We start from the raw sequence: 72,089 nt of genomic DNA, 5'->3' as shown, positions 1-72,089 counted from the left end.
GTGGGCAGAGCTGCTCAGGGCGGAATCTCCATTAGAAGTATAATCACACAGATAGCCCACCATTTTGGATACGACCCTGCTACCCTGAATGAGACACCAGTGTCAGGTAAGAATAAGTTGGACATGAATGCTCTAGTTCAGTAAGCTATGATCTCTCAAATCTCATATTATTATGCTTTGATGAGTTCTAGCCAATTTATCGTGGCACTTCCTGACCCTGCAAGGATAAGCATTTCCGACACTGCTAATTGGTTATATAAGAGTGTCGTCCACGATGATATGGACGGACACAATGTTGACGCTTTTGTTGCAGGTGACCAGCACGAGGAAGACGTGAAGGAGCAAGAGCAGTTTGTCCCTCCACAGGAGGACACCATGTATGCAGGTGCTGGATCGTCATCTATGACACCGGACCACTGGTCATGGATATCGACTGAGATCGGTGATCTCCGAGCAGAGCAGGCATGCCAAGGAGTAGAGCAGGCTCGTCAAGGAACAGTAATGGATGAGATGCATGCGCTGATGCAACAGTTAATGTTGCAATTTCCTCCGCCGCAGTGAGATTTTGTGAGTTCCCCCTCTATCATGGATTAAACATTGCGGTCAATGTTTGGTTCAAGTGTGTGTGTGTGGGGGGGGGGGGTTATTACTTTATTGGTTTTTATTACTTTATTACTTTCAACATTATTTTTATGTCATTTTTCTTATTGTTTATTGTCTATTTAATTAGTGTGTGTGGTATTTCGGATGTTACAGATCGAGGGTATTTATGTCGGATGAATGATGAGGATTGTAGCTAGTGGATGAAAGACACACCCTATACTTGCTCTCCGGGAAACCCCCGAAAGTTGGTACTACTGAAGTGAAGAATCAGATATAACTTTTTGTCACTGGACTAACACGGGAATACTTTGCACCTGAAACGAAGACTAAGCTACATCACAATAGAGGTATCTTGGAATCTGTAAGCTATACCAAACATGGAGAGGATCATAAAAAGCCAAACACTTATCATCATGAGAGCTTTTCAGGTATGTCTCTGTCACTCAGAGTTTGCGTAAGTAGATATTGGAATTTGAAGACACACATATATACACTGAGGCACTTCTTTGTTTTAACCCCGAGCCTTTCCAGCCAACCATTCAATATTACCCTTCGTTTATCCAATTTGAGCCATATTCCCCTTTTGTTTGTTATGAACTGCTGTAAATAACCGTAAGCCCAAACATTCCTTTACCTTACTCGGATAAGTGTTGTTGATTGTTGATATGTGGACAGTTCTAAGTTTGGGGTTGGGACACCGGTAAGAACTAGATAAGTGCAGATGAGATGAAAAGAAAAGAAAAAAATTGTTGTGAAACTTCAAGAAAAAGAGAAGAAAAAAATTGAGAAGTAGAATAAAGCACTTATCTAGAAGAGATTTAGCTTGGCAAAGAGCTTGCAAAGAGCTTGCAGGGACCAAAGAAGCCTTGGCAAAGCACTTATCTAGAAGAAACACGTGAAGAAAAAAAACTAATGAATCCTAACAAGAACGGTGTCCAAAAATCTCTAAGTTGAACGATTGAACACAGTGATGAGGATAACAACACGGACTCTGAGCCTAAACCACTAGTTTCCCCCTTTTTGTTTGTTTTTCCTACCTTGTGCCTAAGCCCCATTACAATCTTAAAAGCCCTCGAATAATGTGTGTGGTGTGTATTTAAAATGAAGATATATGTTATTCAAACTTATGAGTTAACTCTGCATGCTTTGACTTTTGAGTGTAAACACTTTAACCCAGAGAGATTTTGTGAGAATATGAAAAGCTACAGGTGAAGAGGTGCTTCAATGTGAAAGTGTGGCGGAACATCGAAAGTCGGGGAAGAATAAAACAGTGAACGAAAAGTGAAAAGGGAGTCGCGAAAGATCACGACAGTATTGCGGCAAGTGAATTGGAAGAATTTGGGGGTGACCGTCCTACTGTCTCGAACATCACTTGAGGACAAGCAATGAGATAAGTTTGGGGTTGTGATCGGTCACCAATTTTACTAGTTTTCGGACACTCATTCGGCATTAATTCACGAAGTCGATAACACTCTGTTTTACTTTTTATTAATTTGTCAAGTAAATTGGATGTTTGCATTTCTATTCGTGTTTGGTTATTATCTTTGTTTTTTGTTAATGTACTACTTTTTATGCCCTCTTTTGGTAGTTCTGTTGGTTTTCAGGTACAAGCAAGAATGCCCAAAGACTCGCCAAGGGAATCGGGCATTCCGGGCTCACGGGGAAGAAGTTTTGAAGATATAGTGGCCCTGACACGGTCGCCCGTGTCACCTGACACGACCCGTGTCAGGGGAAGGATGAAAGAGGAGATTGTGGAAGAAAACAGGGGGTTGATAGATGTAGAAATCCCTACCCCTACTGACTTTTTCATAATGGATATTAAAGAGGATGAAGGAATCCCTATCCTTCTAGGCAGACCATTCTTATCAACTGTTGGAGACATGATAGATGTAAAAAGAGGAAAGGTGACTTTTGAAGTAGGTCATGAGAAGGTAGAGTTTATCCTATCCAAATTTCTAAAAGCATCCGCCATGGACAAACTCTTGTTGTGCAATTGATATCATTGATGAATGCATAAGAGAATTGCATAAGGAAGAGCATATCAAAATAATAAAACTACCTTCGACGCCCATAATGGAAGACGATGGATATAAGTCAGTTACACCTTACATAGACGATAGCTTTAACAAATGCTTAACACTTACCCCTGATCATATGTCAAGCATTAAGAAACCCACAATAGAGCTTAAGGAACTGCATAAGAACTTGAGATACGAGTATCTTGATGAAGAACTCAATTGCCCAGTTATAGTAAATGCCAACCTTAACAGAGGCGAAACCGATCAACTTTTAGAGGTCTTAAGAAGATACCCGACAACTCTAGGTTACACCATCTCCGACTTAAAAGGAATAAATCCCTTTGTGTGCATGCATAAAATTATGCTAGAGGAAGATTCTAAACCTTTTAGAGAACGTCAAAGAAGGATAAATCCTATAATGAGTGATGTAATCAAGAGGGGAGTATTAAAACTTCTAGATGCAGGAATTATCTACCAAATCTATGATAGTACATGGGTTAGTCTTGTGCATGTAGTACCAAAGAAAGGAGGTGTCACGGTCGTACAAAATGAAAAAGGATAATCGGTAGCAAAACGCATAGAAAGCGGATGATACATGTGCATAGATTATAGAAGGCTAAACAAAGTAACCCAAAAGGATCATTTCCCCCTTATGTTTATTGACCAAATGCTAGAAAGTTTAGCTAGACACTCTTACTTTTGTTACTTAGACGGATACTCCAGATTTTTCCAAATCCCCATCCACCCAGATGACCAAGAAAAAACAACATTCACATGTCCATATGGCACTTTCGCTTATCGACGAATGCCATTCGAACTGTGTAACACTCCTGCAACCTTCCAACGATGCATGATGTCCATATTCACAGACTTCCTGGATGAAATCATGGAAGTTTTTATAGATGACTTCTCGGTATGCGGATCCAGTTTTAAAAACTGTCTGGATAACTTAGAGAGAATCCTAGAAAGATTCGTACAAGTAAATCTGGTGCTAACTGGGAGAAATGCCATTTCATGGTGACAAAAGGAATAGTCATAGGACACATAGTATCTAAAAGGGGAATCAAGGTCGATAGAGCTAAGATAGAGATAATAGAGAACCTCCAACCACCCAAAATAATTAGAGAAATCCGAAGTTTCCTTGGACACGCCGATTTTTAGCGACGCTTCATTAAAGATTTCTCCAAGATAACTAAATCTTCAACCAACCTCCTAATGAAAAACGTCGAATTCACTTTTGATGAAAAATGTCTATAGACATTTAATCTTCTTAAGAAAGCACTAATCTTTGCACCTATTATGCAACCCCCTAATTGGAATCAACCTTCCGAGATTATGTGCGATGCTAGTGATTTTTTTATAGACAAAGTCTTAGGACAACGAAAGGATAAGAGATTACATGTGATCTACTATGCTAGCAGAACCTTATATGCAACCCAACTAAATTACGCAACAACAGAGAAGGAACTCCTAGATGTGGTATTTGCAATAGACAAATTTTGATCCTACTTAGTTGGAGCTAAAATCATCATATCTGCAGACCATGCTGCCATACGATACTTATTGAGCAAAAAAGATGCAAAACCTAGACTGCTTCGCTGGATCCTTTTATTAGAAGAATTTAATTTAGAGATCCATGATAAGAAATAGATTGAGAACATGGTAACTGACCATCTCTCCAGGTTAGAGTGCCTAAAACCTGACCATATCCCTATCAATGATGACTTTGCATATGACGGGCTGATAGCATCAGTCGATAATTGGATAAGTCACAAAGAAGCCTTAGGTGAGGTAGCACTAAAAATTGAATCTGCACGTGTAGTGACCAGTGTACCTTGGTACGCTGACTTCGTAAATTTCCTCGTGGCTAATATACTACCTCAGAGATTGACGTACTAACAAAGGAAAAAGTTTTTCCATGACGTGAAACATTTCTACTGGGACGAACCCCTTCTCTTCAAGAGAGGAACATACAACATTTTTCGTCGTTTTCCTGAAGAGGAGGCACCAAATATCATAACTCATTGTCACTCTGCTCCTTTTGGAGGACATGCCAGCAGATCCAAAACCTACGCTAAAATCCTCCAAGAAGGCCTTTATTTGCCAACTTTATGGCGTGATATGCATACCTTCATAATTAAATGCGATCGATGCTAACACACTGGAAACATATCAAGGCGCAATGAGATGCCCCTAAAGAATATTCAGGAAGTAGAAATCTTTGACATCCGGGGTATCGACTTTATGGGTCCATTCCATTCATCTATGGGAAACAAGTACATACTCGTTACTGTCGACTACATGTCAAAATGGATCCAGGCTATCGCCTCACATACTAATGACACACAAGTGGTAATTAGGATGTTTAAGAACTACATATTCCCTAGGTTTAGAACACCTCACCTAGTTATAAGTGACAGTGGATCTCATTTTATTTCAATAATTTTTGAAAAACTCTCGAACAAATATGGCGTGAGACATAGAGTAGATACACCATATTATCCACGTACCAATGGACTTCAAGACGCATTGTGGGCTTATAGGACTGCGTCTCACTTTCTATAAAACCGTCTCACTTTCTAGAAAAACCGAGAAATAAAACCGAGAAATAAAACAAATTCTAGAAAAAACTGTCTCACTTTCTAGGAAAGATTGGTCCTCTAGACTTCAAGACGCATTGTGGGCTTATAGGACTGCCTATAAAACCCCTATATGAACAACACCCTTCAATTTAGTATATGAGGAATCGTGTCACTTACCCTTCGAACTAGAACATAAAGCTTATTGGGCTATTAAGGCCCTAATCATGGACTATTTAGAAGCTGGAAACAAACAAATGTTAGATATCCAAGAATTAGAGGAACTCTGGCGTGATGCCTATGAAAATGTTATAATCTGCAAAGAGCGAACCAAAGCATGGCATGACAAGCGTATCACAAGGAAGGAATTTCATATAGGCGACATAGTACTTTTATTCAACTCTAGATTACACCTATTTCCTGGTAAACTACATTCCAGATGGACCGGACCATTCGAGGTCACAAAAGTCATGCCATATGGTGGAGTTGAGATTAAAAGCCAATCAGCTGACTCGTTCATGGTTAATGGAAAAAGACTGAAACACTACACCAACGGTGATATACCTACCTATTATTCTCACCATGACTTTATCAAACCACCATTTGCTACACAAAAAACTTGATTTACACCATTGTCAAGCTACCGACATTAAACAAAGCGTTGCGTGAGAGGTAACCCACGATTTCATTGTCATTTATTTCTATATTTTTTCACTTTTCTTTTCTTTGAATAACAATGATTTATTTTACTCCCACTAACAAGACTAAATTTTGATTGATTATGTTACATGCCTAACTCAGACTAATTTTTCCTACTAATCATTTAGAGATGGAAGTTACTGATAACATGTGAGTTATTTTCATAAATGAAGCTCAAAGAAGACGCTATGAAGTATTGGCTACAAGAACCATTTCACCAACCAGATACCCTGACTTCCCTAGCTTAATAGCTTAAGGCCTCTATGACAATGTGAAGTACATGTTTAACTAACTCAGTTGGGACCGTTTATCTGTGCAAAAACACCCAACCTATAAGAACCTGACATTGGAATTCCTAATCTCCTACCGACATAACCCTAATGTAAGAATAGACTGTGTCCAGGGCTTTGCTACCTTCCAACTCTTTGGGAAGGAATACCGACTCACACATAAATAGTTAGCCATACTTTTAGCCTTCCAGTGTGAACCCCAAGCCTACACCGAAGTAACAGTAGGTGATGATATGCAATGGGAACTAGATTTTTTCTAGGGTAGCATTACTGAAGATTATCCACCTAATCATGAAAGAATGAACCCCCCTCCAATCCATAACCCTGCCATCAGGTCTTTCCAGGTGGTTACAACCTAGACATTCTTTGGAAACGTTGAAAATATTGGACCTGTCAGTAAAGAAGAGGTCATTCTCATATTCAGTATTTTTCAATCTTGCTCCGTACACTCTATTGCTTTCTTGATGGCAGGTTTAGCCAAAATAGCCGCCCAGGTTGTTGAGAACATTTATGTCGGCGATATGGTCACCCATATCACCATAGCTTTAGGCCTTCGCAACCAAGTCACGCATCTCGAACCTTTATGTGGTTATAACCTGATCAACATTGAACATTGCCTAAATAGAGGATTAGTGGGGCAATAAGGACCCAATTTCTATAAGTTTCTAGTCCCTCGAGAACCAGTACACCAATTCACTATTGTAACACCTCAAAATTTGCCCTCCTCTCTTGGGACTAGCTTAACATATGGCATATCATTTTTAGGTCATTAGGCATTGCATATTGCATATCATGTGGTTACGTTGTGCAAGTCATCCTCCTAAGTTTTGGTCAGAAGATGAAGAGGTCATGATGCAAGCTAGGGTTTCATTGAATGGATCACTAATCATCTGAGGGTGGTGGTTCAAATTAGGGTTTCATGATCCTCAAGGAGATTGGGCTTCATCTTGGTTGAAATGATACATCATCATCATCATGGTTTTGTTATCATCCAGGAGATTCAGAAGATTGATCAGATACCTGAGATTAGGGTTTTGACCACTGGTCAACCCTAATCAGTTGTATTAGGCCAATCAGGGCATGGCAAGGAGATGGGGTCTACAATGGATATGGGGATCATCATGTGATTGTATTGAGCTTATGGAGGCTAGGGTTTCATCCTTGAGCCATTTCATCAGGAGTTTGAGGCTCAACTTGATCAGTGCACAGCCAAATTCATCTATCAATCAGAAAAGTCAACTGTGGTCAACTGTGCTTGATTTGATGGATTTGGAGGTGGGAGAGGGTTGGATATACTTCATTCATGTTGAAACAAGTTTCATTTGACATATCAAAGATCAAGAATGAAGAAAATAAAATCAGGAGAAAACTTTCCAAAAATGGAAAGCGACTTGTAATGGAAGTTTCCAAAAATGGAAAGTTTTTCACCACAAAATTACGTGTCCAAAAATGCTTCAAATGAAATTTTGTTCAACATGAAAGTTGAAGATCTTGCTCTCACCTTTCCAAAAAGTCCAAGAACTTGAAGTTATCATGTGTGGTTGGCAAGATATGGTCAAATCATTTTCCAAAAATGCCTAAATTCAAAGTGGCATAACTTTCACATGGAATGGCCAAAATGGATGATCTTTCTTTGAGCAAACCCCATTTCACATGTATTTTCATGATGCATGGTCAAAATTCATCAAAAATGGTCAAGGCAAAAAGTCATTTTTCAAGTGGATTATTTAGCATTTTTGGCATGGAATGGTGATTTTGAGAATTACAAGGCCTATGCACATGGGAACAATTCTAACACACTCCAAATGCCAAATAGAAGTTGTGTGAACTGTCATTTGCTGTCACATTGCCCAATTTGGAAAGGACCATTTTGCCATTTCACTTAAAAATGCAATTATGCTAATCACTCTCATTTTTGCTAATTTGGATTAAGAAGTTGATTAAGCATTGGTATAAAGGCTTAACTGTAACAGAAAATGCTAATCACAATCACATTCTCCAAGATTGCAACAAACTTTTTCATCAAAACCTCTCAAATTCTTCAAAACTTCATCACACATTTTTCACAATTCTGATCCAAATCTTCATCAATCTTGTTCATTCTTCGTGGATCCATGCTCCATATACCTTGAGGAAGAACTGTTTCATTGAATCCATGCCAAAAGCTTCAAGAATTCCAACTGTCCAAAGCTTGCACAACAATGGCAATTCCATGATTCTTGCACCTGAAGCATCTTTGAGCTAAAGCACGTGTTGCAATCACCTTCCATAGCAAGGATCTCCATCTGTTTCACCTTCTTGGAGCCAAAAACATACGAATTCTCATCTGCTTCATTCACAAGGTGATTTTTCGAATTCCTCCATTGCATGAATTGTTATATGGTTTAGGAAGATCTTCCAACGTAGAATGCAATGCTGCTTGTAGTTTGTGATTTGGTTAAGGGTAGAGAAAGAAATCGTGATTTGAAGTTTGATGTGCATTTCTATTTTTGATCGATCTCGTTGATATGTTGAGAGTTAGGAGAAACCAATTGCATATCCTTAATCCTTGTTGAAAGACGGTCACGATGATGTACGGTTTGTAGCATTTGGTTAGAATTCGTTCATGGCCAATTTCCGGATTTTCTGAAGATGTTCTTGCTCAAGAACATGATGAACATGCGTTTGATCCAATTTTCCATGGCCTGGCTTTCAAATTGTGTTTACCGCACGCCCATAGCCAATAGGAGCGTGACAACGCATTAATGGGAAGCGGTGTCGTTTTGGCCGCGTTCATCAAAATTACGCTTGTGCCATTATCAGAATTAATTTGTTTTATTTCTATTTCTTTTTCTCATTTTATTTCATTTTTTTTCACATGATCTTTAAAAATTCATAGAGGATTCATTTTTTGTCCAAATTGAGTGAGATTTTTTTCACCATGCTCCTTATGATGTGTAGATTTTAATGATGATTTTTAATATTTTTGTGCACATGTGGAAATTAAAAATGCTTAGGGATTGATTGAGTGTGTTCATTTTGTACATGCCATGCCATTTCATTCATAAAATGATGATGCCTACAAATAAATTGATGAAATTTTTTGTGCTTATTCTGGACTCTTTGATGGCGATTTTTATGTATAGTTTGCAATTTTTGGATCCCTGGTTGAGGAGATATGAATTTTTGATTAGGAGTGTGACAATGAGTGTCACACTATGCATTGTGAACTTCATGATTTTATTTGCCATGCCTAGGGACATTGGATTGAGCCAAACGTTTGCATGATTGAGCATTGGTATGTTGAGAATACATGTGAATTTTTCTGGAATTATTGCTTGCATTTCCTAATTGATTGGAATTTTCTCCTCTGTTGGCTCATTTTGTGATTTTTTGTGACACATGTTTGTATTTAGCTTGTGAAATTCTCATGCTTAATAGGATGGTTGTGAAATTTGGTGGATTGATTGTAGACACATTATAGGTCATTATGGTTTTGATCCCATTCATTTCTCATGCTTTGTCACTGTTTTATGATTGATGGAAGTTGGTACTTGTTTTGATGCCTTGTGTTGGCTTGCTTGAACTTGTCTGGACTTTTTGATTTTCATTGACCTACTTCCTCTTGTCCAAATGAGCTGAAATTTGATATGCTATTCATTCGATATGTTCTGTTTAGAGTTGAATTTTTGTGGAATTTATTGGGCTGTTTTGATATGAATTTGATTGAGATCATTCTGTTAGGTCCTTTGGGGTTGCAAATTGCATGTTTTGTGTTATTTTGTGCATAAAATGATAATGATGAATGATATGAGCATGGAACCAATTGGATTGGATTCTAAATTGTTTGATTGTGATTTTGGATGATTTTCACTTGCTGTTTTGGATTTTTCATCTCTTTTGGACCCTAGGCTTGGCCTAGTGGTCTAGTTTCTCATGTTTGAGTTTGAGTTTCAGGTTAGGAAGCAAAAGGAGGAAAATGCAAGTTGATTGAATTGGGTTTGGTTGCTTGTTGTAAACTAACTTGTGTGTTTTGTAGGATGCTTGACTCAATTGAGTTGATTGTGCTTTGCACATGGCATTGCTTGTACATTGTATTGACTGTTGACTTTTGCTGTTTAATGTTGGTTTGTCTGAGTACTAATTGTGCTAGATTGATTTCAGGTACCATAGTCGCTTCAGTTCTTTTTGAACTTGCTTGCTGTTGCTTGGTTGTTTAACCAATAGAGGTAGACTCTCTTGACTCCATGTAGTCTGGAAGACCTGGCCTGTTACTTGGCCAGGCACCTGTCTGAAGTCCCCCTTAAGGGGCAATGTTTGTGTTTGTTTATTATTGTGCTAAGCAGGAAAGTCCTTCATAAAGGCAAATTGGCAGAACCCAAGAGATAAGCAACCTATCTCCTGCTATTCTTGTTGAGTCGTCCCTCTGCTCACACTACTTGTGTTTGATGCATTGGGACATTAACCCAAGATCTTGTACATTGTACAGTTGTGTCTGTGTCTTGAGCGTAGAAGGGTTCCCCCATTCTGAACCCACGCTCCTTTGTCTGATGCTCTCCCTGGCCAGGGATAAGAGCTGTGAGGCACACCCCTCACTCACCTTTCATCCGCTTTACCCTGACTCTCAATGTCAGGGTTAAGAGCGAACACTACCTTGTACAGATGACTTGCCTCGGCAGTCGAACCCTTTGTTTGAGTCCACTTGACTGGATATAGTGTGTGCTAAATGTGAATGTTTGATTTGCTTTGTTTATGCTTGCATGCTTTGTTTTTCCTGGTTAGGATTAGCTTGCTGTAGTGCAAGTAGATAGAAACCACAACTTAGGGTTGATATGCATGATAACACTAGGCTCGAGTACAGCTTCCTAGTAGTGTGTCTCCCTTTGTATCTGGCTAGAATCTTTTTCCCGTTCAGGGGAACTACGTCGCCCTGATTCTCGTTCCAGACGAGATACGTAGGCAGGTGGTCGTGCGAGACCTCTCCGGGCAACCTTTTTGCTTTTTGTGTGTGTTGTTTGACGATTGCTAGGCTCGAGTTCCCGACTCCTTAGCAATTTGTTGTTTGTTTGTTCTTGTTGTGTGCTTGGAAGCCGGTATAAGTCCATCGAGTGGCATCTGGGTTCCAGTGTGCGTGTGCTTTGGTTCGGATGCTGATGTAAGTCCAGTGATTGGCATTCAGGCTCCATGTTTGCCTGTGTGTGTCTTGTGTTGTTTGGCGTGCGTGAGCCGAACTACGGCAGCTCTGATTCTCGTTCCAGACGAGATACGTAGGCATAGGACGCGATGTCCTAGCGAGCCCTCTCTTCTTTTCCCCCACCTGTGTTGTTTTAGCGTGTGTGTATGATGTTTGTCTGTTTATTTTAGCAACCTTTTCTTTCTTTTAGAGCGTGGATCCCGTCGAGTACGACGAACGTGAGGGGTGCTAACACCTTCCCCTCGCGTAACCGACTCCCAATCCCATTCTCTTTGGTCGCGAGACCATGTTCTTTCCAGGTTTACTCTGAGCGTTTCCTTTCCCTCTTTGGGATAAATAACGCACGGTGGCGGCTCTGTGTTATGTTTGTTTCGGCCCGCCGGTTATTTTTCGCAGATGCGACAGCTGGCGACTCTGCTGGGGAATTGTTTAGATGTTGACCTGTGCTGGTCCATCTTCCCTAAGCGAGTCTCTCCTAGCGTTCTAGGATAGTTTAGGTTGCTTGTGCTGCTATTTATTGCATTTATTATTCTGACCTTGTATATATTTGCATATATGTTTGCATGCATCATACTATCATGTTGCCGTCCTCTGTGCAGGTGGTTCCTCTGTTTTGGGGTGGGTGTTCTGAGTGGGGCTAAAACCCAGGCCCGAGTATACACCTAGGATTAGTGTGGTCTCATGTTGCCTCTTTCATGTTAGGTTAACATGTGCTGGGCAATGCGATGTACCACAAGCCGGACGAGGTTCATTTGATAGTGTTCTTCCTTTGTGGGGTACTCCACTCTGGTTGAGTCACTTCATCTGAACTATTGACTCTGGTGACCGATCTTTCCTGGATCTTTGGTTTAGACGATCTTAAGGGAGCTACAATGGCACACCCGAAAGGGCAAACCCATTGAGTATCTCTGCCCAATTGTCGACGCCATTATCCGCCTTAGGATGACCCGATTAGAATTTACCTGTGAGGGGAGGGTGATTCTTTCAGATGCGTGTTCAGATGGTGACTTTGATGGTGACTTTTGGTTCCGTGGATCAGAGTCCTATTTATAAGTCGGATTTATGGGCCTTTATTGCTGAGACGCCGGAGTGTTGTCCGAGTTATTTATCAGTGGGGATCCATTTATTTCAGGATTCCCCGGGCCGCTTCAGAGATTATCAGGGTTATCTGCTGAGAGATTGTCTGGTGATGATGATGATGTATCTTTCAGTTCCGTTTATTTCGGAACCCTTGAGTTGGACTTATGATTGCTCAGTACCTCAGATGGTTATGATCAGTTAAGAGATCAGGCTTCAGTGCAACAAATGTTCAGATGACTTGGAGGATGGCACAGTGCATTGCATTCACGCATCAGCATCATCCATATTTTGCATTCATCGGCATCTAACTCATGTCTATCCATACTCAGGGTACATTCTCGATTAAGATTCCGGTTGAGAGACATCTTGATGTCAGAATGTTATTGTCAAAATATTATCTGTCTCGATGAAACCAGGATCAAAAGACAGAAGCTTCCTCGTATGGATAGACGTTGCATTCATGCATATTAACCTGTTTGTTGTTTTGCAGGTGTCAGGTTTTAACGTGCTTGATTGTTTCAGGAATCATTGCTCGTGCTCGAAGAGTTGTACCTTTGCACTCAACACGCTCGCACAGATACTTCACGCGTCGCAATACTCCTAGACTGACGGATCTCCCGAATACTGATATCCTCGAGCTGAAGGACAAGATGAACGAGCTGATCAACATCATGCAAGGGTTTGCAGTTGGTCAGAAAGCCTTGGCTGATAAGGTTGAGAAGCTCGAGAGGGCTTCAGCAGCCAACAGCGGTGTCAACCTGGATGGTGTCTCTAACCACGGTCTTGGTGGTTCTAGAGAAGGCGGAAAAAGAACGACTGTGGGCGTGGTAAACAATGCTGGTGGTTTTGGTATTGCCACAGGGGGTCAACCTGGGCCGATGGGTCAGAACATGAAAGATAGTCTGTTTCCTCCATTCTTCGGGGCTGATGATGATAGGGAGGAAGATCGAGAAGCTGATCAATTCTCTATGCACAATGAGCCATTCGGTCAATATGGTACCCAACCACAGAGTAAAGAGATTCAGTTACTAGCTGAGAAGATCAGGGCTTTGGAAAGCCATGCCATTCCCGGGGTCGTAAATATGTCGAATATGGGGCTAGTTGAGGGGGTTGTGATCCCACAAAAGTTCAAAGCGCCCTTGTTTGATAAATACAATGGGAGTTCTTGCCCGGAAACTCACCTTCAGGCTTTCGTTCGCAAGATCTCTGCGTACACAACAGATCAGAAGCTCTGGATGTACTTCTTCCAAGACAGTCTGTCTGGAGGATCCTTGGAGTGGTACACCAAGTTGAAGTCTGCGGATATCAAGAGCTGGCAAGATCTCGGAGATGCATTCTTTAAACAATACCAGTTCAATGCTGACATGGCTCCTAGTCGTACCCAGCTGCAGGGTATGTCTCAGAAGTCGAGTGAAGGGTTTAAAGAATATGCTCAAAGGTGGAGGGAGTTGGCTGCCAGAGTGCAACCTCCACTGGTGGACAGAGAGATGTTTGATCTCTTCATGGGTACCCTGCAGGGGGTTTTTGCTGAAAGGATGGTGGGTTGTCCCGTCACTAACTTTGCTGACATTGTGGTGGCTGGGGAGAGAATTGAAAGTTGGCTAAGAATGGGGAAAATCCAGGGTGGTAATGCTTCGTCATCAGGATCGAAGAAGCCCTTCGGAAATGGCCAAAGGAAGAATGAGGGTAAATCGAGTGCTGTGTATGCCCAGAGGGGGCACGGTAGGGATCGTTACTACCAGCACACTGCTGCGGTAACCACCCCTGCTGGTAATCAGTCAGTCCGACAGCAACGTCAGCCACCTCAACAGAGAGCCGGGTACCAGGTGAGAGGAAAGGGGATTGATCGCCATTTTGATAAGCCGCCCGTGACATATGCTGTTCTGTTTAAAAAGTTGATGGATCTTGGGTTGGTTCAGCCAAGGACGATGGTTCCGCTAAGATCAGATCAGAGGCCTCCTAACTATGATGAGAACGCCCAGTGTGAATTCCATTCTGGTACACCAGGGCATAACATTGAGGATTGTAGAGCTTTTAAGCATGTTGTCCAGGATCTGGTAGACTCCAAGGCCATCAATTTTTCACCACCTCCGAATGTTAATGATAATCCCATGCCGGCACATGGTCAGGCGATGGTGAGTGCAATTGCTGAAGATTCGGATCACGCCTTTGCGGTAGGTGAAGAGACTGACAATAACTGCGAGTTTGATGGTTGGATAAATCCGTGCGTACCAGGGATGGAAGTCCAGAACTGGAAAGCCTGAAAAGATCATCACTGTCGTTCATCCGGAAGAGTAATAATTTTTGTTTCAATTTTATCTGCATGAAATCCATACGTGTTGCCCGACACATAATGGTTCATTGTAAGGGCCACCTCATGTTTCATTTTGCAACATTTTGCATCATTAATAAATGGATGTTTTTCCGTTAAAAGCGGTGTTCCCTGTTTTTCATTTATTTTTGCAGTTTAAAAACAAATAAAAATGGCAATGTTTTGTTTTCATTTTCTTTCTTTTTTGATTTGTCTCGTTCCGACTTCGAAAAGTGACAATTCTCCGGATCTCATTGATAACAATTCGGTTACACCTCTGTATGACTTCGACAATCTGATCTATCATGCCGAAGAAGAAGGCGAAGAAGATTGCGATCTACTGGAATTAGCCAGGTTGTTGAGACAAGAGGAGAAGGTGATTCAGCCGCACGAAGGGCAAGTTGAGCTCGTTAACTTGTATGCCGCTGAGGTCAGAAAGGAAGTAAAAATTGGGGCCGTTCCAGAGGTGAGTCGAGAGCAGAATGGTAGCCTTGTTGAAAGAGCATGTGGGCACCTTTTCCTGGTCATGTCAGGATATGCCAGGTCGAGTACCAATGTCGTTGTGCACCAGCTACCATGGAGAGAAGACTGTCCTCTAGAGAAGCAGAACGCCGGTGCTACTTATCAGAGAGCTATGGTGACTTTGTTTCATGATATGATTCATCATGAAATTGAATGTTATGTTGATGACATGATAGCAAGGTCCCAGACAGAAGGGGGGCATCTGGCAGATCTGGCCAAGTTGGTTGATCGGTTAAGACAATTCAAACTGAGGTTGAATTCAGATAAGTGCACTATCAGAGTGCGGGCCGGTAAGCTGCTGGGGGTTCATCATAAGAGAGGAATCGAGGTTGATCCTGCTCAAAAAAAAAAATGCCTGAACCGAAAACAGAAAAAGAGGTTCGTGGTTTCCTGGGTAGATTGAACTACATTTCATGGTTCACATCTCACCTAATAGCCAAGTGGGAACCCATTCAAGAAAAGATCGAACGGTCAGGTGGAATAATGGTTGCCAAGGGGCGTTGAAAAATAAAAGAATAAGTTGCAGGAGCCTCCGATTCTGTTGCCTCCCTATGGAAAGATACTGTTAATCTGGTACTTGACGGCCCTCGAGGGGTCTATGAGGTGTGTACTGGGGCAGCATGACGAGTCTGGTCGAACAGAGCATGCAATTTACCTTAGCAAAAAGTTTACCGACTGTGAAACAATACACTCACTGTTCGAGAAAACTTGCTGTACTTTGGCATAGGCTGCTCGCCGACTGAGACAGTGTATGCTGGTTCATACCACTTTGTGGATGTCCGAGACGGATCCGATCAAGTATGTGCATGAGAAGCCAGCATTGACCGGACGGGTTGCGAGAGAGTAAAAGAATGTTGACTGATTTGTGATACTCTCAGAAGGCAATCAAGGGGTGTATTGTCCGATTACATCGCCCCACAACCCGTAGAGGATTATCAACCGGTGAAGTTTGAGTTCCCTGATGAGGACATCTCGAGGTACTCTGATCGAAAGATTGAGAGTAACCGATCCCGGAGGAGGGGCCTGACCCCAAATCCGAACGGGTTCTGATGTCTGATGGGGTTAATGTGGACAAGTTAGCACTGCTTTGGTTACGCCAAAGGGATCCCATGTTCCCTTCGTTTCCAGGTCAGCATTTGAATGCACCAACCATGGTGGTTGAGTATGAAGCTGGTATCCTGGGTATTGAACCTTGGTGCATCTACTGGGGCAACGCCTTGCTCCTTGGTATATGGAATGGAAGCGGTGCTACTGGTTGAGGTCCAGATTCCCTCTTTGAGAGTCCTGATGGACGTGAAGTTGCAAGAGGCTGAATGGGTAAGGACCCGGTACGAAGGGTTAAGCCTGATTGAAGAGAAGAGGCTGGCAGCCATCTGTCATGGGCAGTTGTACCAGCAAAGGATGAAGCGTGCTTTCGACAAGAAGGTACGACCTCGGGTGTATCACGTAGGTGATATGATGCTGAAAAGGATCCTTCCTCCTCAAAACGATCGAAGAGGCAAATGGACACCCAATTATGAAGGTCCATTCGTGGTCAAGAAGGTTTTCTCTGGTGGAGCCTTGTTGCTAACGACCATGGATGGTGAGGATTTTCCATCCCCTGTGAATGCGGACGCAGTTAAAAAATACTTCGTATAAGAGACCCGCTGGACGAAAAGAATAAAATAGTCCAGGCAAAAATGGGCATCCCGGCGAACCAAAAACAGAAAGAAAAGGTTCGGGCAAAAATTAGGGATAAAAAGAAAAACTGTACACCCGGCAAGTCGAAAACCTGAAAAGGCGACTTGGGCAAAAATGGGTATCCCGGTGGACTGAAAACCCGAAAGGGCGGTCCAGGAAAAAGAGGGATTGAAACGAACAACTGCGTCCAGCATGATCGTTTGTGCTTTGGTTAAAAGCATCATGGATAATACCCGGTGGGGATCAATTGGAATCGTCTTTTTCAGAAGGTAGAAAGCACGGAGAGTCTGAGGACATATGGGGTGTAATCGAGTTGGAACTCAATGAGATCACGGTCTCACATTGCCATTGGGATAGATTTTTCCTTTTGTGCGCAATTACCTCTTTTCAGGAATTGCTTCCTTTGTATCGCTCAATTTGAGCCACACTTTTCAATCAATAAAATGCATATTCAGTCAAATAATTTTGTTTTTGTTTTTCATTACTGCTTTGATTACAAAAACATCCAATTATTTTTGATAAAGAATTTTGCATTTTAAGACAAATAGGTCCCTTCCAATGCATGTTTATAAGATTGAAAGCTTGAAATCTTATTCGGAAGGTTGAGTGGCCCAAGTGTTGAAATCTTTGACACGCCTGGGGCACGGTTTTATCTAACGATCTCTTTTGCATGTGCTGTTAGATATTTTTTTTCACTCACTAGCAGGTTGTGATGTGGAAGCTTTGACAAAACAATCCCCATGGAGTCCGATCAGGGACAAATGAATAAGAAACGATGAAGAGATGACGGTGAAGACGTACGACGATCCTTGAGGTTAATCAAGAAGACTCTTCAAAGTCAGAAAATTGAAAAGTCTGTATGAATCCCAGGAGTTCGCTCTCCGTCGAGTGCGGAGCGGTTGGGAATACAAGATGATGGAGCAGAAAAGTCCAGATGAGTCTGGGAGTTCTCAAAATTGGAAAGCTGACATAGGAGTGGGATATGAATACCATGGTTCGACGAGTCGTCGGGTGTTCAGTACCAGAGTTTCCTCACCTCCCCAAGCAGAGTCGGGAGGACTAATTCCCCAGCAGATTCAAGGTCTGTGGCTTCCCTAGCAGGGTCAGGATGGTTATCCTCAGCAGGTCTTGGATCAATGTTCCCCAGTCGCCAGGACTGAGGGTGGCAATTTCCCCAGTAGAAGTATCTGTGTGCGGTGGTTCTACAAGCGGAGTCGGGATTGATGTCCCCAACAAGTCAAAAACAGTTGTATCCCCACAGAGTGCGTGGGTGGATCTTTCCCCAGCAATCCCCAAGCGGATCGGGTGCAAAGGAGGCTATCCCCAGCAAGGGTTGCCTTTTCCTAGCAGCAGTGCTATTACCCAGCAGGGTGGAATCGGAGTGTTAGCGAGTTCCTCAGCCGAGTGCCTTGAGCTCCCCAGAAGAGTCCCTGAAGGGGGATACTTTTTATGCATTCATCATGTAGATAAGCATAGCATATTGCATAAAAAAAATATAAATAAATCGCGTAGCATTTCCATAATTATGGAGCATTACGCTGGAAAAATCAATCATGCATCATTGCAAGCATAGGCTAGTCTCAAGCCGTGGTTACCGTTTGAGATATGGTTCTGCCAGTAGGTGAAGATGCTACTCGAGCCGTGATTACCGTTTGAGGAGTGGTTTCGCTGGTTGGAAGATCAACATCAGCATTGCAAGCATCAGTTACTCGGGCCGTGGTTACTGCTTGAGATTTGTTGTACCCCAGTAGTGCGATACTGGAGGAAACTTTTTCGTCGGACAGAGATGGAAATGTTACGCGATCAGCGTGATTCAAGCCGTGGATACCGCTTGATATTTGGTTTCACCGGATGGTGAAGATGTTACTCGGATGAGTTTAACATCATGACGCGATCAGCGCGATTCAAGCCGTGGATACCGCTTGATATTTGGTTTCACCGGATGGTGAAGATGTTACTCGGATGAGTTTAACATCATGACGCGATCAACGCGATTCAAGCCGTGGTTACCGCTTGAGATGTGGTTTCACCGGATGGTGAAGATGTTACTCGGATGAGTTTAACATCATGACGTCAGGTCAGCAATGTTCTCCAGTAGTACGATACTGGAGGAAACTTTTCTGTCGGGCGGAGATGGGAATAAAATCAAAGGACGTTATGCGATCAGCGCGACAGTCCGGGTTCAATCGGAGAAAAGGAAATGTTGAGACATTTTCTGGAGATCGGGGTCCAAATGGAGATTGGAGTTGAAGATTATATCCGGGATGAGGTCCTCAGGATTATCTTCTGTTCATGTGTCACCTAAGACTTTGGCGGATGCCAATGGAGGTCGTTATAGGTGTCTTCGGAAGAAGAGATGCACATGTTACCTTCCTTTTGTGAAGGTATACCCTCTGATATGTCGCCCTCAGAGTGGTGTTTGGTGTTATTTCCGACGTTGCCAGCGGAATTATCACGAGAGATTGGAGAACGGGGTTCAAATGGAGAAAGGGAAATGTTGAGGCGTTTTCTGGAGAGCGGGGTTCAAATGGAGAAAGGGAAATGGCGAGGTGTTTTCTGGAGAACGGGGTTCACAATGGCGATCACGAGCTATCGTCAGGCGACCGGGGTTCAAAGGGAGAAAAGGAGACACGAGGTGTTTTCTGGAGAATGGGGTTCATTATGTTGGCAAACAAGGTGTCGGGGTTCAAATGCAGTGATCCGGGATCATTTGCGTGGAAGAATTTCGGGGTTCAAGAAAAGCAAAAAAAGATCATAACAAAATTTCGGGGTTCAAGGAAACGAAAAGAGAAAGTTTTTGGGGTTCAAGAAAAGCATAAAAAAAAGAGATAGTAATCCCCAGCGGATATGGTGTTCAGGCCATGGTTATCCCTGTGTTACCATTTATGTTGGTATCCAGGTCGACGTTTCCGTTTCGGTGATCAGGCCGACTCTTTCCGTACCAGGCGGGTTTTTTTGTTTCAAGATTGTGTTTCTTCGCCGATTCTGACAGGCGTTGTTAATTATTTCCCATCAGAGTGCAAATTGTTCGTCTGTTCTTGGTATTCAATCACTCTTCATCCTGATCATCTGAAAGTCGAGGCTATTCATATCGACAGGTTCACAGTGGATTGAATAGGGGCAGCTGTAACACCTCAAAATTTGCCCTCCTCTCTTGGGACTAGCTTAACATATGGCATATCATTTTTAGGTCATTAGGCATTGCATATTGCATATCATGTGGTTACGTTGTGCAAGTCATCCTCCTAAGTTTTGATCAGAAGATGAAGAGGTCATGATGCAAGTTAGGGTTTCATTGAATGGATCACTAATCATCTGAGGGTGGTGGTTCAAATTAGGGTTTCATGATCCTCAAGGAGATTGGGCTTCATCTTGGTTGAAATGATACATCATCATCATCATGGTTTTGTTATCATCCAGGAGATTCAGAAGATTGATCAGATACCTTGAGATTAGGGTTTTGACCACTGGTCAACCCTAATCAGTTGTATTAGGCCAATCAGGGCATGGCAAGGAGATGGGGTATACAATGGATATGGGGATCATCATGTGATTGTATTGAGCTTATGGAGGCTAGGGTTTCATCCTTGAGCCATTTCATCAGGAGTTTGAGGCTCAACTTGATCAGTGCACAGCCAAATTCATCTATCAATCAGAAAAGTCAATTGTGGTCAACTGTGCTTGATTTGATGGATTTGGAGGTGGGAGAGGGTTGGATATACTTCATTCATGTTGAAACAAGTTTCATTTGACATATCAAAGATCAAGAATGAAGAAAATAAAATCAGGAGAAAACTTTCCAAAAATGGAAAGCGACTTGTAATGGAAGTTTCCAAAAATGGAAAGTTTTTCACCACAAAATTACGTGTCCAAAAATGCTTCAAATGAAATTTTGTTCAACATGAAAGTTGAAGATCTTGCTCTCACCTTTCCAAAAAGTCCAAGAACTTGAAGTTATCATGTGTGGTTGGCAAGATATGGTCAAATCATTTTCCAAAAATGCCTAAATTCAAAGTGGCATAACTTTCACATGGAATGGCCAAAATGGATGATCTTTCTTTGAGCAAACCCCATTTCACATGTATTTTCATGATGCATGGTCAAAATTCATCAAAAATGGTCAAGGCAAAAAGTCATTTTTCAAGTGGATTATTTAGCATTTTTGGCATGGAATGGTGATTTTGAGAATTACAAGGCCTATGCACATGGGAACAATTCTAACACACTCCAAATGCCAAATAGAAGTTGTGTGAACTGTCATTTGCTGTCACATTGCCCAATTTGGAAAGGACCATTTTGCCATTTCACTTAAAAATGCAATTATGCTAATCACTCTCATTTTTGCTAATTTGGATTAAGAAGTTGATTAAGCATTGGTATAAAGGCTTAACTGTAACAGAAAATGCTAATCACAATCACATTCTCCAAGATTGCAACAAACTTTTTCATCAAAACCTCTCAAATTCTTCAAAACTTCATCACACATTTTTCACAATTCTGATCCAAATCTTCATCAATCTTGTTCATTCTTCGTGGATCCATGCTCCATATACCTTGAGGAAGAACTGTTTCATTGAATCCATGCCAAAAGCTTCAAGAATTCCAACTGTCCAAAGCTTGCACAACAATGGCAATTCCATGATTCTTGCACCTGAAGCATCTTTGAGCTAAAGCACGTGTTGCAATCACCTTCCATAGCAAGGATCTCCATCTGTTTCACCTTCTTGGAGCCAAAAACATACGAATTCTCATCTGCTTCATTCACAAGGTGATTTTTCGAATTCCTCCATTGCATGAATTGTTATATGGTTTAGGAAGATCTTCCAACGTAGAATGCAATGCTGCTTGTAGTTTGTGATTTGGTTAAGGGTAGAGAAAGAAATCGTGATTTGAAGTTTGATGTGCATTTCTATTTTTGATCGATCTCGTTGATATGTTGAGAGTTAGGAGAAACCAATTGCATATCCTTAATCCTTGTTGAAAGACGGTCACGATGATGTACGGTTTGTAGCATTTGGTTAGAATTCGTTCATGGCCAATTTCCGGATTTTCTGAAGATGTTCTTGCTCAAGAACATGATGAACATGCGTTTGATCCAATTTTCCATGGCCTGGCTTTCAAATTGTGTTTACCGCACGCCCATAGCCAATAGGAGCGTGACAACGCATTAATGGGAAGCGGTGTCGTTTTGGCCGCGTTCATCAAAATTACGCTTGTGCCATTATCAGAATTAATTTGTTTTATTTCTATTTCTTTTTCTCATTTTATTTCATTTTTTTCACATGATCTTTAAAAATTCATAGAGGATTCATTTTTTGTCCAAATTGAGTGAGATTTTTTTCACCATGCTCCTTATGATGTGTAGATTTTAATGATGATTTTTAATATTTTTGTGCACATGTGGAAATTAAAAATGCTTAGGGATTGATTGAGTGTGTTCATTTTGTACATGCCATGCCATTTCATTCATAAAATGATGATGCCTACAAATAAATTGATGAAATTTTTTGTGCTTATTCTGGACTCTTTGATGGCGATTTTTATGTATAGTTTGCAATTTTTGGATCCCTGGTTGAGGAGATATGAATTTTTGATTAGGAGTGTGACAATGAGTGTCACACTATGCATTGTGAACTTCATGATTTTATTTGCCATGCCTAGGGACATTGGATTGAGCCAAACGTTTGCATGATTGAGCATTGGTATGTTGAGAATACATGTGAATTTTTCTGGAATTATTGCTTGCATTTCCTAATTGATTGGAATTTTCTCCTCTGTTGGCTCATTTTGTGATTTTTTGTGACACATGTTTGTATTTAGCTTGTGAAATTCTCATGCTTAATAGGATGGTTGTGAAATTTGGTGGATTGATTGTAGACACATTATAGGTCATTATGGTTTTGATCCCATTCATTTCTCATGCTTTGTCACTGTTTTATGATTGATGGAAGTTGGTACTTGTTTTGATGCCTTGTGTTGGCTTGCTTGAACTTGTCTGGACTTTTGATTTTCATTGACCTACTTCCTCTTGTCCAAATGAGCTGAAATTTGATATGCTATTCATTCGATATGTTCTGTTTAGAGTTGAATTTTTGTGGAATTTATTGGGCTGTTTTGATATGAATTTGATTGAGATCATTCTGTTAGGTCCTTTGGGGTTGCAAATTGCATGTTTTGTGTTATTTTGTGCATAAAATGATAATGATGAATGATATGAGCATGGAACCAATTGGATTGGATTCTAAATTGTTTGATTGTGATTTTGGATGATTTTCACTTGCTGTTTTGGATTTTTCATCTCTTTTGGACCCTAGGCTTGGCCTAGTGGTCTAGTTTCTCATGTTTGAGTTTGAGTTTCAGGTTAGGAAGCAAAAGGAGGAAAATGCAAGTTGATTGAATTGGGTTTGGTTGCTTGTTGTAAACTAACTTGTGTGTTTTGTAGGATGCTTGACTCAATTGAGTTGATTGTGCTTTGCACATGGCATTGCTTGTACATTGTATTGACTGTTGACTTTTGCTGTTTAATGTTGGTTTGTCTGAGTACTAATTGTGCTAGATTGATTTCAGGTACCATAGTCGCTTCAGTTCTTTTTGAACTTGCTTGCTGTTGCTTGGTTGTTTAACCAATAGAGGTAGACTCTCTTGACTCCATGTAGTCTGGAAGACCTGGCCTGTTACTTGGCCAGGCACCTGTCTGAAGTCCCCCTTAAGGGGCAATGTTTGTGTTTGTTTATTATTGTGCTAAGCAGGAAAGTCCTTCATAAAGGCAAATTGGCAGAACCCAAGAGATAAGCAACCTATCTCCTGCTATTCTTGTTGAGTCGTCCCTCTGCTCACACTACTTGTGTTTGATGCATTGGGACATTAACCCAAGATCTTGTACATTGTACAGTTGTGTCTGTGTCTTGAGCGTAGAAGGGTTCCCCCATTCTGAACCCACGCTCCTTTGTCTGATGCTCTCCCTGGCCAGGGATAAGAGCTGTGAGGCACACCCCTCACTCACCTTTCATCCGCTTTACCCTGACTCTCAATGTCAGGGTTAAGAGCGAACACTACCTTGTACAGATGACTTGCCTCGGCAGTCGAACCCTTTGTTTGAGTCCACTTGACTGGATATAGTGTGTGCTAAATGTGAATGTTTGATTTGCTTTGTTTATGCTTGCATGCTTTGTTTTTCCTGGTTAGGATTAGCTTGCTGTAGTGCAAGTAGATAGAAACCACAACTTAGGGTTGATATGCATGATAACACTAGGCTCGAGTACAGCTTCCTAGTAGTGTGTCTCCCTTTGTATCTGGCTAGAATCTTTTTCCCGTTCAGGGGAACTACGTCGCCCTGATTCTCGTTCCAGACGAGATACGTAGGCAGGTGGTCGTGCGAGACCTCTCCGGGCAACCTTTTTGCTTTTTGTGTGTGTTGTTTGACGATTGCTAGGCTCGAGTTCCCGACTCCTTAGCAATTTGTTGTTTGTTTGTTCTTGTTGTGTGCTTGGAAGCCGGTATAAGTCCATCGAGTGGCATCTGGGTTCCAGTGTGCGTGTGTTTTGGTTCGGATGCTGATGTAAGTCCAGTGATTGGCATTCAGGCTCCATGTTTGCCTGTGTGTGTCTTGTGTTGTTTGGCGTGCGTGAGCCGAACTACGGCAGCTCTGATTCTCGTTCCAGACGAGATACGTAGGCATAGGACGCGATGTCCTAGCGAGCCCTCTCTTCTTTTCCCCCACCTGTGTTGTTTTAGCGTGTGTGTATGATGTTTGTCTGTTTATTTTAGCAACCTTTTCTTTCTTTTAGAGCGTGGATCCCGTCGAGTACGACGAACGTGAGGGGTGCTAACACCTTCCCCTCGCGTAACCGACTCCCGATCCCATTCTCTTTGGTCGCGAGACCATGTTCTTTCCAGGTTTACTCTGAGCGTTTCCTTTCCCTCTTTGGGATAAATAACGCACGGTGGCGGCTCTGTGTTATGTTTGTTTCGGCCCGCCGGTTATTTTTCGCAGATGCGACAACTATCCCAAACCCGAACAAGACGAACGTACATAATCGTGACAACTGGTGATACCTTTTGGGAAATCAAGCAGAGTACCAATAATATGATACTGAAGAAGCCCTCTTATCACCTCTAGCTAAACCCATTAATCATGACCCACTTACCGCTGAACTTACTGCCATAAAAACCGATATCTCAACTCTCAGTAATGTTCTACATCACTTCGTGGATTCTATGCAGGAACAGATGAACCACATTTATCAAGAACTCTACTCCATCCGCAAATCTTTAGGCATTGAGGACAATGTTTAGTTCTTGTGTGGGGGAAGAACTTTTTTTCACTGTCATTAAATTTACTTTACTTTTATTTTGCAGCTATTTTACTCATTTCCATTATGCACCTTTGGGCTTTTGCTAACTTTTCTAATTTTTAATGCATGTTTTGATTATTTCCCCTATTTTATTTTCCCTGCTTGCTAGATAAATTTATTACTTATAGTCTTTATGCGTGGTTTTTGCTGGTTATTAATTCTTCCATTTCATGAGCCATACAATTTTTTTTTCTTTTTAAGAGAACAAGTGTGATTTGAAATTTCATGGTTATTAGACAAGTTACGAAAAGGTTATATAGACTTGGGAAAACCCTCAAAAAATCAGTATCGTCTTAACACCATAAGTCTCCTAGTGATGGAGATCAATTTGGATATTTGTTATGCCACGACCTTGAAATCTCGCCCCTAAATAAGTCTTTGAGTAGTTTATCCTAGCAGTCAGCACCATCTGAATTACCATCGAGTAAGTGGACCGATGCAAATAGGTGAATGATCGCATGGTAAAAAGAAAGAAAAAAGAAGCAAAAATCTGGAAAAGTAAGAAAAAGAATTAAAGGAATTCGCCTTCTAAGTTAGGTGACCCTCACCCGATCATTTAGCCTAACGGTTGTGAAACCTCTAAGAACATTGCATATTCATCAGAATTTTTGACATAATATGGATCATGGTCACTAACAGGTTCAATTACCGTGTGTGAACAGATAACGGGCTTAATGTGATTGCGCCCGAATGAAAAAGGACGAACCATGAGACGAGTAAGTTAGGCCTGGGCAAAACGACATAATGCGAATTAGTTTGTATAGAGAGGAGATTTGTGACTGCAAATGAGGAATGTGTTGTTACAATACCCTTGGTTTACGAGTTAGTACCTATCAATATGACCTTGAATGATTAGAGTCTTTAGCCTTGAACATTTACAAAGGCACCATTGTTTTCTTCTTCACAAGTGTTTAGTTGGGGGCAAGCAAAGGTTCAAGTGTGAGGGAGTTTGATAACACCAAATTACACAGTTATTTTGACTCGTTTTATACTTGTTTTATTGTCATTTTACCTTAATTTCCAGTGTTATGTGGGTATTTTGTATGCATTTTAGGTATTTGACCATATAGGGGCCATGTGCGAAGAAACGAAGCAATTCGGATGCAAAACAAAGAAAAATGGGAAATTACACATAAGGTGACCTACATGGCGTTTGCAATGGAGAAGGCCATATTAGAAATGACATGTCCCACTCACCAACGGGCGGATTGACCCACTCTTCCACGCGTTAGGAAGATGGCGTTCGCCACTTTGTCATGGCATTCACCATCCTTTGTGAAGGCCAGGCGGTTAGAAAATGGATTTGCTTGGTCTTCCACTCACCCAATGTACTCCTATATTTTCTCCCACGACTGAAGAACCACCCCACTTGACATTTTGGACTTTAGAACATTATAAATAGGCTTTAAGCTTCATTTTCCAAGGCATCCAAGCTTAGCACAATCTTAAGCACTAGAATTACCTATCAAAAGTTATAACTCGTCACATCGAGGGGTTATAACACCAAAGAGAATCGAGTTTTAACGAAGTTTGGAGCACTTTATTTTCCCGCATTTTAATCTTGTTGCCATTTATATTCATTTACAAGTCTTCAACAATTTATTTTGTACCAGATTCAAGCCTCCGTTTGGAGTAGGTTTTTATCATATTTCTCATTTTATTACCACTTTATTTATTTATTCGCACTCTATTTACCTTGCCCCGCACTACTTCTTTTATTTACAAGTCTTATTTATCGCACCATATTGTTTTAAACTACTTTTCCATAATGTCTACTTCTAAGCTTCAAACTTATGTTTTCATGTTTGTCATAAGCATGTCCAGCTAATTTATTGATGTTGGGATGTGAGGACCGTCACTTGACGGTACTCTAACTGTTGTTGCTTTAGGATTTTGATTATGGGTTGTTTTGGTTTTAATGCAATCTTTCTAAACTCAATTAAATCAGTCACTATGAAAGTAGAGCTGTGAAAACGTCGGGTAAGATCGAAATTCGTCTAACATTAAAGAATAAGATTGGTTTGTTTTTGCTTAATTAATACCGCGAAATCAATTTTCAAATTAACTAGGAAAGTCTAATATTTCTAGAAGGAGGTTCTAAAACTATTTACGGACGCGTTTATAGGTTTAGGATCCGGTTACTAGAGCGAAAGTCTAGAACCCCTTTTAGTTAAATTTTCCAATCAAAACTACTTTTTAGCTAAGTAAAGAATTTGATTTCTTAAAATATGATTTACTACTTTAATGCATTAAGCGCCGGTCACACATGACAGTGGAAGGTATAAATTAGAGAGTTAAATCCGGTTATGAATACACGAAAGCGGCAGTTCATGTTCAATTACATTCTTTTCAAAGTTGAAAATATTGCCCCGTACATCAATCCTATTTAGAAGCAATCAATAGTACTGTTGTTTGATGAGAGCCACATCCCGGTATTATTTGCCTAAATTTATTAAAGTTATTTATTTTCACCTCTCCTTTGCTTAATTCATTCGCCTTAGATAAACACCGTAGCAACTAGAATAGATAGATTGATAGTTAGGTCTCTGTGGGATCGATATCTTTTAAAACTACACGATAGACTGTATACTTGCAGTTAGTTAATCCGATATACTCATAATCTTGTGAACAACTCTGAACTTTGTTCAGATTTTGAAGTTATTCTTATCAAAAGTGAAACACTTTTGATATACACAATTCAACCCCCTCCCCCTTTTTCTTGTATATTTTTCTCACCTTCAGTTGGCATCAGAGTACAATATGTACTATAACACTTAACATTGGTGCAAAAAAAATCTTGAGAAAAATACAGCTTCCATCATGCTTGATTATTTTGAAGTAACTAGTCCTGTTAGTCTTCCTCATGGGAATAATAGCAACAATCAAAGTACATCTAGTCAAAACAATTATATTGCTAGACCACCAACATTCAGTTGAGATTTTACTGAATTTGAATGGTGGAAGAGTGAGATGTACACTCACATCATTGGCCTGGATGATGAGTTATGGGATATCTTGGAAGATGGCATTGACATTCATGTCAATGGTGTTGGTATTTTTATGACATAAAGTCTCTCACTCCTGCTCAGAAAAAGATATACATAAAACATCAAAGAGTGAGAAACATTCTTGTTGATGCTTTGCTTCATTATGAGAACATAAAGATCATTGTTAAGTCTACTACCAAAACCATCTTTAATTTTATATGTGCTATCTATGAAGATATAAAACAAATTCAAGAAGCTAAAACAAATATTTGGTTCATAAATATGAGTTGTTCAGAATGAAAGATGATGAGAACATTGAAATTATGTTCTCAAGATTTCAAGTTCTTGTGCCTATACTTCAGGTCTTGAATAAGAGCTACACTACTTTTGATCATGTCAAGAAGATTCTTATGAGTCTTCCTGCAAAATACAAACCCAAAGTCAATACTATTCAAGAGGCTAAATACTTAAACACATTAAGTCTTGAAAGTGTTGTTAGCAATCTCCAAAGCCATGAGATGGAGCTGAATATAGATGAGCCTGTAAAGCAATTTAAAACAATGGATTTAAATTCTATTAGGAGAAATGAGAAATTTTCTTAGACTAAGGAGCATAAAGAAGCCACTCATGATGAAGCTTCTGATGGGGAATTTCATAATGATGAAATGGCTTTCATCATTAAAAGATTTCAACACTTGATAAAAAAGAAGAACAAATTCTATGGTAGAAGCAGTGGCTTCAAAGGGTCTAGTTCTAGAAATGATAAAGATGATCAGGAGGGCTGATTCAATTGTCAGAGGCCCGATCATTACATAGTTGACTGTCCAGATCTGCAGAAGGACGAAAGAAAAAAGGAAAACTTTCAAAGGAACAACTTCAAAAGCAAGTTCAAGAAAGGTCTCATGGACACATGGGAAGAACTTGACAATGAAGAAGAAGTTGATAAATAAGAAACCAAACTTACTTTCATGGCCTCAACACTTTCAGTTTCAGAAATTGGAGTTGGCTCAGACTCAGTCTCATAAGATACATAAGATGTATTTTTTAAACTCTTTAGATCTGATTTAATTACTTTATGTCAATATCTTATGAAAAGATATCAACATAAAGCCAGACATATGAAAATTTTAAAGAAGCAATATGGTCTTGTAAGAGATGAACTAAACGTCTCTAAAGAAAATTTTGAAAACCTTGAAAGAGATCAGATTGCTTTAATAAAAGATATGTCTGACAAACCTATTGATAAGTATGAATCTGCTCTTCAATAGTTTGTCATATCTGGATACAATAGAACCAAACTTGCTTCCATGATCTATGGAGTAAGTAAGAGCAAATAAGAAGGTTTTGGTTATCATCAGAAACCATATAATCTAAGGACGAATATCTTGATGAAACCTTCAAATCCTTCTTCTTCAAGCACTACTCAAAAAGGGTTGAGTGCTTATTTTATGCCTGCTGCTAAAAATAGTAAAGTTCTGAACCAATTGTAATCCGTGATGGATGATTCACGAATTCTAAAGAAATTAGAATCACAGACTCAAAGATCAAAAGTTCTAAGAAAAATTGAACCTAAGATTCTCAAGTTAGAGGTTCTGATGAGTCCAGAACTCAAAGTTGTTAAATCAAAGGTTCCAAGAGGATCAGAAGTCAAAGTCAATACTTATATGAGACAAAATACTTGTAAACAAAAAGTTTGGAATGAGTCTAGACCTTACTATAAGGCTAAGGCTCAAAGCAAGAGGAAGCCCTACAAAACTAACCTCAAAGGACCCATAAGAGTATGTCTACCAAAGGATGAGATTATGTTTGATGCATATATGCTAAAGGGAAAAAGCCAAGCAACAACTATTATTTCAGGACAATGTTTGCTTAAAACTTACAATAAGAAGAAGGCCTACATTCCAAATCCTAACTCTAAAGGAGGAAGGAAATGTGGAATCTTGAAGAAACTGGTAAGAAAAGATTATTGGTACTGGGAAGACTAAGGACGTCCTATGTTGCTGGTGGTTTAAACTCTTGTTACATCTCTGAAGCTCATTCAACTACTTTGGAGTCTAAGATAACTCCTGGTGTATTTCTGAAAAGCATTGTTGGAATAATGTTGTTCCTCAAGAACAACATCTATAGAAGATCATAAGATGCACAAAGAAAGGTATGTATCTGTATTTATGAAGTAGATTTTAATCTTATTGTTTTAAGTCATTCTTATTTATGGAAGAAGAATTACACTTCACTGTTTTAATTCTACTTCTATCAGATTGATTGAAACTCTTATACTTTACCAATGTATACTAATTTGTGCTTACATCCGATTGGAGTAGCAAAGTATGATGATGTCCAGAATCTACTATAATCATGTGCTCTAAACTATCATCTAATGTATATATGAACCATCTCAGCCTCTGCAACTAAGTTTAAGATTATCTGCCTCTGATATGCACACAACTGGATAAAATTATTGTTTCTGCCTTTGGCACTTGTCTGCTTACGTGTCATAAATTTGAAACGTCTTCTGACACATGGATTGTAACTATTGAGTAAAAACTCTTCAATTCTTGGTTATTTGCCTTTATTTAATCATTTCTTGTTTCTTTTTGTATTTATGTTCTGTTTTGCTTAAAATTATTTTTCACTCAAAACACTTTATTTATATCATAAACACACACTTCACTTTCTCACTTCCTACACTTTTGTTTTCTCTAACCTCCTCTCAAAAACCCTTTTTTTCAAAAGAATCCTATAAACCCTAAAATCTTAGTTCATCAATGGCGTCCTCATCATCTTCTCAACATGCACACACGATTGTCAAGTCTGGCAAAAGTATGACTATCAAGCCTAAAACCATGGATATCAATAAAGATGATCTGAAGCTTTTGGTGGAACAAATTATTGACTTCGACTCCTTCAATTTCAATGGGTTTGATCAATAAAGCTACTTCAGAGTACAAAAGTGGTCTTCATTCTTTGATATGATGAATGGGCCAACTTACCCTTATCTTGTCAGAGATTTATGGGTTATGACTGAAATTTTTGATGAACATGTTGCATCGGTGGAACTGAATCAGCTGGTTGAGAAAGATAGTTCTTTGAAAGGAAAGAATAGAGAAGAAGTGGGTTTGAAGAAGTAGAAATCAGATCAACAGCAATGGGTGTTGATGTTGTCATCACTCAAAATAAGATTGCTAAACTTTTGAAGGCACCAAACTTTAGAAGGTTTGTTCTAAAAAATAAAGAGAACAGTCCTGAAGCAGATGCTATCAAAAATATGTTTGTTTGATAATGCTGGTAATTTGTGTTTTTCTGACTTTGGAAAGGTCAAGAACATGAATAATAATTTTTAGCTTTTATTCAAAATTCTTAGGGTGTATGATCCCTAGAGAAGGGAGTACTTATCATATCTCATGGGATCACAAGCATTTTATCTTCTACATGAAGAATGAAGATAAGATAAATCTCTATGCATACATCTTAAATCACCTATGTAAGGCTATCAAGGATAACACAAAGCTTCTCAAGAAGAATGTTCCATATGCCAAACTATTTTCTAAACTATTTTATCAGGGTCATCTAGTTGATGCCCTTAAAACTTTTCCTGACAATGGGGATCTGGAAGAGATTCATGGAAATATCATGTTTGATTTTGTTCTTGCAAACATGAAGCTTCTGAAGAAAAGTGATGTGGTAGCTTCAAGGGCATCTCTCTCAGTCATATTTACTAATCCTGACTATCTTGAGGATTATCCTGTCGTCATCAAGATGGATAATCCTGAAGTAATCAGATTATACATTGAACAAACATTCAAAGATGGGGAGGTTATTAGATTGAAAGACTTACCTGATAAACCTGATGAAGTGTTCAATCCTTTTAAAAAGAGGAAGCATGTTTCTTCAGTTGCTCAAAAGGATGTTCAGAAGCCATCTAAGAAAATAAAGGAGATTGAGGAAGAGATTGAAGAAGTCATTGTTTCTACTTTCTTAATGTCATCCAAGATAAGAAATGGAAGGACTCCTTCAAAGGTGTCTTATTCCTTTGTCTCATTTGATGCACCTTTAAGAAGGTAGAAGTTGAGAAAACTACGTGACATAGAAGAGGATGAGGAAGAAGAGGATATTAGTGAGTCCCTAATTAGAAGAAAGAAAGGTACAAATGTTGTTGCTCAGGAGAGTGTGGTAGAGTCTACCTTCAAAATTTCTCAACTGTTTGCATCTATTATGTTAGATCAATTAGAGAAGTATTCAAAAACCTCGGGTGCTTTGATTGAAGAAGTTACTGCTATTGGTGATCTGGAGATTGTAGAGGTTCAAGCTGCAGAAGTAATTGCTAGGGTGAAGTCTATTGAGACCGAAGCTTCTAGTTTTCCTGGAGAAATAGTTTCCTAAGCTGATGTAGAAGAAAATATGACTACTTCAGAAGCTCTAAATACTGGTATGACACATATTGATCGTAACCTTATTTCTGAAGATGGTTTTGATTACTCCACCATAACCATATATCTCCAACCCCCTCACTAATTTCCTCACCCAATCAATCTCCAAAACACCATTCACTCCCTGTTGATGAATCCACTGATGTTCAAAATCAATGGATTATATTCTCTGCTTCTGAATAACCATCACCCCTGAACACAATGCTTGAACCCTCCATATATGTTTCTATGGGAAAAGCTACTTATTCTAGCTCTGAGTCAGAGTATGATGAAGCGAGATTCAAAGCTCACCTTAACCTCAAATCTGCAAAACCTTCACCTATGATCATCAAATATATCCATGCCATTCCTATTCAAATTTTTTCTCCTCAAAACCTACCATTAACCTAAAAACGTCCTGCTTCTAAAATAGAACATGTAACCTTAGTCCAACAAAAAATTACCTCTCCACCAAAAACTCAACCCCGTCAACCATCACCTAAATCTACATCTCATAAAGTACCAAGCCTTGTTCATACTCAACTCAAAGGTCAAGTTCCATCTGAACTCTAGATTGAATTTGAACAAAATGTTCTGGATCTATCTCTTGTTCAATTAACATCTGAATCTAGAATTGAATTTGAATATATCTGTTTTGACTATCTTCACTCTGAAACCTCCCCAAACCCATACATGCATAAAAACCAATCCCCTGGCCTTCACAGATTAACATTCCATCTCATCCACCTTTTATCCAAACCAACCTGGATGTAATCAAATCTGTATTTTTGGATAAAGTATAGAATCTGGTCGAAAAGAGAACTTCTTCCTCTGACCCAGTAGCCTATGTTGCTAAGTGGGAGTCTCTTTAACATCTGTTGTATCAGTTATTCAGAATATGAAGGATGTCACTTTAGAATCTGTCATATCCTCCAGTAGAAGGCAAGAGCTTTTGGAAGAAAAACTGACCTCTATTGCTGCTACTCAACAAGCCATGGTTGTCAAGAAAACTGATATGGATGAAAGGATGTAGTAAATGGATGCTAGACAAGACATTATGGTTGCAGATCTTAGAGTTGTGTTAGATCTTCTTAAGAAACCATAAGCTTAGGATTTTAGAACCTTTTGTATTGTGTGATGTGTTAGACGATATGCAACAATCTATAGGGGGGTGAATAGATCCCAAGTTAAAAACAAGCTTTACAAAAACTGTTTTGAAAAATTTAACGGCTATCGGAAGTGACCCGAATCGAATCGTCTAAACCGAACCGCTATAAAAAAACTTGGATATGCGTGTGTAGAATCGAGTTATGATAATGATGTTTTTTTGATAAAAATACTTTTAACCATAATCAATTGAATTCTAGACTAAAAGTAAGGTCTTCTCCCAGTGACAAAATACACAAAATTTCAATAGAGACAAATTATCGAACACCTTGTGTGTAATCGATTTCGTTTAGAATTTTGTATGGTTTTGTTGATCTTCAAATACAAACATAATATAATAGATTGTGATCAACTCAACAAGACATTTTTCAAATGGTTATCAAAAGGTTTAACCAAACTTATTGATCGCACAATCGATGAATTCAATAATTTACAAATGAAATGTAAAAGATATATATATATATATATATATATATATATATATATATATATATATATATATATATATATATATAGATAGATAGATAGATAGATAGATAGATAGATAGATAGATAGATAGATAGAGAGAGAGAGAGAGAGAGAGAGAGAGTACACAAGGATTTGTTTAGGCAATTCCCCAATCGGCCTTGTTATGGGTACGCTTTTCCTGAATTCGAACTCGAATTGAGATAATGAAAATTAACCTTACTTTGCAAAAGTAGAATACAAGAGAAACATAGAAATACAACCCTACAAACCATATGTTTGATGTTGATTCTAACACTTTTTGTTCCCTTGATCTGAGATTGATCAAGTCACCCAACAATACCAATTTGATCACCATCTCACGCTACTCCTTTGCAAGAACCCTATATTCTTCAAAGGTTTCACTCGATCGAATCCAAATTGTGAATTGTTGTAACCCAAGATTTACCAATATGATCAACTGTCTCCTGCTACTCCTTTGCAAGAAACCCCCGTTCTTCAAAGCTTTCAATCGATCAGGTCCAAATTGCATAATCTTGTTAAAACCCTCCAAATCCCTAATTGATCTTGAAGGAAAACCCCAACTTGGTTTTCTTATTTGAAACCCTCAAAGATCTCAACCCAATTTACAATTCAACAACCTAAATTGGATGTTATCAACACTGATTTTAGATGGCACCCAAACAAAGAATGATTACATGTAGTTTGTTTGTGTCTATGCATAAAATGTATATATATATATATATATATATATATATATATATATATATATATATATATATATATATATATATATATATATATATATATATATATATATATATATATATATATATATATATATATATATATATATATATATATATATATATATATATATATATATATATATATACACACGTGTCCAAGTTGGAGGCAAAAGGAATGCAAAAGATTTGAAAAAATCATGAATTTTTGGAAAAATGCGCTGCATGCGTCGACCTATGTAAGTGATGTGTCGACACATTTGATGCATGTGTCGACCTGTATAGGTCATGTGTCGACACATACAATTGACAATCAAACATAAGCTACAGGCTTTAAAAATGACTTACATGTATCGACATGTAACTCATATTTGTCGACTCATAGAAAAAATTGTCTTCTATGTGTCAACCTGTAACACGTATGTGTCGACACATAGTTTGTTTTTCTCATAAAAACCTATTTTTAATGCATGAAACCTTTTCTACATTATTTCAAAATGTTTTTATGCTTCCTAATGCTAAGATGCACATTAAGACTCAGATGATATCATCCAATATACATAAACACTAAAGTATCCTAGTTTTGATATCATACAAAATACATCTAGCGGAAAGTTACACTCACATGATGATCATTCATTTTTGTAAACTGTTTTCTTTCTTATAAAAATGCCTATTTTCTTTCATCTGTTATGCTTTTTTTTTTACCATTTACTTGCTTATGTGTTCTTACTCTAATATATATTTTTTTCTTCTTCTGGGAATCACTATTTCATCTTGTAAAATTAAGAGCAATCTTTGCTTTCTTTGAGATTCAATGGATGAATTGGTTATGCAATTTCTTGGAAATTTGGTTCACTTATTTAGAAATAAAAAAAAACTACTCAAATAGTATCATTGCAACAAGGATAAAATAAATTCATTTTTTCCTTGATAAAAAGGAAGGGAGTACAAGAGCATTGGTTACATAATTTTGTCCAAATCTGAACAATATCCTTATGCAATACAAGATGTCTCCCAATCTATATCTCGATCCTTATTACCCTCATCAGAGTCAAAATAAACTATCTTCCTTGGCACCTTCTTATTCTTCTTCTACATTTTCTTCTTCTTCTTCTTCTTCTTCTTCTTCTTCTTCTTCTTTGCCTTCCTCACCCTAAGTGCATCTCTGACAGTGGTCAACCCAGATGGTTAGGCCTCTTCAGTTAACTGTTGTTGATGCTGCACCTAAGTGGCAGTCTTGTTCTCAACAGTGGTTTCTATTGAGACAATGCTCATAGTTTTATTAGAAGGAATACTCATGATCTTGGGAAATAAGAAGAGTTGGTTGAAGAAGTGGGAAATTAGTCTATTGAGTTATGCTTTTATAGAAGAGGTTGAGTGACTCTTACTTTTCTTATGAAAGTGGAAACATCTGGAGATTTAATGCTTGATACTCTGAGCTTTTTATTGCAATGATTACTTTTGATGGTTTCTATTTCTAAATGACGTGTGACCGTCTTGAGAAGCATAGAAACATTTCAACCAATCTAGTCGTTTCTCTCTGTTGGGAAGTACAAAAGTTGTTTTTGCTATTTTTTATTAGAATTTATTTTTCCCCACATATTTCATTCCTAAATATTTTCTCTCTCTTTATACTAAAATGATCTAGTCCACTTTTTGTTGATGACAAAAGGGGGAGAAAATCCATGGGAGTATTTAAGAGGATATAATTATTTTTGAATGCTTTTATTTACCTGAAACCTAATTATTTTGATATTGCTTTCATCTGAATATTATCTTATCAAAATAAGTTTAAGTAACTTGGATATGACTTAAGGGGAGCTTATAAAACTCAACCAATAGACTATTAGACTCAGGGAGAGCTTACAAACCTCAGACTTTGGTGTTATCAAACTAGTTAAACTAACCAACCATTTTTGTAAAATACATTTGTTTGTCATCATAAAAAAGGGGGAGATTGTTGGAATAGTATTTATTAATATCCATTGGGTTTTAATGATAACAAAGTACTTAAAGAATAAATGAGTATACTAACATATATTCAAGTGTGTAGGATCATAAGCTTAGTATTAAACTCTGAACAAACCCTGTTAAAAGCATACGTGGAGAAGCAAAATATCTCAGATTCTGATGACTCTGAAGGATCAAACTCTGAAAGAGATAATTCTGCCTCTGAATGTCCCGACTCTAATTATAATGTTCCAGCCTCTGGTGACAGCTCAAACTCTGAAGGTTAAAGGTGTCTTTGGTCCGTACTCTTTACCAAAAGCAGACTAATCTTGTCAAAGCGTTAGATTTATGGAGAGAGTCAACCAGGGTTTCATTTTGCAAGGCTTAATGAATGGTGATGTGACCTCATAAGTTTGTTCTACCTTTTGGTAGATACCTAGTACTCTAAAAGGTGTTATGAACAATGCCTTTATTCAATGGACAATATTTCTAACCAGATACATCCTCCAATGTCTCTCTTAGCATGCTTCTTCATGAAGTTAGCTCTTATGCTCAACCCTCCAATGACTCTTTCTTTACCTCTATAAAAGGAAACTGGAGATTTAGAGGAATGTTACAACAACACAATATCAGAACATCTTGAGCATAACTTTGAGATATTATTTATAACTGTTATTGCATAAGATCTTAAGATTTCTTATCTTTTTATACCTTAAAAATCTTAAGAGTTAAAAACCTTTATGGTTGTTCTACAACTACTATACTTATGATTATGTATCAAAGTATAGTTATTGTCTTTTCTACTAAACTGTTTGTTTAAAGTAGAGGAAGTTTCTTGCTAGTTTGCTTGAGAAAAAGAAGTCTTTTGTCTGTATGCTTGAGCAATGAAGTCTCTTTTTAGTGTGATTGAGCGAAAGTCTCTTGATAGGTTGCTTGCGTGGAAGTCTCTTTCTGGTTTTCTTGTGCAAAGTTATAATCAGGATTGATTATAGTGGAAATCTCTTGTAAAGGCAAAGGGACAGGACTACTCTTAGTTAAGGGGAGGAACCAGGACAAATCTTTGTGTTTATTTACTTATTGTTTTTTATACTTAATCTTTCTGTTGCCATTATCAACTCTAACATCATACTCTGAACTTTGTTCAGATTCTGAAGTTCTTCTTACCAGAAGCGAAACATTTTTGACATACACAATTCAACCCCCCTTCTTGTGTATTTTTCTTACCTTCAAGGATTTCTCCTAGGATATTCAGAAACTCCATAATACCTCGCTCGATGAGTTGGCGAAAGTGGCAGATACACGTGTGTTAAGGAGTCTCATGATTGGGTGGGTCCAACGGGAGAAACACATCCAATCTATAGAGGTCCTAGAGTCAAAACTTTCTAGGGATTAGGAAATCATCGTTCAAAGTGAAGAGGCGGTGAAATCTCTAGCACATGAAAAAAGCACCCTAAAGGCCCCACTAAATATGGCGTTGTTTGAGGCATAAGTTCACACTGCCATGGCCACTGGACTGAAAAGCTCTCAAAATGAAGCCATTGATTATTCCAAGAATCTTATAGAGTAGATATACACCATTAAAGATGACTTGATAGAGACTGTTGACCTGTATTTTGAGCAGGCTAAGGAACAAGTGGCCTTCCTTCATCCCAAAATAGACTTAAGTCGAATGAGCTTATTCAAAGTGGTTCGGGACATTCAGTTGGTAGACGATGAATATGTCTTGTCATTTGAGGAAATTGTGCCTAATGGGTCTCGGGTGGGCAACACTCTCTGCCTTGGTGACCCTTTAGATGACTAATGGTTGTAGGGTCTCAATCTTATTCTCCTGACGTTTTTGTAATTCACTGCCTACTTTTAGGTTTCTATTTAATATCAGAATTGTAACTTACTTATTGGTGTTACTTTTGAGGGTGTTTGTTTTCTAGAGGAGGGTATCCTTAAAGGACTATGATTACTGTGCCAACTCATCATAAAATAGTGAGCTTACTCGCCCAAAGGATGACAAGGATTCCTTCATGAGAATCCAGTATGTAATCGGCTTGAGGGGCAACAAGGATTTCTTCATGTGGATCCATTATCTAATTGCCTCAAGGATTGGTAAGGATTCATTGGTGAGAATCCAACTTGTAATCACCTCGATTGGTGGCAAGGATTCCTTCGTTAGGATCTATCATGTAATCGCCTCAATGGGCGGCAAGGATTCCTTCATGAGGATCCAACGTGTAATCTCCTTGAAGAGGGGGGGGGGCAAGGATTCTTCCATGCGGATCCAACATGTATTTTCCTTGAGGGGAAAAAGGATTCCTTTGTGAGGATTCAGCATGTAATTGCCTTGAGAGCAATTAGGATTCCTTCATGAGGATCTAGGATCTGATCGCCTCGAATGGCGACAAGGATTCCTTCGTGAGGATCTGATCAGTGCATTTTCATGAACATTCTTTCACTATTATGTTACGACGATTCTAGAGTGTCTTTTTTTATTTCTACTATTTTAGTGTGCTTCCTAAGCTTAGTTTATTTTTACTTTTATTTTAAATTTGTATTGTATTTTTTGAATAAACATTTATTTACACCTTCTATTTATGTAGGTTATAACTTGGGCTACAAGAATCAGATTAACATGTTCTAATATGTGTAGGAAAACTGGGAGGATAAGCTACAAGTTTCATGTTGAAGTCAAAAGCTGATTTAAAGTGAAGAAGGATCGAATAATTCGTTTTAGTTCCAAACTTAAAAAAATAATTAGTTTTGGGTTGGTTTTTATGTTTTTCGACCTGGTTAGGATTAGAACCTAAATTCCTTATTTTTGTTAACCTAAGTCAGCCGCAGCTATTGTTCACTCATCCCTTTTTCACTATTCACTAAAAGTAGCTTTGTACGGTTTCATGGAGAACTAATTCCAAAGGCAAATTATGTTGATTACGGATTCCATTGCACTTTGAAATTATAATAATTTCAATCTAACTTATATTTCATTCAATTTTATTGTGTGATTCTTGTAATGCTTAATTCGATTTCATAGAGTATATATAGTTGATTCGATAGATGTGTGTTCCTAATTTTAATCGCGTGTTAATTTAGATTCTTTGTTAGCTTCATCGAATCTTTAATCGTATCCACAATACAATAATCATGAATATAATTCTTATAGTATTGTTCACGCTTGTTGATTGGCATTATGATCGAATAGGAATAAAGAATCTGCTTGGAGCATCGAGGTTATAATAACCAATGATAAGTCGAAATCTAAATCAGTAGATTAACTGCTTTAGCTTATTCAGAATCAATTACTTTTTATTATTAACTTAATCGAAACCTAAAACCCCCTCTTTTTTACGATCATTTTGTTAAAAAACATTCAAGAGTCCTTGTGATACGACTCAAGTGTCACTTCCTAAAACTACAATTTTTAATTACTCGTTTTTGACTCTTGCGCGACAACGGATCAAGATCCAACAAGTAATCTCCTCGAAGGGAAAAAAGATTCCTTCATGAGGATCCAACATGTAATCGCCTTGAAGTGCGACAAGGATTCCTCCGTGAGGATCCAATATGTAATTGCCCCGAGGGGTGACCTTGATACCATTTTCTATCTTCGAGATAACCTGAACGCGAAACAACAATAATACAAACACTTACATAAGTTAGGTGAGGGTCTTGATAAAAACCAAGTGTCGGCATAACAACAAAAGAAAAGATTACCCCTACTAAAACATCATTTTCCATACAACTACGAGTAAAACTAGGATCCTACTTAAACACAAAGTGAACTAGAATAAATGAGGTTCATCGCTACGATTTTTGCTTCTTGGCGGTGATCCCTTTTCATCAGGTTTCACGTTTTCCTCCTCTGGGTATGCGAGGCCTTCATATGTGAGGTTGTTCCCCGGCGGCTTCTCCTTTAAGTCCAAGATGTTCACCTATAATATCCTAACTTTCTTCAACTTAAAGGTTTCCACACAACATTTTATAGAAATCTCTTGACCCCTATGTATGACGCCCACTCATCCACTAAGGAAGGGGTACTTCATACATAGATATAATATGGATATGGCAGCCCCTAGCCAGATTAAAGTTGGTTTCCCTATGATCATGTTATATGATTAAGGTGCATCAATGACCAAGTATATTACCTTGATCTTCTTAGCGTTTTCCTCTGTCCCAAAAACATTCTTCAACATTATGTACCCCTTTACATGCATTGGCTCGCTTGAGAATCCTACCAATGATCCTTGGAAGGGTTTAAGATCATCCAAGTCTAGGAGAAGACTCTCAAATGCGTTCTACTAGAGGATATCCCCATAGCTCATCTGATTGATTAGAACTCTCTTGATTTCCCATTTATTGCATAGAACCGAGATCACCATGGGGGATGTTGTTGTGAGGGTAAGTGGTGATTGCATCCTCCTCAGAAAAGGTTGTCTTTCCCCCCAAGCCGGTGGTTTCGCCTGTCTGGTGACCAATTGGAGATTGTCAACGGTCAGGACCAGACAAACATATCTTTTATGGGAGGACCTAGTTTCTCTGTCACAAACAAATCCTTTTGCAATGGTATTAAGCATGTGGTAGATTTTCTTATCACCCTCCTTCGCGCATGACTCCTTTCCCCAGCTGGTATAGGGGGTTTCATAACCTTCATGCCCTTGAGAACCCAACCTTGATGTCTCTCTAGTGGTGTTAAGTCTGTCATATTTCTTCAAAATCCCCTCTTTGATAAGGCGTTAAATCTCCTTCTTAAGTTGCAGGCAATCCTCGGTATGGTGACCCTTGACTTTGTGGAATTTTCACCAACCATTAGGCTTTGGTCCCATGATGTCCATATTCGATATTGACGGTTAAGGAATGTTGTGTGTAACACCCCGATATTTTATTTATATTATTTTAATTGAGTTTTGAAATGTTCTTGAGTTATTTAATCGTTTAATTATTTTACTTGAGTTTTCGAGTGCTTTATTTGATTTAATTGAAAATTTGGGGAATTATTGGATTTTAATAGAATTATTATAAGTTTTAATTAATTAAAAATAACAGAAATAATGAGATATTTGCTTTTGTAAGAAAAATAGAATTATAATATAATATGTTGAGCGATGATAAATATACCAAGAGTTGAAGGGATGTGGTGAAAATAATAAAACAAAATAGAATTATGCTTTATTTGTTTTAAGTAGAAAAAAATGGGAAAGAAAGTTTCAGTACGTGAAATTTGGAGAAAGGGGAGAAATTGAGTAGAAGAGATAAACCTAACTAGAAGAAGAACTTTGTAGCCAAGTTCCAACCTTTTTATGCTAATTGAGGTAGGGGGAATTATTTATATATGGGTGTATTTTGTAGGAATGATAGAGAGGAATCCTAACCCTCTTCCGTGTTCCTTTTCTCTTCCTCAATTGCAGAGATGTTAGACCTTAAGGTCATAGGCGGTTCTTGGGCCTGACCAGGCTGGGCACATGCCCATGCTCTGGCCCAATTGTTTTTGGATCTGAGGGTTAAAAAAAGGCAAAAAAACTTTCAAAAAAATAAATAAAGGAAGATAAAAAGGGGAAACAAACGGGAAAACATAAACATAAAGGGGAAGAAAGGGACATGCCGCTACGCCATCCACCTCCCTGTCTCCTCCTTCCATCGTGGTCACGCATCTACAGTCTCCACCACCATCCATCGCATCGCGCCACCACCTGTTTTTCACAGTATGTTGTATCATTCTCCCATATCCGTTGTCGTCGTGAGTTTTTCGTCTTCATCTTTTGGCTGCTGAATATTTGTTGTTTAGTGTGTTTGGAATTTGGAAATTATTGAAAATTTATGAAGATTCTTTGATCAATGTTACCATATCAATATTAGGTATGAAAAAACCTAGTAAACCTTTACTGGATGTTTCTCCGAATTTATATGATGTTTTTGAAGATGAGATGTTTGTTGAATTTATCTGAATGTTTCTCACAAAATTTTAGCTTTGAGTTTTAGCAATACACATTTTCATTAAGTGATGAGCTTATTGCTACTGGTTTAACCTCTTTTGTTCTTCCAAAAGATTCGATTTTTCAATCGAAACTGTTGTAGCGGTAAATTCGTGACCGTCAAGCTATGGATAAGCTTAACGTTAATAAAATCAAAGTCACCACCGCGCTTTTATTGTTTCCAAAGGAAAAAGGAAAAGTACGAACAAAACCCAAAGATAAGAAGTTTTCAAATCAAAACCAATAAAATGCCAGAGATTACAGGTAAGGGGGTTGGTTACACAGAGGGAAAGTGTTAGCATCCAAAGTATCCTAGGTACTCCTAGGGAAGCCTTTTTTATGTGTGCATGTGTTTTTGGTATAAAAGATGTTTGAGAAAAATAGAGTGTAGGGATGGAAAAAAAATTCATTAATTATATTTTTGTGTTTGACAATACCTTAGGACTTGTGCCTACATACCAATATAAAAATGAGGGATCAAAACCTCATAGTTTGTGGTAAAAATTTCAAAGTGATGAGTTGTTTTTAACAAAAGGTTAATAAGAAAGGCCCAAAAGACCCAAAAGTTTGAATGAAGTGGTTAGTTCTTTTTGTCTTTTTGAAATTTTAAGTCAATATGATTAAATTTATTTACAAGTTTGATTTAAAAAAAAGGTTTGAAAATTCCTTGGCATAAGGCCAAAGTTTCTAATCATTTAAACAGAGTCTAAGTTTGAAAACACAAGCAAAGAAAGTTTTTAAAAAGAGGGGGAGATTTTGAAATTTAAGAAGTGGGAGGAGATGAAGATACTAATCCTAAACATAAAATTAAAAGTTAAGAGTTGAAAAGATCTGGCCAACGGGATGCAATCCAACAGACAAGTATGTCATATGGAAACCCCACTTTCCCTTTGGACTTTGAATCAAGCAATAATCAACATGCAATTAGCAATATCCAACATCATGAAGATCAAGGCATCGAATAAAGATGGCCAAATCCAAACAAGCAAATCCCATAGCTAACAGTCTTCTTTGTCTTCTAATGTATCAGATGAAATACTCCTTGATCAACTCAGAAGAAAGCATCAAACACAAGATCAAAATGACAATTTGCATCAAGACAATGTAGCAGATGAGTTCAAATAAATCCCAAGACTTGCATCAGATGAAGGCTCAGTTCACAATAACTTGGTCTTAAAATGTTGGCATTGACCAAGTCCTTTTTGCATAGGGAATGTTGCCTAGTCCTAAGTCCAAATGTTCAGATCAAGTTCAACAGTCCCCCAAACATTTTTTTAGGGTTTTTCTTGTTTATTAAGTATTTTAAGGTCCTAAGACCACAAACAAAATCAAAATACACCAACAAATATATACAATCACCAAATATGGCTCAAATGAGCAAAGTAAAAATGGCATAAACATAAACAAGTTAAATGAAATGTAAATGGCAATGAATGATAAATCACTAGAAATTAAATTGTATAAAGTAAATGACTTGAAAGTAAAACAATATTGAATAAGAGTTAGTCAAATGTTAGTTAAGTGTTAGTGGTGTTTTACTTTTTAATTGATTAAGTCATTCTTTGGAGAACACTCAACCATCTATTCACAAGCATGAATCCTTGAACCAAGACATCTTCCATAGGAAGAAAAAAAAGGCAAAGTTTCCACATAATACCATGAAAGATGGGAGAATTACAATCTCACATACTAGAATGTTATGCCTTTAGGGTCAAATTTAGCTTTATGTTAAGCAATCGTAATTGGACTTATGTAGAAGTCACAACTATCTGAGGCCGGACAATAAAAATTTAGGTGTTAATGCATGTTAGAGATTTGGTATGATGAACCAAACTCCTAAAATATACCACACGCTAAAAGAAAAGATCAAAAGGGATGGATCTATCTCATCCATACTTGTATTGGCTCATTTGACACAAGGTCATTGATGGACCAATTAGCCTTAGGATATTTGAGATTTCATTGGTCAATGAAAGGAATGGGAAGAATAGGGATGAAGATGAAGAGTGAGAGAAACACAAATTGATCATGGGAGGAATTTTATCAAATTAAAATCATTCATTCATTTTGGGAGATGAGATATACATTTCATCAATCCCCTAAATCCAATGATTTTAATCCAACAAAAGTCAAATCAACCTTGACCAAGGCTCAAACAAATAGTCAAACATCACAAGACCATAAAAATGGCTCAACACAATTTTTACACAATTAATCAATTTAAAAATGCATTAAAATTCAATTTAATTTGGTCAAAACCTAAAATCTCTTCAAAACACAAAATAAATGGCCAGGAGATTTATCCTAGGTCAAACAAGGTTAAAGGACCTTAGGCAAAAAATGTCATGATTTTTGAAAAGTCATAAGTATTTTTAAACAATTAAAAATATACACAAAAACATTTAATTCATGAAAAATATCAAAATTAATCCAAAAAATATTTTTAATTCAGAAAATGAAAGAGGAAAATATTTAAAGATTTTCGCTGAAAGTCCCATATTTTTTGGATTAAAAATTAAATTATTATGAATTAAACAAAATAAAGCAATTAAATGAAAAATTAGAAAATACAAAAAACAAGGGTCATAAGATCTCCCTCATTAATTGAGGTGGCAGATCTGATGGTCACGTACGCGATATCCACCAAAGACCTGAGTCAAAGTGCCACACGCGTGGTAATTCAAACCAAAGGCTGAGATTAGATCCTTGGATCAAGATCAGATGGATGAGATGAAGCCAACTCATCACCGGAGCCCTAGCTCCTGTCATCTTCTCTGGTGATGAGCACCAGACTGGTCCAACCTCAACTCCATGACAAATGAAAAACAAAGACACTAATTTGAAGAGAAAATGCTCAGGAGCTCGAATATGGCCTCAATTTTCTCCAATCCCAAGTATATAAAAAGATACAGGGATTTGAATTTTGAGGATCATGAACTGGGTTGCTTCGATTTGACCTCAAAGCAACTCAATCTTCTTGCCTACATTGGTAGGACTTCATCCAACCAAAAATCACAAAGAATAGTGGAGAATTGAGGGAGAATCAAAGAGATGAAAATTCTAAAAAATTACCTTTGAGGGAGCTTCAACCTTGCTTGATCTTGACCATAATTGTGCTTGGCTTGATTTCAGAAGTTTGTAGGAAGTGATTAAGATCAGAAAATGGCTTGGACTCTTGGAGTTTCAATATCAAAACAGAATGAGATTTGAAGCTCGATTTTCAAATGAAAACCTTCAAGATTATCCTTTAATGGTGAGGGTTTGGATTGCATGTTCAACGCTTGGGCATGAGGTCCTTAATTCTGAGCATGAATGGTTGTATTTATAGCCAATGTGATTCATTTCCACACACTTCCAAATTTTGCCAAATTTAGCAATTTTCATTGCATGCTTGCATGGGCGTGTGATAGGCCCGTCAAGTGATGTATTCAGGTCCAACATTTCTTGAGAATCATGCTGAAATCATGTCATATGGCCATGCATTTGAGTTTGAAATATGAAGGTGAAAATCATCCAATTGGTCCCTTGAAAAGAACCCATGCGCAAATCCTTAATTCTTTGGCTAAATAAGGTGATCTTAGACTTTTTAGAAAGGTGAGATCAAAGGGAACAACTTTCATGTTGAACACTTTTTTATTTGAAGCTTGTATCATGATGAAGTTTGAGGTGGAAGTTTGGGAAATCAAACATATTTGAAAATTTTCTAAGTACCAAGTCAAATGTTCAATTCTTCCACCTAGAATAACTTTTGCTATGGACTTCAAATGGAAAAAGTTCCTTCATCAAAGTTGTATCTCTTTCAAACCTATTCAATTTGGTCACAAATTGACCTCATTTGGATTTTTCATTTGGATTTATTCATTTTAGAAGTTGAGGAAAATCACCTGTTCAATGGTAGTGGCCCAAAATGAACTATAATGTTTCCTCTTGGGATATGCATTTTCAAGTTGAATTTGAACTTATTCCAAACATAAAAATTTAAAAGGACATCTTGAATTTTATCTTGAAACTTTAATGTATTTCATCGCATAAAAATTGAGCAAGTTATGGTCTTTGGAAGTTGACCTTCTAACTAGGGTTCAAACAAAATGACCTATAATCTTTCACCATAAAAATGACTTTAAAAGATAAAATAGATCTTGACTCCAACATGAAAGTTGTTTGTAATGTCATTATGAGTAACTTTTCTCTTGGAAGCATTTTCATATGACAAAAATTGTAGGAGATAGGATCTAGGGAACCCCAGTTTTGACCAATTGACTTTCTATGGTCAACCACCATGAACCAACTTGCTAACTTGGCATTCTATTGATCTTTGGGACTCATGGAGGATTATATATATATATATATATATATATATATATATATATATAATATGATGTTATATGAAGTATACCTTGAAATATTTGATCAAATGTTGAATAAACTTGTTGAAGAAGTCACACAAGATACCCAGATGAATTAGGGCTTCCAAGGCAAAACAAGCTTCAAACTCTTGATGAGTTCTTGATCAAAATGATAGTTGAAGACCATAGGGATCCATACATGATGTCTAGAGTCATTGTAAACCATATCTTGATTAGTCTCCTTGCATTGAGGGTCTTAAACCCTAGATATGAGCTTGATGGAGCATGGGTGAACACACACACTACCTACAAAAGTAACAAACTATACATAGACATATTTTTAGCATTTTGGTTAGTAAATAATGAAAATAAAAGTATGATACAATAAAATATGCTTGGTGACCTCTCCCAATACAAACCCATGAATGAGGAGCAAGGAGGATACCAAGGTGTGATCCCAAAGCCAGTGCAAATGATGAGATAACATGAGGGATCTTAGGGTCAAAATTGGGGTCTTACAACTGTTCGTTGCAAGTTTTAATTTAGGAGTTTTCTTTATTTTATGTGTTTTGGTTTTATTGGTAGTCTTTATTTTCTGATGTTGTTTCTCAATTTGATTTTGAAACAAAGATGTTGTTTTGTGGTGATCACAACAATTGAACTAATCCTACCTTAGAATGTTGATTGTTTTTATGATAAATTTGAAAACTGTTTCCATTCCTAATTCATTGCTTCATTTTGAATTTCAAAATGAGGAGATTTTTAGTTGAATCAAAATCAGAACTAGAACCACTACCTAATATGTTTAATGAGTTAAACCCAAATGAGATTATGCGTGATCCAGGTCGTAGGAAACAAATTAATGAGTGTGCTCAAGTGAGGAGGGTATATATATTGATGGGTACAATGCAACCAGATTTTCCAAGCTTTCCTCGTACTCTATTTGGAAGTGTTAAAAGAGAATTTAGTAAATCATGGTATAAGAATTATACATGGTTAGAATACAGTGAGATCAACGATGCAACTTATTGTTTTTATTGCTTTCTCTTTAAGAAACCTAGGAGGGCCGAGCACTTAGGTTTCGAAGTCTTCACTAAAAGCGGATATAAGGATTGGAAGCATGTATCTCAAGGATTCAAAGATCAATTTGGTAGTCATAATAGTTTTCACAACTCATGTGTCAAGCACTAAGATGATTATAATAATCAAAGATAAAGTGTGGCAAGTAAGTTTGTTAAAGCAACCAAGGAATCAAAAGAATTGTATAAGATTCATTTGACTTGTTCTATAGATTGTTTAAGATATCTCATTGCACAAGGCATGGCTTTTTGTATCTGTCGCATCCGCGAAAAACAACCGGCGGGAAAAAGCAAAACAAACAGAGCCGCCACCGTGCGTTATTTATCCCAAAAGAGGGAAAGGAAACGCTCGAAGTAAACATGGAAAAGACATGGTCTCGCGACCAGAGAGATGGGATCGGGAGTCGGTTATGCGAAGGGAAGGTATTAGCACCCCTACGCATCTGTCGTACTCGACGGGATCCACGCTCAAAAGGATAGAAGAAAGGTTGCTAAACACTGCTCAAAAGAATGCACGCACACACTAGAATAGAACACAGATGGAAGAAGAGGGGAAAGGGCTCGCTAGGATATCGCATCCTATGCCTACGTATCTCATCTAGAATGAGAATCAGAGCTATCATAGTTCGGCTCACGCACGCCGAAACAAAACCAACACAGGAAATCGACTGCCAATCGCTGGACTTACGTCAGACTCCACACAAACAGGCAAACACGGAAACCAAATGCCAATCGCTGGACTTACATCAGACTCCGAACCAACAAAACACACAGGAAACCAACTGCCAATCACTGGACTTATATCGGACTCCAAACACACACAAAAGGGGTTAACCGGACGCTGAGTCATCAAAAAGCAACAAAAAAGTTGAACAAGCAAGCTAACAGGGAGTCTGGTACTCGAGCCTGCTAGCTGTCAAGCAAACACACACCAAAAAGGAAAAGGGTGCCCGGAGAGACCTCGCACGATCTCCTGCCTACGTACCTCATCTGGTATGAGGATCAGGGCGACGTAGTTCCCCTTAACAGGGAAAGAACTCCTAACCTAACCAGAGAGTGGGAAATGACAAACTAGAAGGGAGCCTGACTCGAGCCTAATAGTTATCATGTAAATTCACCATGGTCATAGGTTAAGGTTTCTATCTAACTTGCACAGGGAGCAAGCTATCTTAAACAACATAGGCAAACACAAGAGCAAGCATACACACAGTTAGCACACACTATATACAAACAAAGTGGGCTCACACAGGGTTAAGCTTTAGTCAAGGGGTCATGTCAACCTCGACAAACAAGCCACTGTAACAGGGTGATGTTAGCTCTTAACCCTAACATTGAGAGTTAGGGTGAAGCAGATGAAATGGGAAGTGAGGGTGAGACCTCACAGCTCTTATCCCTGGCCTGGGAGAGCTTGACTCAAATAGAAAGTGTGGGAGTTCAGAAAGTAGGAACTCTTCTCCACATATGACTGACACAACATGGATCTTGGGTTAATATCCACAATGCATCAACACAAGGTGTGAGCAAAGTGGATGACACACTGAATAGCAGGAGATGGATTGCACATCTCTTTTATCTGCCAATTGCCTTATCAAAGGACTTTCCCTGCTTGGCACAAAAATAAACATACACAAGCATTGCCTCTTAAGGAGGGCTTCAGACAGGTGCCTGCCCAAGTATCAGGACAGGTCTTCTAGACTACATGAAGTCAGAGAGTTATACCTCAGTGGTTAAGCAACCAAGCTAAGCAAAAGCAAGTTCAAAAGAACTCAAAGCAACTTATGTACCTGAAAAAAATCTACCCAATCAGTATACAAGTCAAACAAGCAATCAGACAGTCAATCACAATCAGACAGACAAGCAAGCAATGCAATAGTGAGCAAGGCACAAGCTAATGGGCACAACATAAATAACTTGGCATCAACCTACAAAGCAACTCAAAGTTAGTCAATATCAACCACTTAATCAACTCAAGAGAGTGAATCAATCCCATCATAGCAATGTGCTTCTTAACCTGAAATCAAAACTCAACTGTGAGTCACAAACCACTAGGTCAAGGCCTAGGGTCAAAGATGGAGAAATAATCCAAAACAGAACATGAAATTTGACATGAATCAACCTCAATCAATTAAGAACACAATCCAAAAGATCCCATATCAATATCATTCACCAAATTCATTTCATGAACCAAACATGGCAAGGTATGCAAGTTGTAACCACATTGTGACATCAGAATGAACAAATACACATTAATTCAAAAATGGTTCAAGTAATCTCAACAAAATTCATGAGTAAACAGAACACACAACATGATCATCACACAAAAAATTAGAGGTATTGGACAACATTAAGCATGGCAATCACATTGCATAAGTCAAGGTAAACACAATCAAGCACATATGTGACACAACTTGGCACACCAACTTAGCACAAGCATAAAACAGAAATGGTAATTGGTAAAAACCTCAAACCAAAGCCAAAACAACATTCAACATGTCTAGAATTAGTGTGCAAAATTTCACATCGATTGGGTAAAGAACAAGCATTTCATGATCAAACGAAAATCAATGCAATTCAAAAGCTCACATATGACCATCCAGAAAGAAAAATCTCAACCAAATCAGAAATCAATCCAAAAATTCCACCAAAAATCATGAGCAACCAAAACATCCATATCATGCATCATACAAAAAATCATGGCAATTGGAGATCATTTGGCATGGAAAATTCATCAATCAAGTTGAACATCACAAGGTGTGACACAAATTGTCACACCTAACTTAGAAAAATCACAAATCAGTAATGGCAATTGATAAAAATGCAAACTCAACACCAAAATGTCCAGCAAGATGTCTAGTTACAACATGCAAAATTTCATGAGCATTGGATAAACAACCAGCATTTCACAAAGGGTATGGCAAGGCAATGTTCAAAATGGACATATGTACATAAACCCTAGCACAAATGATTTTTCAGCCATGCACAATTTATGGAAAAATGTTCATAAAATTCTAGATAGAAAATGGGACATGATGCAAAAATCCTCATATTTTTTGGAGCAATTTTCCATTTGATATGAATTTTTAAAGATTGTAAATGAAAATGAAATAAAAAGAAATGAAATGAAAACAAGTAAATTGAATTAATTGAAATTTTTATTTAATTTTGAAATGAGGACTTTGGCGCCAGGGGCAAAACGCCCCATTTCATTTAAATTATGCCTGGCCAATCAGCACGCGCGCATGGGCGCTTCTCATGACCAATGGGATCAAAGCCCTAGCAAACACAAAAGAGAACGGTTTCGGGTGGTAAAAGGAATCAAAAAAACCGTGGCCAATTCTGAATCATCTTCTTCCTTACGCACGCCATGAACACACAGTGAAGCATTCAACATCACTCAAGAACAAATGTTCCAGTTCTTAAAATTAATCACATCATCATGTAGCACAAGCATCCTAGGTCAAGAATCAACTATTGGCTAAGCTTAAATCATCACATACAAAGAGAATCGAAGCCATGAACACTTGCACATGAAACTTTAAACTACCATAACTCAGTCAAACATGCATGGATTTCAATGATTCAAAGCTCAGCATAACAGGCATGAAGAGATCTACAATAACATCACAACAATTTCAAGAAATAAAGAGATCGAATCTGTGACCTCTTGAAGAGCAGCAGTGGAATTCGATGGATTTAAGCCTTGCAATGCTCGAACAGTCCTTCTATGATGCTTGTGAAGTGGATTGGAAGAGAAATTGAGGATTAATTGTGCACGATTTGGCCAGAACCTTGATTCACCATTGTTGCTCAATCTTGATGTATGCTTCAACCTTGCCACGATTCTCTTGAATTCTACCTCCAAACTTGTTCAATGATGCTTCAGAGTGACGAATCAAGCAATAAAATGTGATGTTATGTGAAGAAATTGAGAAAAATTTGGAGAGAAAGTGAGAGAGAATTTTGAGAATTCTAGATCTAGATCTGAAATTATGAGTTGTTAATCAAGAAAACAATTATGCTTTGTCTTATATACTCCCTCCTAATCATGTTTCTAATCAGGTTTAAGCATTTGGTAATGTGGATTAGCAAAAAAGAGTGTAAGTGCAAAATTAGCATTTTACCTCATGCATGGCAATTATGAATGAACAGTGCACGAAATGCATTTGAATTTCACTCAAAAGGTCATTTTGGAGCCAATGGAAGTGTTAGAATGATCAAATAATGCATCATTTTTAAACTTGAAAATTTCCCTCCAAAAATCAAGTGAAAATGCAAATGATTATGTGATGAGAATGCATGGCATGTGATGTATGTTTTGGAAAGTATAGGTCAAAATATGAACATTGCAAAAAGAACCACTCAATTTGGCCTTATGGTTTGAAAGTTATGCATGTTTGAAGTTCCATGTTCACTTGGTCAAGATTGATCCATATCTCTTCAACCACACATGAGAAATTGATGATCTTGGACTTTTTGGAAATGGGAGAGAAAGATCTACAACTTTCATGTTCAACAAAATTTCATTTGAAGCTTTCTTGATGATGTAATCTTGAGTTGAAAACCTTTTCATTTTTGGCAATTTTGAATTACAAGTCACTTTCTATTTTTGGAAAGTTTTGTCCTGACTTTAAATTCTTCATTGTTGATGTTTGAAATGTCAAATGAGACTTGTTTGAACATGAATGAAGTATTTCCAATCACTTCCCACCTCCAAATCCAACAATTGACCTGACAGTTGACTTTTGCAGTTGATAGATGACTTGGTCATGCACAGATGATTTTGAGCCTCAATCACTTGATGAAATGGCTCCAACATGAAACCCTAGCTTATACAAGCTCAACAAAACCACATGATGATCTCCATCTCAACAAAGACCCCATCTCCTTGCAGAACCCTGATTGGCATAATTCAACTGATTAGGGTTGACCAGAGGTCAAAACCCTAATCCCAAGGCACTTGATCAGGCACAATGAACCTCTTGGTGATGATAAGACCATGATGATGGTGATGTACCATTTCAACCAAAATAATGCTCAACCTCCTTGAGGAACCAAAACCCTAATTGAAGCACAAACCTCAGATGATTAGTGATCAATTCATGAGACCCTCAAGCTTGAATCTTTTAACCTCTTTATCTTCTGAGCAAAACTTAGGAGGATGACTGGCTCATTGTTTCCACATGATATGCAAAGATGTAATGCCTAATGTCCTACAAAATGAGATGCAATATGCTAAGCTAGTCCCAAGAGAGGAGGGCAAATTTTGAGGTGTTACAGTATCCAAGATGAATCCTCAGTTTCTCTAAATAAGGGCAATTTTAGAGAGATAATAGATTGAGTAAAATCTAAGAATGAACAAGTGAAAGATGCTTTTGACCGTGGTGGGAAAAATTGCACAATGACTTCCGATGACATTCAAAAGGAGCTTGCAACGTGTTATGCACATGAAGTTACCAAGGTGATTATGGAAGAGCTTGGTGATAGACAATTCTCTATGCTTATTGTTGAGTCACGTGATATATCCGTCAAAGAGCACATGGCGGCGATGTTGAGGTTAATAGTTGTATTTTCCAATTTCCATTTTTCATTACCTATTATTCTCTAAATGGAGGTAATTTTTAGGTTTGTGAACGACAACGAGAATGTTATGGAACAATTTATTACTCTACATCATGTCAAAGCTACGACATCTGAGTAATTAAAGAATTCTCTTTATGGTATACTTGATAAGTACACGTTATCTATTTCAAGGATACGAGGGCAAGGATATGATGGAGCTTTAAATATGAGAGGTGAATTTAATGGTTTGCAAAGAAAGATTCTAGATGAAAACCCTTATAATTTCTATGTTCATTGATATGCTCAGCGTTTGCAATTGGTTATTGTGTCTATTGCTACTAGTTTCTCATCTATTCATGATTTCTTTGAGTATATCTCCTTAATTGTGACCACAACAAATGCATCTTATAAGAGGAGGGATGCTTTGACGGAGGCACAACACCAAGATATTTTAAATAAACTTGAGAGTGGTGAGAAATCTAGAGGAATGGGCTTGCACCAATCATCTAATCTCACTAGACTCGGGGATACTATATGGGGTTCACATCATACTACATTTCTTCGTTTGGATCAAATGTGGTCCTCTGTGTTAATTGTGCTTAGTATGGTTGGTGAAGATGGACGCGGACCATCTCAAGCAGTGGGTTTGATAGAAAAAATGGAGAGCTTTCTCCAGATGTTGATAAGTATACTCGTCTTGCTGATATTTATCATGCATACTTTTATAATGATGACCATGGAACAATAAGGGATCAACTTCTTATGTTCTTCAAGTGAAAAGAAATGCTTCATTTTTCACTTGTGAAGATGTTCAAAGTTTGACTATGAAGATGGTTCAAACTGAGAAACATTTGGTATTTCCATTGGTTTACAAACTTATTGAGTTAGCTTTGATATTGCCAGTGTCGACAACATCCGTTGAAAAAGCTTTTTCAGCAATGAAAACTAACAAGTCTAAATTGCGCAATAAGATCAACGATGTGTGGTTCAATGACTTGATGGTATGTTACACTGAGCGGGAGATATTCAAGTCACTTGATGATATGATATTATTCGAACATTCACCGCAAAGAAGTCTCGGAAATGAGATTTTCCTCATGGTTTTATTTAACACGCTATTGTAAGGTTATGTTTCATCTCTTTTATTTTAAACTATACATTTGTTGACAAAATGACGAGTCTCTTTTATTTTGATTGATGACTATTTATATATTATATACAATGTGAATTTGCGATCTTTAAATTTTTCTCAGACTTTATAATTTTTCTGGCTCCACCAGTGCTTGAGGTGGTTGTGTAAACCCCTATAGATCAATGGTGACACTTTTAAAAAGACATTTGAAGTATGGTGCATTCAATACACGAATTTCCAAGAAACTAAAATGTTTCTTTTTTGCCCTGCCAAAGATGACCAACATAGTGATCGACATCTGAACCTGACATAACAAACCCTCACTTTACTACGCACGAGTAAGGACTTGGGGGACAATTGTTTTGGGTTAGTCATATCGACCCCAACCGACCACCGGAAAGAGACTACACTATCTTCAGAACCTCTCAGCACACGAGAATTATCATCCTGATAATTATAAAGGATCTCAATTGCAAGTACATCCAACAACTCTCCGCAATTCACTCATAACAAATAGAACGTTTGTTATTTCCCTCTATCTATAAATAGAGAAAACACCAAATTGAGATAACAAGTTTAAAATTCAATTTCACTTCACTCTTCTTTCTCACATACTGACTTGAACATTGAATTGTTAACCTTGCATGTCCCCCCACTCCACCGCATCAAAGGCTTTGGTCCACCGTCTCCACTGCTTCTCAGTTCCTTTTTGTTCCTGAACGAAACAAATATAATTTTTAATTTTATCTAGAAAAGTTTATCAATTTTTTGTAATTTTTAAATTAATAATAAAAAAATATTAAATATATTTATGGTCCCCTTAAATAATTCAATTTTCAATTTTAGTTTCTAATTTTTTTTTAAAAAAATGATCCTTATAATATTTTCCGTTCATTCTTTTAAAGTCTCTTCTTTTAATGTTCGTTAACAGAAATTGAAGTGATACGCAAAGTGAATTTTTTTTAATAACTAAACATACACACAACAATGATAGTGTCACAAATATACTGATGTAACCGGCCACTCAGTTTAAAATCACTCCATTTTTTTTAATAAAAAATTCGATAGATCAACTCCATTTAAACTCTAAAAAACACCTTACAAAATTTGGAAAAAGAATCAATGTTATATTTTAGAAGGTGTATTTGTAATTAGATAATTTAGCTTACTTATATTATAATAAATTGAAATGCTTTAACACTAGTAATAGAATTAGATAGAAATATTTGGGAGAATTTAATTAACTTTACCTTATTTAGATGGCTAACGAGTTATCACCAATATTAAAATAAGTAAAATAATAAATATAACGTGTTTGTCGTTCGAAGTATTCCATGTTGGATATTGTACACAACGTCAACTCCAGACAGCGTACGCTTCTTCCTCTTTCCACACATCCTCTCAAATTTTCTTCTTCATCTCAATTTCTTAGGTAAATTTCTCATCTTTTACCTCAATTTTCTTCATTTCAATTTCCCATTTTTTCTACCATTTCGATCTAATCATAGTCAAACACAATTATCCTCCTCCTTCAACCACTTCAATTTTTCCACCTTTGTATGATTTATTTTCCGTCAATTACATGATTCTTGCTTGATTCTTCCAATTTGATGATCTATTCCATCACCCTTTTGTATTGAGTATCGAAATTTCAGTTTTTTATTACTGCATTTTATCATCATTGAGAATAGTGTTTGATGGATAATAGTAACTATGGTTCATCTTCCCCATATCGGTATCCAAACCCTTATATGTATCCCCCTAATCCGAACCCTAACCCTAACCCTAACCATAACCCTAATCATCATCCACCATATCCACCTCAAGGTTCAGTTCCTGATCCATTTGCACATGCTAATCCACCATATCCACCTCAAGGTCCAGTTCCTGATCCATATGCACATGCTCATGCTCATGCTCATGCTCCTCCTTATCCATATCCTTATGTTTCTTCACATTCCTTAAATTATTCATATCCTAGACCACCATCATTATCATCATCACCATCATTCAATTCTACTACCCCATATGAGTATCCATACCCTCCTCCTCATCATCCTCCTCATCATCAATTAGGACCCTCACCCTCAGCTCCACCCTCTTATCCTTCTTATCCCTACAATGTTTCTCCAGGGACTCATAATCCTCCTCAACCTTCCCATTCGCATCATGCTAGCTTATTACAACATGGATCATCCTCTCATCATTATTATTATCCACACAATGCTCCTCATGAAGAACGTCCTGATGTACATTCGCGTCATAATAGCTTCTCTGGTCCTTATTGGCATGACACATCAAGCTCAACAGCACTTGGTGGTGGTGGTGGTAGTGGAGTTTCGCAGGGTAGTGGTGGTGATAATCCGAAAGCTTCTAGTTATCCACGTTTGGAAGATCTAGTGAACAATGTTAAGTTGTCTGATAACCAACCGACTGCTCCTGCATCGCCTCCTGCTCCTGCTGCGCAACCTTTTATGCATTCAGTTTCGGTACCGAAGATTCCACAGAAGAAGGAGGATTTTTATGGACATTCTAATAACTCCTTTTCGGGTTGGGGATCCTCATACCCGAACCGGGTGAACTCGGGTAGACTTTCGGATTTTTCTGGCTCGTTTAATGACTCAATGCATAGTCAGAGCTTGCAGGTTGTTCCAGTGCAGAATAAAGGGTCCTTGAAAGTTTTGCTTCTTCATGGAAATTTAGATATATGGGTTCATGAAGCCAAAAATCTTCCAAATATGGACATGTTCCACAAAACATTGGGGGATATGTTTGGTAGATTACCTGGTAGTGTGAGCAATAAAATTGAAGGAACGATGAGTAAGAAGATTACAAGTGATCCTTATGTTTCAATTTCAGTTTCAAATGCTGTGATTGGAAGGACTTTTGTCATTAGCAACAGTGAAAATCCTGTTTGGACTCAACATTTCTATGTTCCTGTCGCGCATAATGCTGCTGAAGTGCACTTTGTTGTTAAAGATAGTGATGTTGTGGGTTCCCAACTCATTGGTATTGTGGCGATTCCAGTGGAACAAATATACTCAGGGGAACAAGTTGAAGGAACTTACCCTATTCTGAATAATAATGGGAAGCCTTGTAAGCAAGGTGCTGTACTGAGCCTATCCATTCAGTACATCCCAATGGAGCAACTGAGCTTTTATCATCAAGGAGTTGGAGCAGGGCCTGAATATATAGGTGTTCCTGCTACTTATTTTCCTTTGAGGAAAGGTGGAAATGTTACTCTATATCAAGATGCTCATGTTCCAGATGGTAGCCTCCCTAATGTGTTGCTTGATAGTGGCATGTTTTATGTGCATGGAAAGTGTTGGCATGACATATTTGATGCCATAAGTCAAGCTCGCCGCTTGGTTTATATTACAGGATGGTCGGTGTGGCATAAAGTTAGGTTGGTAAGAGAGGCAGGTTATGCATCAAATTATACATTGGGTGATCTTCTGAGGACAAAGTCACAGGAAGGAGTAAGAGTGCTTCTCCTTATTTGGGATGATCCTACATCAAGAAGTATTTTGGGTTATAAAACAGTAAGTAATACAATACTTGTTCCTAGTACGACCACTATGGTTTACTTTATTTTGTGTAAGATCTATATGATTGAGTGCTTCTTTTAGCTTTTTATTAACATAAGTATACTATGTATGCTTTTCCCTTTTAGTTCTAATTATGTGATACTCTTTGGCTATACATTAAGGATGGTGTCATGGCAACTCATGATGAGGAAACTAGACGATTTTTCAAGCACTCATCAGTGAGTGTGCTGCTTTGTCCTCGCAGTGCTGGAAAACGCCATAGCTGGGTCAAGCAAAAGGTTAGATTTCATAGCCACTTTACTGATTGATCAGTGTTGTCAAGTACCAGCTATATTGGTGCTATACTACTATAGCGTAGCGGAATTTGGACATACCATTATTGTTCCGTGATACGCTATTTAGTACAAAATGTTTTCAAATAGCACCTATAGTGGTGTTATAGATCTTTTGCATAGCGGAATTTTAACAATCCGCAATTGACTACATTGATTGAATTATATATATATTATTATTTATGCTCATTTGTCAACAAATTTTGCTGAAACATTGGTTTTTATTGTTATTCTGTCATTCTTTAAAAGTAAAACCTTGCATTATTGGGATTTAGACCTGTAAATTGTTATTTTTAGTTAGCAATTAAAATGTTCATCTAGTATTTTTAGTATCATTACTGTGAAAATAATGATATGCTATTACATACTACTACAGTTTTGTTTCAGAGTTTTACATTGAATTTGTATGTCTTCTTGTCAGGAAGTTGGAACTATATATACGCATCATCAAAAAACTGTAATTGTGGATGGTGATGCTGGGAATAACAGAAGAAAAATTGTAGCATTTGTTGGCGGACTTGATTTATGTGATGGCCGATATGATACTCATCACCATCCTCTCTTTAAGACATTAGAAACAATACATAAGGATGACTATCACAACCCAACTTACACGGTAATCTATGATTTCAGACTCCACTTTGTAGCGTGATAAAGACTAATTACGGTTATCCATCAATCATCTGATAAACATGAGATTAATGGAAGAGCTTGTGAAAAAATAGAAACAAAATGAATGAATCTAAGTTTTAGTAGCTCTTGAGGAAGTCAAAGCATAATTAATACTATACTTATTGCATTCTTATGTGGGGAAGATCAAAGATTTTTGTGAGCATACGCTGTTTTGTGAGTTAGTCGAACACTTTGAACTATAAAAAAGTAGCACTGCTGTTGATATTTTAACCTTATTATTAAAAAAAAAACTATTGTACAACCAAATGCAATTCATCATGGTTATATCTGTATCTGGGAACCAATAAGCAGAAGTTTATAAATATAATTGTTAAGACAAGAAGTCCAATTATTTCTGTTGATACGACTTATTTCATGACAGGGTAACACGGGTGGTTGTCCAAGGGAGCCATGGCATGATTTGCATTCTAAAATTGATGGTCCGGCAGCTTATGATGTCTTAACTAACTTTGAGGAGCGCTGGTTAAAAGCTTCAAAACCGCAAGGGATAAAGAAGTTGAAAATTTCATATGATGACGCTTTGCTTAGACTGGAAAGAATTCCAGATGTTATTGGCATTAACGACACTCCTAGTGGTGACGATGATCCTGAATCATGGCATGTTCAGGTAATTACCTATTTCATAAATATAGATGTTTTGATTTCTAGAAGTAATTGTTTTTTACTTTATTTTCTAGAAGTAACTATTTCATCTTTTTTTCTTGAAAATGAAATTATTGAGTCTATTTACTATGGAATACAGATATTTCGTTCAATTGATTCAAATTCAGTTAAGGGATTTCCAAAAGACCCAAGAGAGGCAACTGGCAAGGTAAACAAAAGCTTTTTGTTTCAGTTTTTATTTTTCATGTTTAATTTCAATTCATCAAGCATCAATCAACTTGTGTATATGGAAGGTAAATTATTATTTCATATTTACAGAACCTTGTATGTGGGAAGAATGCGCTGATTGACATGAGCATACATACAGCATACGTGAAGGCTATTCGAGCTGCACAGCATTACATTTATATTGAGAATCAATATTTCATAGGGTCTTCTTACAATTGGAGTCAACATAAAGACCTTGGTATGGTATTCCTCTTTTTGCATACAAAAGCTGCTTATATTTTCACTAATCGCATCTGGTGCTATACTAACATTTTGTAAAAAATTGAGTTTTGATATGGATAAATAATCCAACGCAAGAATCCAGTATCGTTAATTTATGCTTAATTTTTTTTGGCAGGTGCTAATAATTTAATTCCGATGGAAATTGCTCTAAAGATTGCGGAAAAGATTAGAGCAAATGAGAGGTTTGCAGTTTATATAGTTATTCCAATGTGGCCAGAAGGTGTTCCAACAGGTGCTGCCACGCAAAGGATTCTATTCTGGCAGGTATGGGTCAAGTTGAAATCCGAATATGAATGTCAAAAACGTAGCAAGGATTATGCATATCTTAACCTGGAATTATTTTAAATTTTTTTGCAGAATAAAACAATGCAAATGATGTATGAAACAATTTACAAGGCTTTAGTTGAGGCTGGGCTTGAAGCAGCATTCTCTCCACAAGACTATTTGAACTTTTTCTGTCTTGGTAATCGAGAGGCCATAAATATGTACGAAAAGATCAATGTATCAGGAAATCCTCCCCCAGCAAATAGTCCACAAGTATGTGACTAACACCTTAGCAAATATTCTTTACACTATGAAATCATGATTTTGTTTTGACAGTTTCTCAATCCGCCCCATATATGCCTATATATGGATAAATACAGACGCGTGCTTCCGTAAATACCCCACATTTTAGGGGGGCGGATTGGTAAACTGTCTTTTGTTTTTCAAGACATACAATCATCACTAGTGAGTGAAGTGTCAGGAAAATAGGTTTGATGACTCTCTCATTATTATTTCTGGTATATATAGAGATTACAGGGTTATACAAGTAATTACACTAATTAATTACATTTAATGAGAACAAATCAATTTCTGATTTGTTTCCCTTATTCTAGGAACAAACCCTATGAATAAACTAATTCCTATTCACATTGATTTGTTTCCCTTATTCTAGGAACAAACTCTTAATCTATGAATAAACTAATTCCTATTCACATCCCCCCTCAAATTGATGATGGTGGTCAATGAGCATCAATTTGCTAACAAGAAACTGATGACGTGGACGCGGAACGACCTTGGTAAGAATATCTGCAACCTGCAACTGAGTACTGACATGAGGAAGTGATATTAGTCTGTCATCATATGCGTCACGGATCGAATGACAATCAACTTCGATATGTTTGGTGCGTTAATGAAAAACAGGATTCGCAACGATTTGGATGACACTTGTATTGTCCGCATAAAATGAAGTTGGCTCTGTTTGAGGAAATCCAAGTTCAGCCAAAAGACCACGAAGCCAAATTATTTCAGAACAGGCAGCAGACATGGCACGATACTCAGATTCAGTAGAAGATTTAGAGACTCTCGCTTGTTTCTTACTTTTCCATGATATCAATGAAGAGCCAAGAAACATGCACCAACCAGTGACAGATCGCCGAGTATCAGGACATCCTGCCCAATCGGCATCACTATAAGCACTCAGTTTAGGAGCAATTCCAGTGGGAAAGAATAAACCACGATGAGAGCTTCCCTTCAGGTAGCGAATTATGCGACGAACTGCTGCCAAGTGAAGATGACGAGGAGAGTGCATGAATTGACTTACTTGTTGAACAGCAAAAGATATGTCAGGGCTAGATATGTCAGGGCGAGTAATAGTCAGGTAATTAAGGCTACCCACGAGTTGACGATACAATAAGGGATCAGGCAAGAGATCACCATCATCACGATGATATTTAACATTAACCTCAAGAGGAATATCCACTGGATTAGCCGATTGTAGACCAGCCATAGAAATTAAATCTGTGGCATACTTGTGTTGATGGAGGAATATGCCCTTGGATGTAGAATGAACCTCAAGACCAAGAAAGTAATGCAAATTACCAAGATCTTTCATATGAAACGATGCTTGTAACTGTTGTTTAAGGCTTTGAATCGAAGCATGATCAGAACCAGTAATAATCATATCATCAACATACAGAAGAAGTAGGACAATTCCAGTAGAAGTTCTATGAATAAATAGAGAAGAATCATATTGACTATGAGTAAAGGAGAACCCAAGTAGAGTTGAGCGGAATTTTTCATACCATGCTCTAGGCGCTTGTTTCAAACCATATAAGGAGTGTTTGAGCTTGCACACACCCTTAGATGACAAGAATAAACCTTGAGGAGGAGTCATATAAATATCTTCCGTCAGGTCACCATGAAGAAAAGCATTTTTCACATCCATTTGATGAAGAGACCACCCGTTGGAAGCAGCTATGGAGAGTATTGTACGAACATATGTCATTTTGGCAACCGGTGCAAATGTCTCATCATAATCAATTCCATATTCCTGCTTATTTCCTAAGGCAACCAATCGAGCCTTGAAACGATTGAGAGATCCATCAGAATTCAGTTTCACAGAATACACCCATTTGCAACCTATGGGTTTGATATCAGGGGGACAAGAGACAATATCCCATGTAAAATTCTCTTGAAGAGCCTGAAGTTCCTCATTCATTGCATTTATCCAGCGCACGTCTTTAACAACCTGTGCATAACAAGTAGGAATAGATATGCTAGACAGTGAGGCGGTCAGAGAAGTATGTGAGAAATCATACCTGTCTGGTGAATATCTATCTGGTGCTTTAGATATTCGACTAGAACGTCGTTGTTTGACCGGTTCAGGATCAGGTGGCGGATCTGTGTCGGGAGGGGCAGTGGGAACCTGTTTTCTGCATTGTCTGACATATGTGATTCCTGGTTTGTAACGTTCTATAGATCGAGGCATAACAGAAAAATTAGGAAGAATAGCAATTTCATTTGTGACAGGAGAAAGAGAATGAAACATAAATTGATTATCAAAAAATGTAACATTCCTAGAAACTCGAAAGCGGTGATTAAACACATCATAACACACAAAACCCTTATGAGAGTTGCTATACCCCATAAATGCACATTGAATAGACTGTGCTCCAAGCTTATTTCGTTCAAACTGAGGTAAGTGAACAAAACACACACATCCAAAAGTATGTAAATAACTATAATCAGGCTGAGTTTTAAAAAGACGAAAGAAAGGAGAATCAAAATCAATAACCGTAGAAGGAAGACGATTGATCAAGAATACAGCTGTGGAAAGAGCCTCTACCCAAAATCGGGATGGCACAGAAGCTTGAAGAAGTAAAGTGCGCGTTACATCAAGCAAATGACGATTCTTTCGCTCTGCCATCCCGTTTTGTTGGGGGGTATTGGGACAAGATCGTTGAGATAAGATCCCTTTTTGTTGAAGGTACTCCTGAAACTCATGAGACATATACTCACCTCCAGAGTCAGATCGAAAAATTTTCACACTTGCTTGAAATTGAGTTTCAACATATGTCAAAAACTTCTGAAACATAGAAAACACTTCAGACTTAGATCGAAGAAAATATATCCAAGTAAAACGACTGTAGTCATCAATAAATGTGACAATATTTATAGAGAGCATGAGATGCTGCAGGAGACATTCCCCACACATCACTATGAATCATCTCAAAACAAGTGGAGGCACGATGAGCACCTGATGGAAAAGGAAGTGTTTTACTTTTAGTCAATTTGCAAACAGAACATGAAATAGAAGCAGTACAAACATGTTTAATTCCCAACAAACCAGTTTTAAATAAATGAGACAAAACAACAGAATTTGGATGACCCAATTTTCTATGCCAATCCTCATAAGAGTTCAAAACACTATTACTAGCAAAAGATAAATGACTAGAGTTAAACTGGAGCGGAAACAATCTTCCCACTTTAGGCCCCTTCGCGATCACCTTCCCCGACACCTGCTCTTGCACAAGACAACCAACACGAGAAAAATTAACATTATAATTGTTATCCACCAATTGACCAACTGACAATAAGTTGGAAGCAAGTCCGGGTGATACAAGCACGTCACGAAAGTTAGAGTTTATGTCACCAACATCAGTGATAGTGAGTTTATTACCATCAACAATTTGAATTTGCTGATTGCCATTATAAGAATGTAAATTGTGCAAGTATTCAGAGGAGCCCGTCATGTGATTGGATGCGCCAGAATCAAGAAACCACGGTTGAGAAACATTAGAAGACTTACCCTGAATTCCCAAGGCTGAAAGAGCAGAATGTACCATTTGTTGAATCATTTTAGGTTGTATAACACCGCCATTAGATGCACCAGTACTGAGAGGACCAACTGTAGAGTTGGTAGTCGCATGGAATGCTTGGGCTGGACGTTGTGCTGGTCGGGGAGGACGCGTGGGACAGCCAGAGATGATATGACCCTGTTGTTTGCAATAGTTGCAAAACTTCTTACTGCAACTGCGAGCAATATGTCCAAATTGTTTGCAAGAAAAACATTGGACTTGTCGCATATCACGACCCTTTCCTCTGCTCTGAGCAGCATATGCAATTGCCACGGGTTCGGAACTGACAGCATCATGAGACATAGCTCCTTGAGTAATCAGACGTTGTTCTTCCCTGAGAAGTTCACCAACACAAGTATCCAAAGAAGGAACAGGATTCCTATTTAGCAAAGCACCTCTGACAACCTCAAATTCTGAACGAAGTTTCATGAGAAATTGATCTCGCCCACTAGTGTTGTAAACTTCTTGAACAGTCGCGAGGGAGGTCTTGGGAACCTTAGCGTGTATAATAGCGGAGTGTTCTGTCCAGAGATTTAGAAAACCAGAATAGTATTCTTGAATAGACAAGTCACCTTGTTTATAGTTGGCTATGTCTAGCTCTAACTGAAACCGTTTTGCCGAATTGTCCGGGTTATAAATGCGCTTCAAATAATTCCACATTTCTTGAGCAGTTGAAAAAGAGCGCAAATTATTGATGATATGAGGATCAATACTGTTGAGAATCCAAGTGATGATTTGAGCATCTTTAGTTTCCCACACATCTAAAGCAGTTTTCTCCGTCGGTGCCTTAGAAACATCATTTAAGTGACTCCATAATCCCTTTCCTCTAACATACATCTTAAATTGAAATTCCCATGCCGAATAATTTTTGCCGGTAAAACGGACACAAAAATTATCTCTTTCTTTTTCGGAAGCCATCTAAGTTAGTATGCAACAAGATTCAACCTCACTAATTGATAAATTATTATAATAATAATTCTTATTATAATAATTATTATGATTATAATAATAATCCAGCAACAGTAAACAAACCAAATACTCCACGAACAGTGCAACAAGAAGATAACCAAGATAATCCATGAACCGAACAATCAACAATCCACAAACAAAGCAAATGCGATTTTGAAGAAACGGCAGAATCAAAAGATAATCACGATCAAGAATCTCAAACCAAGAACATCCAAGAACAAAAAAAAATCAAAATTGCAACCGAAAAAAAACCAAACACGACCGAGAATCACGATTTGGAAAAAGAATCGCAAAACAAACCGAAGCCCTAACCCTAGAATCACAATGAAATCTCCGCGAAACAAATTCCACGTTGATCGATCAGAGACCAATAAACGATGAACAACAAAACTCGATCAGAACCAGAAAATCACAGGTTTGATCGCGAGGCTGATACCATGTCAGTAAAATAGGTTTGATGCCTCTCTCATTATTATTTCTGGTATATATAGAGATTACAGGGTTATACAAGTAATTACACTAATTAATTACATTTAATGAGAACAAATCAATTTCTGATTTGTTTCCCTTATTCTAGGAAGAAACCCTACGAATAAACTAATTCCTATTCACACTGATTTGTTTCCCTTATTCTAGGAACAAACCCTTAATCTATGAATAAACTAATTCCTATTCACATCAAGTAGTAATTGTTTTGTATGGTGATGCTTTCTTTCCAGGCAAATAGTCGAAATAGCCGACGATTCATGATTTATGTTCATTCAAAAGGCATGATAGTTGATGATGAATATGTGATTGTGGGATCTGCGAACATTAACCAACGCTCTATGGAAGGAACAAGGGACAGCGAGATTGCAATGGGAGCATACCAACCTCATCATACCTGGGCGAGAAAATATTCCTATCCACTTGGACAAGTAAGAATACTTTTTTACATCACTGGCTACTAATATTTGCCTTCTTTACTAAACAACCAGTTTCATGTTTCCCTCGTGGCACTCAAGCAGAAAATATGAAGTTGCAAAACATAATTAGATATTTATTAGTCATGTGCAAACATCTGTTTGAATTTTCTATTAAATTTCAATGTCAACAAGTTAGGGGATATGTCACTACCATTTATGTTAATGATTTGGCCTTACAGTTTTCATTAATTTTTTTGTTAATGATTTGGGAACTATACTATGTAGATCCATGGATACAGGATGTCACTTTGGGCAGAACATACTGGAGCACTTGATGACTGTTTCTTGCAACCGGAGAGCCTTGAATGCGTACGAAAAGTTAGAGCAATTGGTGAAATGAACTGGAAACAATTTGCAACAAGTGAAGTATCAGAGATGAGAGGGCATCTTCTAAAATACCCTGTAGATGTTGATCGAAAGGGGAAAGTCAGATCACTTCCCGGTTATGAAGAGTTTCCTGATGTAGGAGGGAAAATTGTTGGATCGTTTCTTGCCATGAAGGAGAATCTTACCATTTGATAAATTGATGTAAATTACAAAATAGAGGATGAAATGCATGTAATTACAAACAGAATAAACAATTTTGAAAAGCTTGATAGTTACAGAAAACACATACAGTGTATAGCCCTACACCTTTACAGGTTATTCTTTCTCCTTTCTTGGGATTAACTCAAACAACCTAGATGTACACTTAATGTGGAATGATATTTGTCTTGTAGTTCTTGGTGCTACCAAAAACTTGGTAAGGTTATGTTCTGTTACAAGATTTTGGAGATTGTGTCATTTTAATTATTTTGCCTCTTCTCTCCGAAGTCGCATGATAAATTGTCGCACGAATAGACAGGAACATAAAATACTATCATGAAATCTAAAATTTTAAATCCTAATTGACTTTTGGAATAATTAAAATGTCCATGCATAAAAATCCTATTTAATTCCCAGCCAGACAAGGTCATATTATCAACCATTTACCTAGACACGATTTTACAGAGATTGAAGAAAGAGGAGTCGATATTAGTGGTGAACAAAATCAAAGAGTTTCTTGAGTAAAAAAAATAAGATCAAAGAGTTTCTTTAGCTAAAGCTGTATACTCAAATTTAGATGCATATGTTATTTGATGATCCGTTAAGTGCTCTTGATGCTCATATTACTCAAGTTTTCAGGAACTGTAGTATTAAGTAAGGGCTGCAAGAAAAAAACAGGGTTCTTGTCACCAACCAGCTTCATTTTCTCCCTCAGATGGATAAAATTCTTCTTCTTAGTGAAGGCATGATTTAGGAGTAAGGAATGTCCGAAGAGTTGTTGAAATGTGCTGTGAAAAGATTGCAATGCTAGATAAAATTATACGTGCTCCAATGGTATTCTTTCAGACGAATCCCATCTGAAAGACATAAGACACAGTGATATCAATGCTTTTGATTTGGTGAATATGTTTATGGGGCAAGTTTGGCAGATACTTTCAACAATGACGCTGACCTAAGGGAAGCTCTGGAAAGAGCACACCCTTGCTGTCGATGTTAGAACAGATGCTCTTATACAGAAAACTATCAGACAAGAATTTCATTCCTGCACAAGCTCATCATTGCACATAGAATGAATACAATTATCAACAGCAATCCGATTCTGTTGTTAGATGCTGGAAAGGTTCTTGAATACAGTTCACCTGAGGAACTCTAACAAAAAATGAAAAAGCTGCATTCTACAAAATGGTTCAAAGTACTGTAAATGTTGAATATTTATGTAGTTTAGTATTTGAAAAGACAGAACAATTCAAATAATTTAAACAAGAGTCGGAAAACCGGATGAGAGAGTTAGCATCTACAAATTGGGCTACTGCTACTCAGTTTGCAATAGCTTCTACACTTTGTTCTTTACATCATCACCTTTAAAGCCCAAATTTTAAAGACAATAAAAACATCCTTAATAGAACAAAGGATGCAGTAATTACACTACTTTTTCTCTTGTTTAAATATGGGTACTTTCCTTTTAACCAAAATGATTTTAAGAAAGATTATCCTTAATTTAATGAAAGTTATTTTGAATTTTAAAAATAAAAAACAAAAAAAAGTTAGAGTATTACTTCAAGAGACATTTACAAGCTTTGCACGCCGAGTATTTTGATCAACCTCGACTCGAAGACCAAGTGCAGAAATTTCGGGTATATCAGCAGATCCTTGCAGCTGCAATTCAGAAACTACCTTTTGATTCTCCTCATTGCCCTCCAACATATTCCTGACAGACCATATTCCCCATTCTCTCAGAAAAGGATTATCTTCATCGGTAACACATTGCTGCAATAGCAATAGAACTCCATTCCTATTCCGCAGTTCATCTTGTGCATGCTTCCTTCTATACACACAATTTCCGATAAGTGCAACTATGTCTCTCCTAAATCCTTTGTAAGGGCATGGTTTCGAGGAAGAGCTAGCACCATCTTGATTCTCAGATTGTTTGATTCCTTTTCTGATTATTGCTGGAGGTTCAAGGTCCCCAAGCACAATCAAAAGCAACTCCATGAGACCATTTGACAATAACACATCGACAACATCGTTTGCATCCTCTGCATTACCTCTTGCACTATCATGAGCACAGATGTCCCTCAATATAGTAAGCGAGTAGCCAAGAACATCCACTGCAGTAATGCCAGTCGGAAGACCGGACTTGCCTCTCACTGCATGCTCAAGAACCCCCTTAGATTTCTTGAATACTCCATAAACAAACAACGCAACATCCTTCGAAATAGTAAAATCTTCGATTCGCTCATTCAAAATTTCTGATAGAATTTGCAGAAGAAACACTTGTTCAGATGAAAACTGATCATCTATTGACTCGGTATCTTCACCCTCGTGAATATCCTTAAACCGTAATTTAGAAAACAATACAGGCAATTGAGATTCTTCAAGACAAATTCTTGAGAGAATCAACTTTATCCAATCCTCGCCAAAACTAGCTGGTTTCAATAGAAGAAGTAGAAGTCAGTGTTACAACTTAAAAACCACAAGACATAAATACGAACTCGTGACATGAATCATGGCAGCCTAGAAAATTATGGAAACAACTCGTAAGTCATGACAGCATAGCAATATATAAGCAGTTTGCAACAGCAACACCAATACTAACAAAGGAATTAGCCAAAACCCATCCGACTCAAAACCAGGCATTCAGAGAACCTGAAATCCTCCGAATTCACTAACACTAACTATCCCGAGCTTCCACCAATGGGCCGGACAAGGACAATTAGAGAGGAACCAACACCAAGACATGACTTTGAATTTTTTCATCATTTCTCAAATTATCACATATGTCAATGAATCAGTGGCGTGTCTATTGTCCGTGATTCATTTATAAGGAAAGCAAATAAACACATACATAAACAAAATCAAAGTTACAACATAAGACTGATCCTAAACAACAGCATAGATGAAACAAACATACAAGAGTACACAAGCAAAACATAAACTACAAACTAACCAGAAGAAGCAGTTTTCACTGATTCCACCACTACAGGCCAACCACTATCGCTACAAAGCTCTCCAAACCATTCTGGATTTCCATCACAACATGTATAAATCACCATACACAATGGATCAGAAACATCCTTAATTCCAAGTCTTGCAAGAGACACAAAACCAAGAGGAAACAACTCTTCCCAAACAGCCCTCTGATGCTTTTTCCCAGCCAAACAAACATTGGCCAAAACCTGCAAACCCCATCGAACCAACATATGATCAGAAACACCCTCTAACCTCAAAATCCTCGAAACAACAATAACAACCCCGTCAAACTCAAGAAACAAATTCTGATTCACAAGTTCACCAGCACACAGGTTTCTGAGAAGCTTGAAACACAAAGATAGAATATGGTGATCCAAAAAAGGGGTTTGTGAGTGAAGTATACTGAGAACTACAGGGAGAATTCTTTTGGAAGCGAGGTGGGAACGTCCAGATTCAGATTTAGCAGTTTGAATGAGAATATCTAAGGAGTTTTCTAAGGTGTTGGAGTTGGAAACATCAAAGAGTAACTTGAGGGCATCATCATCACCCATTGCAATATTGAAAAAAGGTGGAATTTTTAAATGTAAAATGGGGTTTTGTTGAAAAAGGGAAAACGCATAACAAAAAAAATATATATATGAAATTAGGAACAAAAATATGGTACAACATGCGACGTGTTTTGATTTGGTGGTGTTCTCTTATGTTTTATTTTAATAAGGTACGATAAAAATAAATAAATATGAATTAATAAGATCAAATAGTAGAAACTTAAGATAGCTGAGTTGGTACAAGGTACATTTTCAGCTTAAGCATTACGAAGGGTGTGGGTTCAAAACCTAATCTAAACATACATTATTTTTGTTGTTTTTTTGTTTTTTTCTTTATTTATATGTTATTTACTTTGCTTATGGATTTCGTTTCATAGCTTTAGCTAAAGAAATAAATTTAACTTGTTTGTGTTTTTTGAATAAAATTAATTTAAAATCTTAATAATAATAGTAATAATTAATTTTTACAGTTAAAAAAAAATAGACTTTGAAATTTTCAATTATTAAGAATAAATATTTACACTTTTTTATTTATATAATGAACATTTTAAGAATTTAAAATTACGTCATAATAATAATTTTATAAATATAAAAAACAAATATTTATGCCAATCGGATTATTGATTGCCATAAATATTAAATTTGTAAATTTTACACATTCAATCAATTAAACTATGTTATGCATTTTATCATTAAAATTTTCTTTTTTATCTTTCCTTTTATGTGATTTTTTACTTCACTAGCTCAAACCCCAACAAAACATTGTACTTACCAATTTTTTAAATAGTTAAGCAACCCATAGGTATGAAACATATTTTCTTCCTTATTATAATCTCTTGAAAAAAAGGAATCAATAACAAGAGTTATTAGCAGACACCTCGAATGAATTTGCTATTAAACAACAAAGTTGACACGCCTAGTGGGACACACAAACACTACCATTGAAAAAATTTAGTTTATCGGGCCAAGATTACATTTAGCGTATAAACATGCATTATGGTGAAAATCTTAGTAGTATGGATCAATCACCTTGATCATGATCAAAGAGGTCAGCCTCATAGAGATCTATTAACCTTCCACAAAAGTTAGAAATGCCAACATATTTGACTCCTCATAATGCTTCTTTATATATATTTGTTGATCCACCTAAAACACAAGTGGTAATGACAACTTTTAGACGACAAATAGACATGGG

General features: G+C 37.7%; 2 protein-coding genes and 1 pseudogene across 4 annotated transcripts; 2 read left to right on the top strand and 1 right to left on the bottom strand.

Annotated features, from left to right (window-relative positions):
* The first annotated feature begins 48,090 nt into the window (after positions 1 to 48,090).
* On the top strand, positions 48,091 to 55,240 carry LOC127130932 (uncharacterized; annotated as a pseudogene).
* A 1,192-nt stretch (positions 55,241 to 56,432) lies between these two features.
* LOC127127173 (phospholipase D gamma 1) lies at positions 56,433 to 67,620 on the top strand. The gene is made up of 10 exons (XM_051056304.1): positions 56,433 to 58,652; positions 58,820 to 58,936; positions 59,412 to 59,606; positions 60,045 to 60,290; positions 60,426 to 60,494; positions 60,605 to 60,752; positions 60,912 to 61,060; positions 61,154 to 61,333; positions 66,606 to 66,803; positions 67,077 to 67,620. Exons 1-10 carry the CDS (start codon positions 56,808 to 56,810, stop codon positions 67,368 to 67,370), a joined length of 3,441 nt encoding a protein of 1,146 aa, XP_050912261.1. The 5' UTR covers positions 56,433 to 56,807; the 3' UTR covers positions 67,371 to 67,620.
* A 188-nt stretch (positions 67,621 to 67,808) lies between these two features.
* On the bottom strand, positions 67,809 to 70,999 carry LOC127127174 (uncharacterized). 3 transcript variants are annotated; one of them, XR_007805250.1, is made up of 4 exons: positions 70,324 to 70,999; positions 68,933 to 69,802; positions 68,329 to 68,418; positions 67,809 to 68,233 (listed from the first exon to the last, which is right to left on the bottom strand). XR_007805250.1 is itself a non-coding variant. In XM_051056306.1 (3 exons), exons 1-2 carry the CDS (start codon positions 70,895 to 70,897, stop codon positions 68,934 to 68,936), a joined length of 1,443 nt encoding a protein of 480 aa, XP_050912263.1. In that variant the 5' UTR covers positions 70,898 to 70,999; the 3' UTR covers positions 67,809 to 68,233; position 68,933. The 3 variants fall into 3 exon arrangements, 2 of the variants coding, with proteins under 2 accessions (XP_050912263.1, XP_050912262.1); XM_051056306.1 differs by lacking the exon at positions 68,329 to 68,418; XM_051056305.1 differs by lacking the exons at positions 67,809 to 68,233; positions 68,329 to 68,418 and having other exon boundaries at positions 68,563 to 69,802.
* Positions 71,000 to 72,089: the final 1,090 nt, after the last annotated feature.

This window comes from Lathyrus oleraceus, chromosome 3, assembly GCF_024323335.1.
Source record: "Lathyrus oleraceus cultivar Zhongwan6 chromosome 3, CAAS_Psat_ZW6_1.0, whole genome shotgun sequence".
NCBI classification, from domain to species: domain Eukaryota; kingdom Viridiplantae; phylum Streptophyta; class Magnoliopsida; order Fabales; family Fabaceae; genus Lathyrus; species Lathyrus oleraceus.
This window is presented reverse-complemented; position numbering and strand designations above follow the sequence as displayed.

Bases quoted from the DNA above. Each gene is read 5' to 3' on its own strand.
- LOC127127173 (XM_051056304.1), top strand. From the start codon at position 56,808: ATGGATAATAGTAACTATGGTTCATCTTCCCCATATCGGTATCCAAAC. The intron at 59,607-60,044 runs GTAATCTATGAT...ATTTCATGACAG, and splicing joins ATCACAACCCAACTTACACG to GGTAACACGGGTGGTTGTCC. The intron at 60,291-60,425 runs GTAATTACCTAT...TATGGAATACAG, and splicing joins CTGAATCATGGCATGTTCAG to ATATTTCGTTCAATTGATTC.
- LOC127127174 (XM_051056306.1), bottom strand. From the start codon at position 70,897: ATGGGTGATGATGATGCCCTCAAGTTACTCTTTGATGTTTCCAACTCC. The intron at 69,803-70,323 runs GTTAGTTTGTAG...TATTGAAACCAG, and splicing joins AGTGAAAACTGCTTCTTCTG to CTAGTTTTGGCGAGGATTGG.